Source organism: Aquila chrysaetos, chromosome 15, assembly GCF_900496995.4.
Source record: "Aquila chrysaetos chrysaetos chromosome 15, bAquChr1.4, whole genome shotgun sequence".
NCBI lineage: Eukaryota > Metazoa > Chordata > Aves > Accipitriformes > Accipitridae > Aquila > Aquila chrysaetos.
In genome coordinates this window covers 11128026-11200114 of record NC_044018.1, presented here as the reverse complement: position 1 = coordinate 11200114, position 72089 = coordinate 11128026, and positions in this window count along the sequence as shown.

The window sequence follows — 72089 nt, the reverse complement described above, 5'->3', positions numbered from 1 at the left end:
GAAGCACAATGGAAGATTAAATGGCAGCAAAGACCATGCTGCATCCCTTATCTGCTCATGGCCAGATTTCTTTCACATATGAGTTGTGTGTAACATGCTGAACTTTTTTTTTCAAAATAAAGTTGAGTGTGAGGGGAAACAAGAAAGGGGTCAGCTGGACTTCAGCTTGACCTTTTTTTTTTTTTTTCATAAACTAACACTTGTGTGTTTGGGAGCAATGAACTAAATATGGACTTCACTCAAACAAAGACAGATTCAAGGTTAAAGGGGAGACTTTTGTTGTATTATGCAATGCTCTGGGATAGACTATTGTTGGTCCTTGCTGTGCAGATGTAGCCATGGCTGATTATCCCTACTCCCAAACCTCTTTACTCACCCGCACTGTTTGGTTTCCAAGAGAATGACTCTCTAGTGATTGATTTATTTCTGCAGAAATGTGTATGTAAAACTAACTTATTTTACAACTGTTCACCATTGCGCATCATCTACCCTTAGCAACAGGCAAAAAAAGGTTTTACAAAGCATACAGTATTCCACAGTAAGGTTTGTTGGAGGTTAAAATATTGTGTATAATGTGGAGATTTTGTATCTTGTAATAATAATTCAGTGTACATGAGGATAGAAACCAGAATGAAAGTTATGGAAGGAAAATTAGCAGTGGGACATCCTCTGCTATCACGGAAACAAAACCAGAAAAATAAGTTTTATAATGAAATATCCTTGAGTTTCTGTAGTGCTTATTAAATTTTACATTCAATTTTAAATTTGCCCTAATTCGTGCTGTAGGCAGCAGGCGACTAGCTCTAGAGTAATGTAAAGTAACTACTAGCACTGAGTACATGCTATGTGTAGTGGGATAGAGGAGGGAAAAGATGTGGATCAGAAAAAATGTAGGGAACAGAAGTCATACTTTATAAAAATGGAGGCATACATTGTCTTCGTCCTGGATAAATTGGCAGCTCTGTGTTTCTTATATAGTGAACTGAGTAGTTCCCAAAGAAATTAAAGGTTGGTTCCAGAAGTGTTTTGCATTTGCAGGATGCTCCCTGAGAAGAATAAAATTAAGTGGCCCCCTGAAGCTTTCTAACAGAAAATGGCATTGCAAAGATGCATCACATCTAAATTGCGGGATCTGAATACTGGTACAGAAGCTTCAGGGGTAAAAAAAGATTTAAAAATGAGGGAAATTTCTTTGTACACAAACAACAAGCAATTGTATTTGCCCTGAAATCCAGGAGAAGGGAAGCTGAAAGGGGAGAGAGTTCAAAAGTAGAGTGAAAGCCTGATATGGCTCCATCAGGAACTCCTTAAGGATGTGAAACTTGAAAAGGAACCATAAAAATGGAGTTCCAGGAAAAGCAACTAAGGATGGGAACAAAAAGCACATGGCTAAAACTAGAAAAGCTACGGCAAGAACATACAAGAAAGAACAAAGTCCAGCTACACATTAGAAATCAGAGGAAGAGAGAGATTCACTCCTTACCAAGAAGAAAATTCCACAAAGGCAGAAGAACCGTTAGTTGTTTCACTGTTTTCAAACACTTTTAATTACATCAGCTTTAATCACATAATTAATCAGATTCTTACATTTTTTAAAGAAAATGAGAGATCAAAAGAGGAAAAAAATGTTTAAAAAATGAAAGAAGTTGTATACGATCAAATTCACTGCTAAGAACTTAGCTAGAGCTAAGTCATGAACCAGTGAACCAGTCGTGAATCAGTCATGATTATTTTTGAAGATTCATGAATGACTGTATGAATCTCAGAAGAGTCAATCTCACTATATTTTAAAAGCAGGAGTTAGAAGACCAGGGAGTCTAATTTTCAGTCATTATTTAAAATAATTTAAATACATAGAGAAAATAATTAAGATATTAAAAGGAGAAGTCTGTAGGTATATCAAAAAGAAATCATCTCAGGCCCAACAAATTTCCTTTTCAGACATGATTGCCAGCCTCCTGGATACAGGGATTGCAGAAATAGTCCCTGAAAGATGTCCTGACACAGGCGCTAGTTCTTATAAACAAATTAGGGAAGTAGAGCTTAGGTAAAACACCCATAAGATCTTGTACAGCTAGTTGGAAACCCTACTTTAAGCATACCTATCAATAAAGGGGACCACTTAAAGACAGGTACTATAAATAGGATGTTCCTATCTACATGTATGACACCAAGGTGAAAAGGTTGGCAAGCCCTCGGGCTACAAGCTCAGAACTCAATCTGATCTTGGGAGAAGAAATAGTCCGATCAGGATGAAATTCGTGAAAGACAAGTTGCAATAGTTCGTGTGAAATCCAGGCATCTCGGACAGCTGGGGTGAATTGCCCTCTAGAGACGCCTGTGTCTCTGCATCGCAACTACATGAAGCCCAGGGAACTGCCTAGACAAAATGCTTAGCTTTTGAGTGGCTTTTGTAAGGTGAGACAAATTCCAGTTTGGAAGAACTGAAATGCAGATACGAAGTGGAGAAAATTTGTGGTTGGGCAACAGTTCAGCAGGAAAGATCTCAGAATTACTGCAGATCTCACACTCATGATGAGTCAAGCGTGGTGTTTTGCAGAAAAAACAATTCTCATTCCGGGCTATATTAAGAGGATTGCTCCATAAAAGAAACTGGGTATTTATTCAGCCCTTCTCAGAATTGACAAGGCTGCATCTTAAATCCTGTGCCCAATTTTGGAAGGATAGCAGAAATAATCCAGATGGGAGAGCTTCAGAAAACATCACCCGTTGATATTCCCTTCAACCTTACAGCTGTATACTTCTTTAGCACAAAAACCTTCTGTCAGCTGCATGATTCACTTAATAAAATATTACTGGATATTAAAGTGTTCTAGTAAAATAATTTATGTAACAGAGAAAACTGGTGTTTGAACTGTGGAAACCAGTTGTAAAGAGGCAACCTTGGCTTCCCTACACAGGAAAACTTCCTCCAAAGGCTATATTTACCCTGCTTGAAAACTATCTGGCTGGCTCCAGAGCAGATCTCTCCAGCTCGGGGAGAAGTCTGTGTATGCAGATGTTGCAGATAGGGATGGGATCAAATTCCTGCTTTGTGTCCTCATGAAAGAGAAGAACGAGGCTCACAGGCTGCAGCTCTCCAGATCTGTCACACTGGCATCTCTTGCCATCATTATACTTGCATTACGATTGCTGTCAAAAATTATTTATGCCAGACCATGAATTCTGAGGGCGAAGACAGAATTCCAGGGATGCTCAGTGGTGTATCAAAAATCTGTTCACGGCAATACTGGAGTGTCTTACAGCCGGTCCCTTGGTGGGGTCAGCCTAAGGCCAGGGATATGCTCTGTCCAAAATTCTCCATTCATCCTGCTAGGAAAAAGAAGGAACAAGCCATCTAAACAAGGCAAGGCTTTTACTATCCCAAGTAGAGTTCAGCACGTGGACTGTTGCCTGCACTGGAAAAGTTAAAGAGAAAAGCAGCAACTGAGAGGAGGAGGATGCCTGATGCTGATGACATTACATATGTCATCTTGAAGAGCTGATGAGGGAATATTAATTGCCTTGACACATAAAAATGTTGAAAGCTTTCAGATCTGAAATACTGGAATTGGGTGGGAATCTGACCAGAAGTTGCCGCACTTTGGATTTGCTTGGATTTCTTCCAAGGACCATTTCAGGATTTTGCAATCAAAGTAAAGAGCCTTCGAAACATCTCTCAACACAGTGATGGCAGTCATTCCCTCTGTGAGGCACAACCACCATACAAAGCACTGCAATTTTGAATTATTCATTAATTATCTCATAAAAGCTCCAGAGAATATACACTGTGCGAGCTCATCAGCTGGTGTAAATCAATACAAATCCAGTGTCTCCCATGCGAAGCCCACTAAAAGCATTAAAAGTTATTTAACTGACATTTCTGCAGTACAGATTTGTTTATTTTATAGAGCCAAAATACAGGCTAAATGAAATGTATGTACAGGATGTAAAGCCAGAGATGAAGTGTGCTATGGCTTTTAGCTCCCCTTTTTCTCACCAATGCTTAGTACACAATGGAGAATGGCAGAAATGGCATTGTGGGGCTAATCTTGCTTCCTTGGTGCAGGGTGCTGGAGATCTCCACATGTGCTCCGACCCTTCTGGGTTCCGACAGGTCTCCTGCTCCCTGAGAGCAGTGCAAAGCCGCAGGGCTTTGGAAGTCCCAGCCTCTCCCCTCGCCCCTGCTCGCCTGGGCATAAGAGGTGCTTTGTCGTTCAGATGAGCTCCTTATATCTCAAAGCACAAGCCTTCAAAATATACAGGATTTTTTCCCCTGTTGAAAAGGAGAAATAAATAAACAGGTGTCTTCACAAAAATTTCCATGCCGTTTTTTTCTCCTAAAATCGTGTTGGTTGAACATTTCTCCAAGACCCAAACATAATAAACTAGAATATATGTAAAGAAGACAAAAGAACTAAGCTCTGATTCACCAAGGCATTGTCACATGCCAGACTTAAAATGCATGAAATGACTGCATTTTACATTTTAAAATACATACTGCATTTGAAACACAGATATTTAACACAGAATTAGTAGGAAACTGTTACAATGACAATATTCATAGGTTGTTAGATGCATACTGGAGTTTAAATCCTCATGTAAATCTAAACCAGCTCTCCTCTCTTAAACTGAATTACTTTCATTTTACACCATGGTTCATGATTTTAATACAATCAATATGCAAAGTTACCAGCCCCTTAGTGGATGTAAATCAGTTTCCCGTACATCGGTTGCTCTTTCCTGGAGCCTTTTCAGCTGGGCTGACCTTTCTACTAGAAGATAAGCTGTTATATATTTGAATATTCATATTGTACAGCCTTCCATAAACAAATATTTTTAATGTAATACTAGTCAAAGATGTAAGAATACGAATTAAATACTTTATAAAACAGCTGTTCTTTTAATGCTGTGCTTTAGACACTTCAGGCATTTAAACAGAACATCCAGTACTAGCCAAAGAAAAGAAAAGAAAAAACAGTTAATATTCACTTTCTGTTGCCACAGACTTGTACAACATAAATTTTCAGTCTTATGGGAAGATTTTTCAACAGAATTGTTTTAACTAATGGTTGATAACAGTGATTTTTGCATAGTGCTCAGTAGCAACACATTTCCTAGAGTGTGAGTAGATAAATTAAATGGCAAGAGATGAATTGATGAAGAATTTGTGGCTATGGATATGTGAATATGGATAACAAATGTAAAGGTTGACAGGTTTCATCCTTCTTTTCCATGCTGTTCTCTAGCAATGTGCCTTTTTCTCCCCGGGATGAGAAGCTGCTGTTCTTTTGCACATTTCTGTGTAAATTTTGCTGCTTCATCACAGAAATATGCAACCATCGTTTTAGAAGACTATGACCCATGCAACAGGAGGGTATATAATCATACATTACCTGGCCGGAAAATGAGTGAAGGGTCTAGGGCAGACACCGAGTCCTGATTGTTAACAGAAGGAGGGAAGCGTGGCTCCGTGGAAATGATCAGCACCACACTGACAAAAATACACATTGAAATTAACCACCCTGTCTCATCTGGGTTGATCTTTTAGTTTGTTGGGGTTTTATTTTGTTTTCTCATTTAGAATATGAGCCTAAAATCAAATGTCAAAATGGGCATATCCAAATTAAGATGAACTACTGAATATTAGCTGAAAAGAAAATGTTCTTTGATTACATTTATTTCAATGTCCAGCCATGGAGAATGACAATAAATTTACAGTTAGTCATAGAAAGATTCATGGACGTTCATTACTCTTTCTTCATTATTGTTAACTCAAACCATATCTTCCTGAAATGTGCCCAAGGTTAATTTTCACACCATGGGAGCTGAAGCATCCATCTGTGCCCTTGGTCACTAGCTTGTGTGTCTGTACACACATCCATACTCCCTAAGGCCTGAAGTCATTGGAGCTAGAATGACTGAACCTTTTCAAAGCCTGTCCCCTCATCATGAACAGTTTAAGCAGAGTTTGTTCATCTTTCATCAATCTGTAACTTGACACAAGTAATCAAGTGGGAAAAGCAGAGCTTGCCACTTCAAACTGTGCCTTGCCACATGTTGCATGGACTATATATGGGCAAAGAAGCCATCTACTGAAAATCCCAACTGTAATAATTGAGATTATTAAATCAACTATGCACAGGAACATGAAGTTCAAGAGCCTTAGAGACACTGGTAAATATTTCCCCACCCACCCCATCTTGCTCATTACTGAAAATCCATGAGAACTGTCTGACTGGAATGCTTTGGTTTGAAGCCTGATTGAATCTTGGACAAGATGCTGCACAAAAAGCATTTTCTTCCAGCAACCTACCAATCATACTAACAGTTGTTGATTTCAGATTTATCACTCCTCTTAAGAAGTGAAAATCTTGATTGTTACAGCTTCCAACACTAAGAAAATCTGCCAGAGGTAAGAGACATAGGGAAGATAATTAGGATTGAAGAAAATTGACTTTATTTTTAATGAATTTTGATTATGCATATATATATATTTCCCTACAGTTTTTCCCATTTTATTGACGTCAATCTTTCCATCAGCAGTAAATAACAAGCTTGTATTTTAATTGTTCTTTTTTCTTACTAGATCGGTTATAGGAGTCACGATTCCTAACAGATTCATAAATAAAATAGCATTTTATAACATTCAGTTCTGATAGCTTGCCAGATAAGACTTCGAGAAAGGATACCAGTTGTCTACAAGTGCTACATTTCATATGTTTTCAACTATCCCTCCTCTGTAAAATTTCACATATTAATGATGGCATTCTCAAATTTGTTTTAGATGGAAGGAAAAAAGTCAATGATCATTTTCAATTGCAGGTTCAAATAAAATCTTTACAAGCTTTTTGAAATTGAGAAACTAATAAAATTGATTATATCCTTGCTGATTCCAAAGTCCAAATTAAAGGAGTTTAGCTATAAAGTTAAAAACATAGAACAAGATGATCAGATTTCATAAAACATGAATTGGTACAACCCATTAAAATATTAGACTGTAAAGTTTTCCCTTTGGCTTTAAAGAATGCTTCATTGCAGTTAAAAGTGGTGGAAATTCCTATTACTTTCAGTGTGTAGAGATGGACATTGCAGTTTCCAAGTGTGATTTTGTTTCTTTATGAGAAAAATACACCAGTTAGGCACTGAACTGAAACTGGGGATTTTGTACGTTATCAAAGTACCATGAGATGTTAACTACTCTTCAGGCATGACTCATTTAAAAGTATACAAAAGTGTAAAGGTAATGATTTCAAAATCAGACTCTGAAACTCAGCCTTAATTTGTCCACTCAGAGAAGTGTCCTGCTATTACAAAACATTAAGGGCTCTCCAGCTCCCTCTTATTTTCATAAACAGCAACTGCTAAGTATTTTGCGAAGTAAAACTCATGAAAAGTCCACCTTCAGAAAGCACAACTGTTAAATAGGACAAAAGAAATCATTCCAGCTTTCTGATTCTCTCAGGAAAATGTCTGTTTTGACACCACCACCACCCAAAATGGAGAAGCGGTAAAGACTCTATAAAACCTTATTATTAGCTTATTAGTATTGCTTTACTTGGAAGCCACTTAGATACTATGGTGATAGTTAAATCACCTTAACTAAGACGTAACGTAGATCTTTGTGTGACCTGAAGTGACCAAATGCCAAGATAATAGGCTCTCAGAGCTGCAATTTGGGTTATTTTACTTTGTTTACAGATGGTAGCATTTCAGTAAGATTTTCCAAAGGGAAAAGAGCTATTTTAGCATGCAAAGTGTTTTGGGCTAAGCTCATAATTACCTCATCCAACACAGATACAAAAGCAGCTATGATGAGAAGTTTCACAATGTTCCTTGCACATAAATGCTTCTCTTTTTTTAGTTGCCATAACCTGGATTTTTCTCAAGTCACCTGTAGCCCAAAGCTCTCAGAAGTCCCCTTTCCTCTCTTGAGATGGGTTCATTTCACCACATCATTGTTAGAGGTCAGTTTGGGGCAATTGTGTGACCCTGTAGATCTCCTTGGTCACAAAAGCAAGCCTCTTTAACACACGAAAATCATGTTGGCTCTCAAGTGAAAAAAGAGAGCAGGAGGATGTGAGCATCACCTGCAACCAAGTGCTGGGCAAAGCAGTGTATTTCTCTCTACTATGTTACTACCTACACACTGAACTACTGTGAGACACAGCTCTGAGCCGAGGAGAGGAATTATTTTCTTGCTCCAACAAGTGATAAAATCATCCTGGGATTCACAGAATATAATGGGACGAGATGGAGCCAATTCTAACCATTAAGCACATACATACAGGGGGTCCAACCCAGGCACTTCTACCTGTGCATGAATTAGTTTGCTCCTACCTCATGCATCTCCCTTTTGCAGGATTTCCAGTGAGAGGAAAAGCCCTTTGTCCCTTCTCCAACCTCAGCCATCTAGAAAGGGGCAATGATAATCAGATTTCAAGCTTTTACTAGTAATTCCTCTGGCTGCTGGACCTTTCCTTACAGAAATGGCCTTGGTACTTAAAAGAAAATCCCCCATGTTTTCTAATCACTTGCAGCAACTAAAAATTGAAGAACATTATAAACATCAGGCTTGGCAGTGTACTAAAATCTCTTTCCCCTCTAATATAGCTCATGCTGGAGGCCTGATCCATTGGCTTCTATTTTGGGAGGTGAAAGAAGGTAGTCACTGGGGCACTATTAAAAACAGAATTTCTTCAAGATATTCGCATCACTTAAATAGGTCATAAACAAAGGCAGAAGCAGTATTTACTGTGCTATTAAGGTAAACAAAAATAGCAACCCACAGGTAATTATGAAACAGATTGAGTCTGGCAGGTGAGTTCCAGCAGTCTGGTTTTGATTTCCAAACGAGGGATTAGAGCCAAGCTATAGACCTGCCATAATAAATTAACTATATTCCCATACTTACATGGCTTGTTTCTTTTCACTTCTACTTTCATTTTACATTAGCAGCATTTGGCGCTCTGATGTAGAAACAGGCCTTCTCATTTCTTAATCACCTCTGAGCCTGGAGTTGGTTTTATGGTGGAGCTACAGCCACCGCACAGCAACCAGCGTGGGGCCATCCTGCTAGCCCATACCTGTGCAGCACTGACCCCAGGACCTGGCATCCCTACGCGGCTCGTGAGAAACAGAGAAGATTCACTTACATTTTTGAGAGGAAATGGCTTGTCAGTGAAATAATGAGTCCCATGAGCAGAAACTACAGGGGAAAGAAAAGAAAAAAACACCCTGGAAATATTACGATAGGACCAAAAAGCGGTGCCACTCAAGTGAATTGAACACGGAGGGTCAAAGAGGAAGGGTTGGAGCAAGTTTGTGGAATATATTTTAAAAACGAATCTGTTTGTTTGATTTTATTTTCTACTGCAATCTTGAATATAAGCTGGCATGTCTCTTCAAGGGATGTTCTCAGTCGTGACACAGGCACCAGAGGGATGAGGATGCCAATGGCCAAGGACCCCTCCATACAACCTTCACATCGCTGTATCCACCCTACTGACCCCCAGAGCTTCGTTCTGCGTGCATTGCTGGTGCCCTTGCTGCCACTGCCTGGCTTCAGATATAGTGAGGGCAGGTGTGAGTACCTACATTGTGATCACAGCCCATCTGATAAACTCCAAAGGGCCAGAGGTGCTTCCAAAAATAGGACTTACAGACTTGGAGTACTGCTGTGCCCTTGAAAGTTTTACTCACTGGCCCCTCGGCAGTGTTTTTTCCTATACATTAGCTATGAGTACAGCAGGTGGGGAGACAGTCTAACCCTGGGGTCCAAGGTGAAAATCATCAATCTTGTGCAAAGCAGTAGCACTGAGAACAAATGCAAGCCACTCGGATAGCGAGTATCCCACACCAAAAGAGGGAGCGAAGGAAAGGAGGGCAAGAATGATTTACCCTTTCAACAGACAACTGACGTATGATCACTGTGCTGAAACGCCTGTTGCAGCTTAATGTACATCTACTTTGATTCCTTTCGCTTAGACCAAAATCCATTAACAAGGCCCAAGAGGTTAAAAACTGAGAAATGACAGAAGTGAATTACCACTGCCAATTTTCAGTAGTAGAACAATAAAAAATGCAGAAATTGTGATTTTTTTTTAATTTAAGTTTTACTACAGTTTCAGATTTTAATGGATAAACTAAGCTTTTGTGAAGTTTTTGCCAAACTTTTTGTCGCATTTCTAGTTTCAGTGCTGTTCTTTTTGGTATGTAAGTATCAGAATTCAAAATTGTGTTTAAATGTACAGATGCATTTCTCATATAAACTCTAGTTGCGATCAGCAACTACTGACTCTGCCCAGTACAAAGTTCTTAATTTTTGAAAAGGGACAGAACTTGGAAAAAGAAAATGTCATACCTATAGACCTTTCTAACCTACAGACCTTGCAGCAAGGTCAAATAACACATGCCCACAGGACCTTTTTTAACTACCCACCAGGACCAGTTTCAAAGGCTCCTTATTCACAAAACCTTCCAATCCCACATCTTCATTAGTGACTACTGCACTAACGAAGTTCCTGGCTGACCTTGGTAGATCAGAGCAGTGTGCCAGGCTGCCCATGGCGCTTGGCAACACTGTTCTGGCTTTCCACAACCTCCCACCTTTCTGTTTATCTACCATCTCTTGTGCAACACCTAGACTGTAAACTCTCTGAGACACGGAGCATTTCTTCTGCTGCGTGTTTCTACTGTGTCCAGCACGCTGGGCTGCCAATCCACAATTACACCTCCTAGGTGACATGATACAAATACAGACTGTGGTCACAGTTGTATTTCCATCAAAAATACGTCATGCTCCTACTGCATATGAAAGATGAGAGAGAGAACTTATTAAATCAATGCCCAAAAATACATGCTCTTTATTACCTAAAAGTACAGTGATGATCCTATTTTATTAAAGCATTTGCCACTTCATTCCATTTTAATTGGACAAGCTATGATCCAGCAAATAGTAAAAAAAAAAAAAAAGACATGAATTAAATCACTGCACCTGGTGTAAACCAGTACAGGTTCATTACCATCTTCATTAGCTTTGTGGAGTGAACCGAAACTAAACACATTTCATCTTTGTGCCTGAGACTGTTTCTGTTTGAGGAAGAAAATATGAATAATGTTAATTTTCCTTGTAAAATCCAAAGTACTGTATTAATAATTTATTGTTACTTCACAGCTAAAAGTGTGGTTAATAAAAATAAGCAATAGAGCAGAAAATTGTTCCCCATGAAAGGAAAGAGAGGTCTTCTTTCCAGAATGGAGCTCTGTGCTAGCACCATCCATTGAACTCAGCAGCGACAGCAGAAAAAGTATTGGAAACCCACAATGCTCTGTCAAAGAAAGTTTTCTCCTACCTGGAATTAAGGGAGAAAAAGTCAGATTTTCCACCACAGTGTAGACAGACAGCAAGAGCAAGCTTTTTCTTCCTGGTGCTCACAGAAAAAGCAGAATAGGGAACATGACCATCTCAACATTGAAAAAAGGCAATGGGTTTTGTTGCAATACATCTTACCAGTGTCATCTAATGTCACAGGAAAGATGGCTTGGATGCTCAGAAAGTTAACAAAAAATAACCAGAGTTACAACAGCTAAAGCTAAGCAGCACATTGCTAAGGTGGTACAACCTTAGCTGTTGGTGTTTAATGTCCAGCTATTTGAGATTAAGAAACTGTCCCATGTAATAAATACCTTACCTCTGCTAACTGTGGGGTTTTATGCATCTCCCTCTGAAGCACCTGATGCTGATCAGACTCAGCGTGGTGAGCTGAAGAGACTATGAGGCTGAGCCAGCAAGAGAGGCACTATGTTCCCATTTAGAAGCCAGAGCTGGGGGAAATCCCATCACAAATCAAATGCAAACTGAGCACAGAAGTCATCTGTTCACCTTCACACCGCTGAACACACGCTTACTGTGGATGACCAGTTTGGAGACGTGAGCTCCCACACGTCTGATTCCTTGCACAGGCACAGACATGCACCTCTGCTGACAACTCTGAGGATGCAGAAGTAGAGGCTATTGCACCCTGAAAAATGGCCTGTCTTACAAACGCTTTCTTTTGTACGCAAAATGTGAGGGTTTGGTCATATATTTTATTCATGTTGTGGTTCAGTGTTTGAATCCTGTTGTACTCCCTATGGTCACACTGTGTGATGACTGATCCTGCCCTTGGAAGATACCTAAGTCCATACACCTGTATATGAGAACTCTCTTTTCCTTCCTATGGAAAACCCTATCTGCAGCATCAGCAAGATGCACCAGCTGTCCCAGGGTCATAAGGACCTTTCTCAAGGCTGTAGTTGACACTTTTTCAAGGCATTTATTCCATGTCTGGAGAACACTCAAACAAGAGGAAAACAGTGTGAAAGTATAGTTTGTTAGGAAACAGGTTCTCCATTAATGTAGGCGCCTTAAACTAAGGATACATAAATAAGGAATCCAATAGGAGACTGGTTATGAAAAGCCCAGACAAATCCAGTGTTAGCATAATTGGATAAATAGATAATCTATAAATGACTAAGGAGGTGAAATATTTTTTAACTAGGTGGAAACAGATCTGAGTTCCTTCACAGTCACTCTGTCATGGTTTTCCAGATCTCCTTCTGCTCTGTGTGAAAGGGAATAGAGTTTTATCTCCTTGGATAAGCAACTTCCACACCTTTCATCTGATGAATAATGGCAGGCAGCTCCCTAACCTACAGTCATAGAGGCTGCCAGTCATGAGGTACAACTCTTTTGAGAGAGCAAATTTTATTGCAAATATGATATACTAAATTTACTCCTAAAAAAACCCCAGATTTATCTTTGTTGCTGAGGCCTAAAATAACTATGAAGTATTTTAAATTACCTGTAAGCCTGCCATTGGAAGCAAGTTTGGTTCTCCCTGACAACTCTTTAAACTTCCTCTGTAACAATTAGAAATATATCTCCCAACTTGTAGCCTTTCATGCATGTCTGCTGTAGTTTCTCTGCTAAATGTTCCTCAGAAAAACAGATTATTATCAGACTTGATCTTTTCTACCCAACAAAGCCAAGACGAAATTCCTGATTCTTGCTTCAGTACCATTTTTCTGGTGTGGGAACAAAACTGACTGACAAGCATTGGAAACTTAACACAGATGTAGCTCCTCTCCTGAGCTAGTGTAATGTATTTCGTGGGTGCTGCTACTCCACCTCAGTCAGGGACAGCAGGTACCACCTCAGCACTAGTTGATGTAGCTGACATTTAAGTCAGCACATTCTTCCCCACAGTGAGCCTCGCTGAACCAAGACTGCATGCACAGCTTGGCAAAATAATTCGACCCAAAAATTCATTACATTATGTATCCACATAATGTGATGAGAAAGACTCAGTACCATGCTCAATATTCCAATTTTATTTCCATTGATATAAACTTGAGGCAACTTATTTGGCTTCAGTAATTATTTCTAATATAGAGAAGTTATAATTAAGACAAAAGGTTGGTCCTTGAGCTCATGATCAGTACTTAGGAACTCAGAAATTTATCAAGACTCCTCTGGCATACTCTCCATTGGAAGAACTCATTACTAACATTGCACCCCTTGGTCACATACAGAAGTTACATATACCCCTAAAGCCATCAACTCTGTAAACATAACCATGGCAACTGACTTCTTATGCATATGATAAATGCTAAACCACACAGTTCAGCATAATTTCAGTATTGACCATTGACAACACATCAAAGCTCTCTAAAAAGTGATATGCAATAGGCACACAACTGTAGCAACCTGACTCTTCGGAACAAACAAAAACACTTCTTGCAATAGAAATTCAAGATGTATATCTGTGCAGGTGACTGAGGAACTGGTCATCCAGGTCTGGGGTCAGTCACTGGGTAATTGTGGAATGGTGGCTAAATATTGCATAGTCCATCTGCTTCTCAGAGGGAAAACTGACTTGCCATATTTGATATTGCAGACAGCCAGCCCTATTCTGTTGCCTAACATGGTGGCAATAAAGACTGAATTTATACTCTGGGAAATCAGGAATCAATGTATGCAATTTTCCTCCCTAATGTGTCATTACAACAGGCAAAGAAAGTGTTTACCTCTCTTCTGTAGCAGCCACACTGCAGATCCCTTTGCAGATCAAGCAATTCACAGAGATCATTTGGCTTTCGGTAGTTTTATTTGCAAGTTATGATAAATAACTCCAGTGAAAGGGGAAGAAGGAGGAGAGAAGCGATGGCTGGCATAAATATTTTGGTCTGGAGAGAGAGAGACAAACACTGTCTAAAACTCTGCTCTTCTCCACTCCTCAACACAGGCCATGATCCGTTGGATGGAGCTCTCTAAGACTGCCGGTGCATTTGGCCAGACTCCTACAGATTGTGAACACATCTGCGCTGGTAGCAACCACATTGCCTTTCTGTGAGTAAGTGCTGTAGGAAGTAGGGTAGGCAAATGAGACCATTTCTGACAAATTGTCATGAGCGTACAGTGCTTACTGCTTAGTGTCTTATTCACCTCATCTCATTTATAAGGAAATGCTAGTAGGAGAAGGCAAGTGCAGAATAAAACAGATGATTTGATTATTTTCACTGAGCTGTTAACAAAGATGTGGTTACAAGCTTCATGCTTTCTAAAGCACAGCTAATGAGGGAGAGAAAATTAAATGTGGAGTCAGAATTGCAAGAGCAAAACAGAAGGGGAGGTGGTTGTACTTATTTTTTCCTAGGTAGGGTTCGATGAGGGTTTCTTTCTGCTAAACGTGCAGTTGGGCCAGATCCTTTCATCAGCAGAGCTTCACCAAGTTCAGTATATGGCCACTCTTCTGCTGGCTTCGTATGCAATTTCCTCTAGGGAATCTTTTTTAAGTTTTAAATATGTAGAAAATAAAAAGCTTTCAGGCTTCAATAGATCTACTCTGTGTGTCATTTTTTGTGGAGATGGTAGACTCAGTTCACCTGCAATTTGGCCAAAAAAAAAAAAAAAAAAATGCAGTGCTTGAAATTAAAGTTTTGACTGCAGCCTGGGAAGTTTACTTTGCAGGGAAGCATGACTGCGTGCTTATTTTACATTTCCCAAAGATGCATGCTCCCTAGAGAAAATGCTGCTGAATTTACATTCTCACAATGAGCCTTCAGGGAGTTCAGTTGAAGTTGCTGAGAAGTTCATCTTGAAATGAGGCAGAAAAGATTGAAACAGCACTGATCACATCTAACATCTGGGGAAAAAAACCAAACCATGCTTCGACTGCCATTCTCAGTGCCCCAGGCTGGGGCTGGAGAGGCAGGAGAGAGGAGAAGGAGCAGCTGGGCAGCCTGGACACAAGTCTGGGAGAGGAGGTGCTGCAGCAGGCAGAGCTGACTGGGCGGCAGGGTGATGCCCCGGGAGCCTTTTCCACCTCCACCCCAATGCCCCATTTTGTCCATGGACATTGATTTGGAGCTTGAGAGGGGGAGGTGGACAGGGGTATGATGGGGCATTTGCAGTACCAGGTGGCAAAACAAGCCAGTCAGGACTAAGTAAAATACAAGGTTAACGTAATGGCAGTGTTTAATGGTTTCTTGTATCACTGTACACTAAGACACAACACAAAGCATCACACCACAGCATTGCCTATGCATTGAGCAGAACAAAAGTCCTTGCTCCCCTTCAGCCTTCACAAGTCACAAGCACCCATGTTATCACAAGGTGCCACCAAAACCAAGCAGAAGCTGATGCCTGGACTGCAAAAGTGGGTCTTTCTGGCTTCAGTATCATTAGCAGAGCTGGCTTTGGAGAAGCAGCCACAAGGTAACTGACAAGAGCATCAAGTCACAGGGACTGAAAAAGGGAGAGGGGGAGGGCATTGAGTTAAATTTGTGACATAAAACATAAAGCAGTTGGTGCTGAGACCTCTGCACCTGTATTTTATGCAGTTCAGGGTGTTCCCTGGAATTAAGTTGAGTCTGGCTCTGTGGACCACAATTCCCTACCGAACACATCATCTAAAGCTGTATGAAGGACCTGTGGCTATTTTGGATCCCTACGTTCCCCTTAGGGAAGCCCCTTGGTACAAACTTGGGGCAGAGGTTCCAGTTGAGTCTACCCCAAAAGCAACCTACTTTGTGCACACAAATCCTACTCTGTGGATGCAAATAGCATGCAGCAAATGGGGCAATCCAGGGAATTGCTTCCAAAGCACGGTGTTATTTCAAGCCAAAATGCTAAAGCAGATACAACTACAAAAAGATTGAAAACTTACTACCCTTCACAGCTGACCTCACCTGTTCCTATAGCAATATTGCTGAAGGACCAAAAATAAGCAAAGGGTTATAATGTTCTGCAGCTTGTGACCACAGTAAATATGAAAAGCTACCTTTTGGATCACTGGAAATACTCTTTGAATAGCTAAGACATGATGATTAATTAACTCATTTTTCAAGTGCTCATTTTTCATTTCATCTCAAAAATAGCTAAATCAGACTATATTTTAATCCATCACCTTTCACCGTCACCCCTGGCACAACCCTCCTCTCTTGACCTTATCTTTTCAGCTTCCTGCTAAGATGTGTGTTTAATGAAACAAAAAACTGCCTAATTTTCAAGCTCAGATCCAGCTCTTTCCCTATCGCAGTCATCAGCTAATTTCCTTAAAACATCATCACATAATCAAAGGGGACCCTGGGGACCAGTGTCCTAACCCTGTCCTGTCTGACAGATGGAAGATTCCTTTCTTACAAGTCCAAAGCTCAACGTTGACATGAGTCCTTCAGGGAACAATACTCATTTTTTCCAAGCCAGTACCAGCTCCAGGTCAACTATGGCACTAACTATAAAAAACCCAAAGACTTTTCCTGTTGCTCTGTCAATGCTCTTTAATGTTAACCTGAAGGGAGTACCCATTCCTCATACAATTGAACTAATAGCCAACAAAAGTTCATACATGCATATTATTTCATGAGCTGAACGTTTGACCTCTTTCATTGTTGCCCAGTTTACTCTGGACAGAAATAGCCAAGTTATTTGTGTTTGGCCGGTTCCCCCCTCCTAGTTCCATCAGTGCTCTAACTAGATGTTAGAGAACAAACTGGTAACCTTTACTGGTGCAGCTACTTACCTCTAAAACTCAATAATTAATCCCAAGTGGATGACAAATGCTGTGCAATTTATTCTCTGCTTGGCTGCAGCTTGAAGGAGCATGGACTCTGAATTAGTGAGCTCTTTGGGTTCAATCTGGAAAGCATATGTTTCCCTTCCATCATTCAATCCATCAAAATGCAAAAAAGGCCTGGGAAAGGCACATGGCACATTTTGATATTATTCATTAACATTAATGTCCTTGTTATAAAGATATGTTTTATTTGCAGGTAACAACAGCCTTATGGGCATCTGGGAACACTTTGAATGATTGCCAAAAAAAAGAAATTTGGGTCATAACTAATGATCAACATCCCCTTTTAATCAAATGAAGCCATCATAATGTGTCAGTCCTCTGGGGGAACAAGGACCTTTCACCTTGCTGGGGCCAGCAGTAGCTGTAAGCAACCCTGGCAAGTGGCCTTTTACTTTAGAGGGGGAAAAAAATGGAATCTATCCATCAACACACTCAGTTGTGACACCGAATGAATAAAAGAAACTAAGGCTGATCAGTGGGGTAGTGATGTTGCGTTCAGGTTAACCCATGCGTTATGGAGCACCCACTTAGGGCTTTCCTGATACCACTGCAGTTCTCCCCCGGCACCACTGCTGGGTGGCCATTGCTCTAACACTGAGTCGTCTCCTCGTGGGACAGGTCTTCAGTAAAAGTGTGGAGTTCTGGCTGCAGCTCCAGAGGTTCATGTAAATGAGACTCAAAGGCATACCCTGAAGCTCTGCAAGGGTAGGTTTCCCACTGCAGTGTTGGTTCTTCTACAAAGGGAAAGTGTTGTCAGGTGAATGGGTGAAAATTTTCCAGCCTTTTTTTTTTTTTTTCTAATCAGGAAACAGTATTTTTCTAAGTAGCTTCTGAATGGATTTAGAAACAAAACCAAAAAGAATATGTACCAGAATGACACCAAAATAAGACTGAGAAGTTGCTGGTTTTACAGACAAAAATCAGAGGTCATAGCTATAAATATTAATTTCAGAAATGCGAGCTTCAGGTGACTCCTCAACACTGCTGCTCTCTGCCAGCCAAACCAGTCAATGAGCCTCTGTCATCCCCAAGAGCTCCTGCTGCCATCAGACTCCCACAACACACTATAGATGCCATACAGAGGCAGGTAAGCCCAGGGCAGACGGTCCATCCTGCAGGAAAATAGAGGTGTGAAGCACCTGAATGATGTTTTCAAGTGGACAATACCCCAGCTTTGTGCCAAAAATGCTGAAGATTTGCCTTGGAAAAAATTCCACCTGTTTTCCTCGATGAACACTTTCTGCTCAAGGTGTTCTGACAATGCAGCTCACTGCTGCAAGGGATTTAAAAAAAAAAAAAAATCTGAACCAATTGCCCCAGTTATAAATGACCCTGCACTGAACATGTATCTCATGGAGATGAGAAGGGTGAAAGCCTTGCTGAGACCACAGAAGTCCCAACCACTTGCTGCCATTGCCTTTAATACTTCTTAGCCATCCCCACAAATTAATGTAAAAAGAGACATCCCTGATGTCTCAGTGCGCTTCACACTGAAGGAAGGAACGACTGCCCTACAGGTTCCCCAAAGGCTGACGAAGCAAACACGTCCATTTTCGCTTTTCCTGAGGCATCAGAGAAAAAGGTTAATTAAACACTGTGCTCCATATTTCACTGCGAGATTTTAGGTAACTGTATTCTGGCTTTTTTCACTGCCACTCAGAGCCCCTTCAGTGAACTATAATATTTAATCTTCAGTGTTGCTCCAACTGAAATGACTCCCTAGATTTGTGTGAGAGCCTAATGTATATCTCAGATTGCTCCCTGGATAGTCCTTCATCTACCAAAGAAAGCAGCCTTCTAGTGAGAGCTTTCCTATTAACTTACCCTGAGAGGCGGGTATGGGCTTTTAAAACCCATATTTCTAAGGAGCTCGGTGCCCCTATTCCTGCACCATCAGAGCACTTCCCGTGCTGTGATATACTCATGGCCACCACATTTCTGTCAGGTGAAGCTGGGCTGTCATCGCTGGGAGACGTAAAGGAGATCTAAGCGTATATATATTAAACACGTTGCTCAATGAACAGCTTAAGCCAGCCGCTGCTGCCAAAAGGAGGAGCCCAGCCTTCCCCTGGCTGAGGTCGCTCGTGTCCAGTCCCAGGTGCCCCCACCTCCCTATAGGTGTGTGGCAAACAGGACTGGCAATGCTTGCGCCAGCAAAAGGAGGGATGTCGCCTGGAGCGGGGAGTCCATCTCTCAGTAACCATCACCTCTCTCAACCTCTGGGCCAAACGCAGCCTTGGGGGCTTTCCCAGCACCGCTGGAGGTGCCTGGCAGGAGCTGGAAGTCCTGCTCGGGGCATTGGCACTATCTCAGAGAGACAGAGCATCTTTGCTAGCCACAAGGCTTTCTAGCATCGGGTGTTGAATTCACCCACCCTGCCTTTATTTTAATTACTGAAAAATAAACCAGCTACCAACATTATAAGTGATGATTAGCCTGCCTCAGACTGCAGTGAGCCGATGCAGAGACCCCGATGCAGAGACCCCCTCTGCTTCCTGCTGGCTTGTGCTTACTTTCTGGACAAACTAAGGCGCGGGCAGCTCTTTCTAAGATCCCTTCCCAAGCTATTGCATTTTCTAACTGAGCACAATGTTAACCATCCTGTCAGCACTGTGTAAGCTCACAGCATTTTTACGTTAGGGCTCCTAGCACGGTGAGAGCAGCACAGTATGGGAGTTTAATATTTGGAGGAAGGGATGAAGTGGCAAGTGCTGAATTTGATAGCTTTGGATTTGGCACCGTTTCTCATTAGTGGTGCTTTCTAACAGTCCTCTAAAAACCACTGATTTGGAGAGAAAGTACGCAGGCCTGCCCTAACGCCCAAGGCACTAAAGCCAGTTGGCAGGCCTGTCCTCAGGACTATTAGTACTCTTGAACACGAGAAGCCTCCTGTCCCAGGATATTGCATTTACTTACGTCTCCTTTCCAAACTGGAAATGTTTTTGAGCTTCGTTCTGTGCCTGGTTTTTGTTTCAGTTAGAAACTCAGGAAATAAAAAGAAGAAACATTTAGCGTTTGCAGCACACAGCAGAGATGGGGGCCTGACTGAGAAAGGACAAGAAGCGGTAGCAAAGCCCATACATTTGTTAAAATCTCCCAATTACATTTCCAATCCCCTGCCTTCACAACATGGTGAGAGTTTGCCCACTGAGCATTTGCAGTGCGAAAAGTCCCACAGGAAAAAAAGACTGGTTTTACTAAATAGCTGCTCTGCAGAGAGAGAAAAAATTTCCCTGGCTGAGTGAGAAAAATCAATAAACGTTAAAGCATTGCAGATAATTGCAAAATGATGTTTGCTTTATTTAAAACCACTCCTATGTTTTGGAAATTAGTTCTGCAAATGTTGCATGTGAAGGAATAAGCTTCCCCATGAGCATCACTGAAGATGATGGACGGGACTAGGAAAGAATGCACAATCATGTTTTCTTCCTCCCAGAGAGAGGGCATTAATCACTCGTTCCTCCATAATCCTCCTTCCAAGGCCCCAGAAGGAAAGGGAAGAACCTGTCATAGCTCTAAAATCGGACTTTTCTGGTCTTCAGCATGGTTGTTTCCACTGGGCCTGCGACAGACCTGAATGCATCCCTGAACCATTTCTGAGCACAGCGGGGGAAACCGAGGCTGTATTTCTGACCTGGGCTTATATACGGGCCTTGTCCCTGTGCCCTTCCCCATCCACCACCTTTACCATCCCCTTTGGTCACTGCCAGGCCCATATTTCTGAAGGAAAACAGCTTTTTAAACCATGTTGCCACTGGTTTTGGCACCTCCCATTTAAGGTTGCTGGGCGCACTCCTTCTCTGCGAAGGCAGAGGTCAATGCAGGCACGTGGGCAAAGCAACGTCCAGGCAGAGGGGCAGCGCGTCTACAGGACATACCGCAGTGGTATGCCTTGTCACACCTGCCCAGGAGGGGTTGGTTTCTGAGTTAGAGGACACTATAAACCACGTTAGCATCTCCTCAGTGTCCATAGTTGGTGAGTTCGGACAACAGCTCAGCTCCAGTCCCAGGCTGAAGCAGCAGCAATAGCCAGAGCAGTTTTCAAGAGTGGAAAGAGGCAACCGAAAGAGCTCAAGGAAGGTTTTGATCTGTAATATGTTTGAATATTTTGAAGGTCTCTATTAACGACTGTAGTCTCCCTGCTGCGGCAATTGAGTGGAGGAAATAATAATGGAGATTGAAAGGCATTCACCATTCGACCTCTCACAACCCTGACATTCTTCAGTAGAATATGATTGGAATTGGGCACATCTGCTCTCAATAACAAATATAAAAAATATCCTGCAGCTTTAAGGCCTGAAAAACATATAGTTGGGCTAAAAGAAGGGGTTAAATACATATATCTGTGGACTCAATATAACTTTAATACTTCAGTAATAACTCTGTGATCATGGTCACACCATGTTTTGGGAGCACTTTGTCTCCTGGACATGCCCAGGCAATGCAGGGAGGTGGAAAGTCAATCTCCACTTGCAGTTAGGTGTAGCCAGCCTCAGGAGACACACAGGTACGATAGCAGAGGTCATGCACAGCTGACGTCCTAGCCACCACCAAACACAGCACAGATCAGAAGCCGAGCCCTCACACCTCCAGCCACCGTCCCCAGGGCTGGGGTGGGTTGGCACTGTGCAGAGATACCTGAGCTGTAACCCAGCACTGCCGGACCAGGTCAATTTGCCACGAGAAGCGTGTTTCGATACCAGGGAGAGCTGAAAATCCATCCAGTGCTGGCTTAGTGTAGGTCATTCTGCACCTTGCGACACAGTGAGCCCCACAGCTCTGTTTGCTGACAGAGGAAGCTAGTCATGCTGGGGACAAGACTGCAACAAGCTGAAAGAGGGAGCGTGTCCAGTCTCTCCAGACACAGCTGCTCGACCCGAGACTGTGTTACGAATCAAACGGTGTTGCTGATTCATCCCATTCCCACTAGCACATGTGAGTCATCTGTCCACCCTGGACGGTTCACTGATGAAAAGTTTATTTTTAACAAGTACTGGTTAAAAATAAATGTATACATCATACAAATGAGTAAAGCACTCAGCCCCAAATTGGTATGAATGTGCCCTGAGAAAAATTAGCTAGCTTGAATGCAGTAGGAAACCTGAGATCCAGTCCTTCTCTTACACTGGCATAAATCAGGAATAACCCCACTGAGATCAGTTACTGTTTCTATAAGGAAGCATTTTTAAGGCTCTGATTGAGACCATGCTCCATTAACCTAGTAGGACGATCCCTTCAGAGGTTTTATTATTATCCAGTGTTCACAAAAAGGGGACTCTGACAGCAAAGGTTTAAATGCGGGGTTTGTACCACCTTTAGTGCTATAAAATTTAGCGATCTAATCTAAGCTTCTTGTTCAACCTCTCTCTAAAATAAAATGAGAGAAACAATCCCGTCCAACCAATCCTAGCATAGGTCTCAACAACTGGGGAAAAATGCCCCTTGCAGGTGCAGATATCTCTGCACTGACTATAGACACAATCTGAATAACTGACTTGGACTAGACACCTGAAGTTTAGCAAGATGAACAACACCATAAGTGATCATAGCAGACACAAGAACCGAACTCTGCTCCTCTCAGCCCTAATGAGAGGCTCCATGGGGCTGAAGTAGCTGAGGATTTAAAGACTTTTGTCTAAAAAAGGTTGCTAATAGAGCCTATGGGTAAAAGCCTCTAGTCTGGGATATACAGTAGAACAAACCAATAGTCTTGCCTGGCCATCAACTCTGGAAACAGCACATCAAGGGCCCCTACCCTGAGCTGCATTACGGCTTACAACCGTCGGGAAAGCTGCATGATATTAGCCACTGGATTTAGCCTGCTTCAAGAGAAAACACGTTTGCACCACATGAAACCTGACAATTGCCCTCCCTGGGTTTTGTCATGGACACTGCGGTCCTTTTACATCTGAACACACACACGAGCAGAGCAGTGCAGGCACATGTGGTCTCCTACCCCAAGAGTCGACATCCCCAGAAGATGTTCAGTAAGAGAAGCATGGAAGGGTGGGAGACAACTGAATGTGTCTGTTTAAAAATAAAATAAATAATTGGCACATACATACATTTGGATCACAGAAACAAGGCAGAAGCACCGATAATTTCCCTTGCACATTTGTAACGAGCAGATGGCATGTGGTAATTTTGCGGTGGGACTTTGAAGTGACCTGCTCTTTCAAAACGTGAGACTGAAACAAACTTTTAAGAGCAGAGCGCTTCCTTCCTGTTGTCTTTCGCGTGAGGCAAGCAGGCTGCAGAGAGAGATGTGCTCCGCTTCCTCACCAAGCATTAAAAAAGGCCCAGCTGTGGTGTTCTTTGCATTAAAGCATTAGTGTGGTGAGCCTTTCAGGGCAGGAACCGTCTACTGTTCTCCCTGTGAGCTCTGCGTCCTCCCTGAGCGCACGGCCCCACGGCACTGCCACGCTCAACCTCGTACCATAACGAACCAACATCAAACGCTTCTCACCGCGGGGCGGAGCGGCTGGTGCTTCCCGCAGACCCCGTCTGCCTCTGCTTTCAGCCGCGGAGGGCCGCCCTTCCTCTCCCGCGACGCAGGTGACCCCTTCACCTGCCCCTTCCCCTCCGTAGGCTGCTCCGCGCCACGCGCCGCGAGGTAGTGCTCCTGGGGACCTGCACGCACACGTGCAGGCGCTCCTCTTACCAGCAAAGCAGCGTCCGAGGGAGCAAACTCAGCACGTGGGAGCTATACGAGAGGAAAGGAGAAGCCTCGTGATATGGGCAAGGAGATCCTCAGGTGCCCTTGGTAATGGACCACCCTTCCCTGGACGGGGGAAAGGGGCCCCAGCTTTGGTGCCTCCTGCACGTGCAGCCGTGGCAGGAGGTCACTGCACATTTGCTTCCCTTGACAGAGTTCCTCCGCGTCAGACGATGCGCTCCCACACTCTTCGCTCCTGATTCCCCACGTGCAGATATCCACAGGGGTCCTTCGGGCCTTCTCTTGCTGCAACGCTATGGGTGAATTTCACCCCCAAAGAATATGTCTAGGAAAACGTTTTATCAATAGAAAACGAACGGATCTCCAGCCTACAAGGCGGTCAGTAAAGGCATATGTCCTTGATTTGCAGTAGACCAAAGCATTAATTTGCTGTTGTTAATTATTTAATGCAACGTTTTGTCCTTAACTGCCTATGAAGAATAATAGCCAGCAACTGCAACTTAAAAGGGGGCAACTGGATGCAGCAAAAATGTTCTTTATGAAGCATTTCCTGTGTCCCTCTGAGTGCCTTATCTGACCAGCATCTTTCACTTTTGTTTACATTTTTATCTTCTTTAAGAACACTTGTGGTATGGACTGAGTCATCAATAAGGGCACAACATGAAAGGAGGGATGAAAAATAAGCTGTCTTAAGAGCACTACTCTGCAGGAAACTTATTAGCATTTATTGTGCGGTATCGGGTTACCAGAGTTGAATGGAAAGAACAGAGTTTATTTAAGTGGCACAAAACACAACTCTCTGGAAGTCACATTCAGTATTGCGAAAGTACATGATGGAGAAGGACATAAGAGAAACCTCTTAGATTTTGCAGAAGCCTGTAACAGGTACAAGTTGGGGAGGGGGCGCATTAAGGCTCATGAGAGCCTTAAGAAACAGCTCTTGGATAAGGGAAATGCCATGGAATTACGGAAGAAGGTATAATTTACAGTGGGAGAAATCCCAGGGCTATCACATTCATAACCTCCTTGCACAAAGCCTACATCTTGTCGTTCCCCCCCCAAATCCTCCCCCCCAAATACGCAAAAGAGACATACTTAGGAAACAGCTCAGTAGATTTCCAAAACTGATTCCTGCATCTGGAAGACTTCTGAGCTTTTTCAATGGCCAAGTCACAAACCTTACTCCCACATAAATAGAATCTGATTGCTACTGATGTAGACTGTAGGAAAACCTTCGAAGCCTCTCTTTAGGAGTAAAGCAGGATATATATTTACAGATGACATGCATGTGCTGCCATAAGCAAGGCACACAATTAGAAATGAGGCTAGATTTACAGTTTTGAGCCCTGCTTGGCTTGGATAACGATAAAGCATGCACAGCTGACATTTGACTGAGAAAGCAAAAAATATATGCGGAGAGAGGACTTCACCTTGCTGTAGAAGAAGATCTTATTCCTCCCTGACTTTGTTCTCTCAAAGCAGAAGGTCATGATCTGAACTTCCACTATGGCTGTTCAAAAATGCATCAAAGGTTCGACGGATAAAAGAATGTTATTTTCCAAAACCGCTGGGACACTTCCTGTCAGTTCACATAATTGAGTATTACAGTATTTAAATTACAAATTGAAGATTATTTTTACAGGTGTCATTTTAAATATAATATGAAATTTCTTGACATTACCTCAGCCATGCTACACAACCCAGCTGCACTCGGACTTGCATGTGTGATGCACATGGCTGAAATTTTGTCATATTACATCATGGGCTACAAAAACACACAGTATAAATAGACGATGTAATATTTGAGAGAGCAAAAACATATAGAGCTGGCCTCGCTTTATGGAACCCCAGATCGAATACGGACGTGGAAATGTAAACTGTTATTAGAGTTCAGATCAAAAATCTTCAAAAAGGGTGATGGAGAAGCGCAGGCGGAGGTCGGATAGACGGTGCTAGATTGCCCTCCAGTGGGCTCCCACCGGCTCTGCGCCCGTCGCCAACCTGTCCCAGGGAGGAAAACCCACCCGCGGGACTTCATCAGGCTGAACGGACGAGGCAGCTCTAGCCCGTGAGGAAGACACAAGTCATCGACGCTGGCAGGTCCGCAGACCAACAAGAAAAATGTTAAGTTAATTAAGAAAGAGATCCTTAAGGATCCTCCTGGCTTTCTATCCACAAACTGGCGTTAGCAGCTGCAAAGAATTTGCCTTCAACTGTTCTAATTTAATGTGGCTTTCTAAAATGCTATTATCTCCATTCTGTAATTTGTTATTTCATTTTTATGGTTTCCAGCAAATGACATGTCTGGAAAGGAAAATTCCACCTTTTTCTGTACTCTGTTGTGACTTGCAACTTGCTTTCATGCTGCGTGAAAAACTCAGTTCCCATCGAAGAAGTCTAAGCGAAAAAAGAAAAATAAAGCAAGCAAACTGTCATCAACTTCCTAATGTTGTTAACACAAAAAAATGTCAACAATACTCACTAGACGATAAATTAAAAATCCCCTGCCCTTTTGCTACCCTCTTCCTAAAGAAACCAACATGAAGCTTTAAGTCAATTCCAACCTTTTTAAGCAGTTCCAGATCCAACACACAGTGACCACAAACTAGGTTGGGTGGCTGGGCAGTAACTCACAGAAATTGCCAAACTGGGAAGCAAGGAGATGACATTTCATCTGTAGGCCTGTCCACACAGTAAGAATAAGAGACTGATAATTGTAGGATTAACTGACCAATTTTTGTTTTCTTTATGGCTGGGCTGCTTCGCAAAAAAGAGCACAATTTCAGTGATTCAAGGAATAGATTTGTAGTGGAAAAGGCTTATTATTCCTTTACTTATTGTAAATGAATTTTGAGGTGTTAGAATTTCAATGCATATGTAACTATCAAAATGAAGGACCATAGCAAAATGACCACCTCTGCCTTGTAAGACAGAGCATTACATATTTTAGTTGGTTCAGTGAAAACATTCTCATTCCCACACTTCATATGTCTTTTTTCATTCTTCCTACAAAGAGACATAAAATGAAAAATTAAAAAAAAAAAAAAAAAAACAGTTCCAATGTATCTTCATTTTTTGTTGTAGTTTTTGAAAAAATACAAGCACCTAAATAAAATGGAAAAAGAAGATCTTGAAATGTTCCCATTCTATACTGAAAGACATTTTCAAGAAAGACTGCACAGTTTGGTGTTAGGCAATTTGGGTTGTCTCCATGAACAGAGTTTACTCCTTAATCAGAGACAGAAATAAAAACTATGCAAAAATAAGAGAGTGGGAGAGTTTCTTGTTGTGAAAGGAAGGTAACTCGAGGCTACCCTGGATCTAACCGGGAAAACGAGCATACCGAGATGGGTCTGATACTAGAAAAACCCAGCGGGCCAGATGTGGGGGTCACAACAAAGGCCAAAGTCTAAAACAGATTAAAACAGGAGGGGGAGCTCTCACCTAGCCTGTCAAGGTGGGAAGGTGCTCCCAGGTATGCCACTCCAGACTATAAAAAAAAATAAGCCATGAACCCCTTAAACAGGTCGGCTGTTTATATCATAAACGTGAAGCACCGATTTTCTAGGCTTGAAGATTCATTATGGGCCAGTAACTACTGATGTGAACATTTAGACTTTGTGGATTTTACCCCAAAACCTGGCAAAATTTGGGTTTTTTTGTTTCAGGGATTCCTAACATTGAATCATTGGAGCCAAGTTTGAGCTCAGTGATGTTTGGTTTGTTCACATCTGAAATTCAAAGTAAAAAATATCAAGGAATGGGAGCTCATATGGAAGAAACCCAAAGCAAATGTTTGCAGGAACCTCTGAGAAATGGAAGTGCTGTGTTCACATAGTTCTAATTATAACACTGCATTTGTAGGATTCATATGAGCTAGGACCCGTGGAAGAGAAACATAAAGGAAATCTGACTTAAAGGGAAGGCAAAATACCCTATGGAATTTGGATTGGAATCTTCTAATGTGAAGGAAATCTATTGCAGAAAAGTGGGAACTACTTAAAAAACAGCTGGAGAGACCACAAGTGAAATTCATCCTGGTTATAATCTAAACACAGAAAAGGGCAACAAAGGCCAGTTCGGTTAAGCGAGGATATAAAGTCTTATACACTGTGTGCAAAAAGCTTAATAAAGGGTCTTTAAATTATAAATAGCACTGGGAACTACATAAAAAGTAGACAGAAGCTAGTTAAAATGAATAACCAAGAGACGAAGGGGTTCTAATGAAAGGTAAACTGTAAAGAATACTTCAGTTAATCATAAAAGCTTCTTGCATATTCCCATGGCAAGAGAAGGGAAGGCAGGAAACTGCACCATTTAAAATTATAATGAAAGAAATGGTGCATTAGACCCACTCTTCATGTTGAAATGGTATTGCTCCTGATATAAAGCAGGATACAGCTTTCGATATTTTCCATCATCGATCCATTTCTTTTCTGCTCACGGTATGAGGGATTCCTCTCATCACACTGTATCCACGTAGAAAAGGGACAGGCTGTCCAGCTACTCATTGAGATGCCACCAACAGTCAATGGAGGTGGGCATTAAAGCCAAGTAAGGTAAGGCACCTCATCATGAGCTATGAGAAAGCCCAGGTAGCTAAAGTTGAGTGTCAAGACATGACTCCGTGTCTTCACAGACATAATTTGAATCTAGTTACAAATTTTCAAGAAAATAATCTAATGACTTGAAATCAATGAACCTTACTGGTTTACAGAAGCCAGGGGTATCACAGCCTCATAGGAGCAAATTGCAATTGCAAAAATAATAGCAAATTTGTCCCCAGATGGAAAAAAAAAAAAAATAGTTTCTGCCCATAAATGGCATCCTTCCATGGCAAATTGATGAATTTCATCTGTGAGTCATTTTTCATGGAATGGTAAAGTTACAAGAGGTAAATGGCTCGTTAGACTGCAGACATGCTCGAACAGCATAGCTGAAAAGAGGCTGCTAGTTAGTGTCTTTGCAGTTGCAGTGGTTATTTCTGGAGCTCTCCCTTATTATTATTTTCAACTGTTCAGTGTTATGCCTTTCCACAACACCAATTGCATGCATTTCGAAGAGTAATAATGTCTTTGCATGGCAAAGATCACCTCCAGTTCTTTCTTCTTATATTTCAGAAGCACGCATATGAGTCACATGAAGTGTAATCTACATGATTTGCAAGGAGGACCTTGCAATGATCTGCTCAAAGACCACTAGCAGGGAGTAAAGCATTTGACAACACAGACTAGGGTTTACTCCAATCTCTGATGAGAGCCATTTTTCTATTAAATTCCTCTATTTCATTTTAGTGTTATAATTAAATGCCTTTTGAAAGCAAAATTGCAAAGGGGTTTGACTTCTGCTCCAAAACAGAGTCCGTTCTGCAGGAAAGGACTTCAGTTTTACAGTGAGCAAAAAGCTTTTGTTTTGAAGTAGCAACACTTGAGATTTTTGACCTAGGAAATCCTGGCTTTCAGTGAAATTGAAGGGGTATTTTGCACTTAAGCAGGGATGCCCACAGAGTCAGGGTGTTGCAGAGCTGTCTGCACAGTGCGAGAGGCGGCACTTTCCTATCCTCTGTAGAAAGTGTACCATGGAGCGTGCTCAAAATGTTCTCCAACTTAACTGTGGGCAATTTTTGTGAGGTCTTATTTGTAAGAGCTCACAAATCTCAAACAACTGTAGCAATTACTTTCACCCAGTGTAGAGAGTCCTAGATCTGACCTGGTAACCCAAAAGCAAAAAGCTCCAGATAGAAATTAATAATTTCTTATATACTTTCTTCACAGGCAACTGTGGTCTAGATGAGGATCTCCCTGAAGGCTTAGCAGTGTTCCTGGATGGTGCTTTTTGAAATAGAGTCATTTCGAAACAATGACGTGACTGAAATAGATTAACACAAAATTCTGTTATTTTACATGTTAGGTGTCCATATCAAATAATAATAAATGTTGCTTATTAAGTACTTGCTATCAAAATCCTCAAGGCTCTTAAAAACACACGTGAACCAAAAAGATAACAAAGCTGGTTTCACAAAAGCCCTCTCTCATGAACTATCAAAACAAATTATTTACTTCCACTGAAACAAGAGTTTTGAGAGTTCCTACTGTATTAGGTCTATCCACAAGTCCTCAAAGGCTATGGGAAACTTTCCACTGAGATTCAGGTTCCTATCACAGAGCATAGGGAAGGGAAATGTCCTAACTACACAGGCAATGCTTGTGCTAAAAGAACATAAGAAAGTTACAAAGACAGGGAAGAAGAAAGGCCGAATTCAGGGCACACCTAAGTCACAACTCAGCTGATGATTTTCTCAAAAGCTGGATATCACTTGAACGAATAAATCAAATGGGATACATCAGTGGTGTTTTCAGTTCTGTAGCTACATATTAAAATGCACAGTTTGCATTAGAAAATCCAGCAAAAGATCTTTCAGGTGCAATGTGATTTTTATTTTTTTTTTTTACAGAAGACTTTTTTGTATTTGTTTTGAATAGTCATTAATCAGAGCAATGGAGAGGAAAAAAACGCACCAGAAATGGAATATCACTTAAGAAGCCTGCAATTAGCAGACTAACAAGTTTGTTATTTTTGTACTTTTTCCCACTGTATGACCTAACGGAATACTAGCAAGCATTAAATACACACCACAGCTCTAGCAAGAGCATTGTGGTCTTTCACAACGTGCACAGCCATACTGGAAGTCTCTGTGAATTTAGCTGTTGTAGAGCTAAAATACACTTGATGTCTTGTCCATCTCAATTTATCATGAATCGTATGTCAAGAGCTCAGTATTGATGAGGACAGCATATGAGAAGTCATGTGCTTGGACATGTTCCAGTGTTTAAGCATAATAAGAATCTTAAGGAATTTAGTCCTATCTTGATATCTGAAGAACAATGCAAATAATATCAGATTTCAGATCCGTAAGAAATGCTTAACACAGAGCCAAACCAGAGAAATGTACAGGTGTCTTTCCCTGATCATTTCCAAAACCACCCTGTCCCTCTACATTTCTAGTTTTTGCACATTTGAGAAAAGAGGGGGAGGGCGAATGCTTTTTGATTAGCAAAACTAAGAAGTTGTGCAACAATGCAAAGGGAAGGTCAGAGTTCAAATTCAACATGCTGGATTGCTTGTCTCCCTCAATCCTATTCACTAAATCAGCAGCACTGAATTGCTATGATGACAGGAAGAATTTGGAAGGGGAGGAAGGTTGTGCTAGTATTGAAGACAAAAAATAAATCTATAAAATGATTGTCTTAATCTCTTTCCAAAGTCAGAAGAATCTGTCCATTAAAAGAAAGAATAACTTACCTTCACTGAAAAAGGATGAATTTGTGCTTTAAGTGTCAACTATGAATACACATTGTTAGGTTTTGTTTGATTCGAATCCAAAATCTGTGTTAGATAGCAAACTTTTCCCAGCAATAAAATGCTTCTCACATAAAATATCCATTAAAACAAGCAAATATTCTCCCTGAATGTTTGTGATCCAAATAATGGTATTACGAGAGCCTGCCACAAAACAAACTAAACATTGACTCTTGCCCAGATTACCAAAAGCATTTACACACTTAGCTTGCACTGAAAATTAGAAGCTTAAATCCCTCTGAGACCCTGGACTCATAAAAAAGTCAGATCTGAAAAATAATTCTTACTGAGAAATCAGATCATATCATGAGATTAAGGCATACTCCTATTGAGAAATGAAATACTATCTCACTGAGAAATTAGCAGAGCAACTTAAACACAAAGAGACTGAAACTGTGCAGTTCTTTAAATTATTTCAATTTTTAAAAGCCTCAGCAGTCATCAAACACTAGAACTCGCTAATAATCCTATCTTGTCTGAGTCCTTGAAAATATTAGATACAGTTTGCAAAAACCTTTTAGACTTGTAACCAAGCTATGCTCTTAGGGCATTTAACATCAACACCCACTGGACCTAAAAAGCAGGCTCCTGACTCAGAAAGAGTTAAGTTAGGAACTGAGGTTTAGCAGAGATAATGAGGTTTCTCTGGAGCTTCAGAATGACTCATCCATGCAATGCTGGAACTTATCTCCATCCATGGATCTGAGGTAACGCTACAGCACGTTTCAGTACACCTGGTCCTACGTGGGGAAGAGATGGAGACAGGGGCATGGCTCAGTGACCAGTCATTCAAAACTGCAAAATAGTTACCTCCTTCCCCAAAGAGCGCCTGGCACAGGAGAAACAGTGGTGAAAGTGGTCTCATCCTCCTCTCAAAGGTGGGTCAACAGACAGCAAAGACTGCAAGACCTCTGTTGGTGGGGTAGGGGGTACAGCCATTGATCCTATAGGACCACTCCTTTAGGTCCATCCTGGAGAGTAAGAGGGTTTACTGGGGTGAATGTGGGCATCCCATGCCAGGGAACAGTCCCAGAGAAGAGTCTCAGGCATAGTGGCTGTACAAGGACTTTAAGAATGTCTGAGATATAGGTCCACCTATATCTAATGTCTAATGTCCACCTACTTCCCCAGCTTGGTCAGCCTGAAGGCTGTTTTAAGTGACTTAGCACCTTTGAGAGGAGCAACTAACTCCCTCTCATTTCAGTAGCGATAACTACCCAGGTATTTCTCCTTCAGGTGTTGAAGACTCTCAGCTCTCGGAAATCAGCGCCAGCACACAGCCAGACATCTTGGCTGAGATTTACCCCATTAATTTTAAACCCTTTAAAGTTATGTGCCTAGTCTAAACTAGCCACCAATCTCCCTTCTGAAGTCCATGTGAAGAGATAAATCTGTCCAAGGAGGAATTCACTCCATTTATCCTAGACATTTCCCTTAATTTATTTTCTAAGAAATGGCTTGCGTACTGCTTTGCAGCAGTGAGGCCCTATCTGTTAGTACTGTTTCAGCATCTGCAAATCTCAGAATATGACTACTGAAAATATAGTCAGCTACTGAATGCACAAAGATGGTTTTCAACCACAAATACAAGATTTTTTTCTCAGTCAGCATATTCTCAGTGTAGTCCCACATCTGAGCATACCTTGCTTGTAAATTATCAGCACAATGAAACCATTTTTAACTAATGTTTTTCTCATCGATCAAGAGTTAAGTATATTTTTCTGTGATCTGTAATATCTATCAAGCTTCCATTGTCAATGAAAAATCATTCCTTGAGAAGAAAACTAAAGCTCCTATTTTTTTAAACAATTGGCTGTCTTTCCTTTTTTCCACAGCAGACAAGAGAAGATCTAGAAAGTTCGAGATGCTCTTATCCCTGAAGTTACTAAAAAGCAAATGAACACAAGAAAAACAGCCTAAGAAAAAAAACTGAACTGAAATTGAGACACAAGGGATAATCCAAGCAGCATTTCCAATACAAAGCTTGACAACCCTATGTTGTCTTACAGTACAATCTTTTCTTATATATGCAGCTGATATGCAATTCAATGTGTCATTTTTTTGGACGTGATAGCAAGAAATTCCAAGAATCGTTCAGCCAAAGGTAACTGCAAGTATAATATCATGTGTGGGTATAAAAACTGAAACCCCTTATTTTGTGAAGCACTTCACAGAAGATTCAAAAAATCCACCTTCCATTAGAGCCAAATTCCAACCTCAGATACACACTCAGGGCTCTCATTAAAGGCGCTGGGAGCCAGAAGTACTTTGTCGAGGGCAGACTTCAACCGATTTTGGTATTTATCCTTACAGAGCAACTCTACTGAAACCTTGATTAGCCAAATGGAACAGAGACATGAGAGTAGTTTAGATTAACAGGGTTTGGATAAGTAGGAGAGGTTTTAGTGTTTTGTTATGCACTTTAATAGATGTGACCTTAGGCCACAAATCAGCAAGGGTCCTGGGCACATGCATAACGTTAAGCATATGAGTAGCTGAGAGAAGTCAGCAGAACTATTTGTGCTCTTAAGCATAGGCATATGTGTAAGTACAAGGTAAAACTTGTCCCCAGTTTTGAATAAAAGGAGGATGGTGGTAACTAAGGATTGTGTATTGCTCCATTTTATTTTTTACCCTAAACACAAGCTTAAAGCAAGCATCCTGAGATAGAGACTGCTTATTTACGAACAGGTGACCCTTTCGTGCCAGCCAAGTAAATGGAGCCAAACCAACTAGCTTTGGGTACAGGTGAGAAAAATCTTAGTCAGCAACTATTTAAAATCTCTGCCAATAGAGCTTAGAAAAGAAATCCCAACAGATCTGGAAGTGTGTGCTGAAATGCCCAGAAGAAATTCATTCTCCTTCTCCTTAACCTCCAGACCAGAGAAGTGAATCTACACTGATTTTTATCCCAGTTTCCAAGGAAAATGAGGCTATTGGAGGATCTGTCTGTATTCCAACCTCACTCCAGTAACTTTTGCACCCAGCTGTAGAGATGGCAACAATCACTGAAATCCCAAAAGTTTCACAACAATGTCAAATGCTGTGGTGATGGGACAATAAAGTACCTAGGATAGATTTGCAATTTATTTTAAGTTTATACAGTTTTTTATCCTAAAAACCCCAAACTTGTCTTCCACTAATAACTACCACATTATAAAACATAAAGGAACAGTTGTATGTGCTAGCAAAGTCACATGATAACCCTATGAAATCTAAAACAGGGATAATAGAGAGCTGCAACAAATTGAGCCTCCCCCCAACACTAGCTGGTAGCTTTTCCCTACCATGACTGATAATAATAATTGTTTCCTATTTGATCACCTGGATTATTCGCACTGACTCTCTAACACGTTTCATAGGTAAGCGCAGAAGCTCTGCGTGCCGCTTCACAGCAGCGTGCATAGGGATTCGCTCCCCCCCACACCATGCCATGGGATGCAGCCACATTCCCTCCCTGTACGTAGCATTTGGAAGATCGTACGTGAGCTAGGAGAGTCTCTCACACTGGCATGAGGTCGGGTTATTACAGGTTGAATAAACTTGATCCAGATTTTTTCAACTTCATCTGATTAGTAAGAGGGAAAGAGTTGAAAGCAAAAAAAAGAGCTCCTTGTGGACATTTCCATTTGCTAACAAAATAGATATGTGCACAAACTAGCACATCTGAAGTTTGGAGGAACAGGGGTTTTTTTCTGTTGTATTACTTCAGTCATACCAATGCTTTATTAGTAATAGTTTTAATAAAGCCTCTGAAAAAAAGAAGAATCCAATGTCAATCTATTTTGGAAGAATAAACGTCTATGCCTTATGGGACACATGCATCAAGCTTGGTTCAGCGGCATGACAGCGGCATGACAGCGGCATGGTCAATCTGCCTTTTCAATCTTAACTCCCACTGTGGGGCTATTGCTGAAAAGGAACTGGGGAGAAAGGCTATTCCTTTATTAAGGGAAAGCAATACTGTATGCTTTAACAAATATGGGGAGACAACAGAAAAAAAGGGAAGTTCTTTTGTTAAACACCCATGAGTTGAGCCCCTATATAAGGACCTTTTCTTGAAGCAAAAGCATGTCAAGGGAATTGGGAGCACTGCAGTGAAAGCAAGGCAGTTGGGGGATGTAACAAATTGGTGTTGGTAACAGCAGAACCATAACAGAGGGAAGCAACACATTCCCTGTCTGTGTGGAGGCTACATCCCTCACTGCCTTCAGCAGAAACTCAATATAAAAATATACAGGAAAGCTGCTTGCCTGAGCTAAGATGAAAATTGTAAAATATCCAGTGAAAACAAAAGCTTCTGGGGCTGCAATGAAGAGAGAATGAGGAAAAAAAGCATTAATGTGGCGACAGTAGTGATGAAGAGGAGAAGCAGACGGCGGTAAATACAGGTAACATAAGCACCCCAAAAAAACAGTGGTACTCAAACAGTGAAGTCTTTTATTCCTGCACTGATTTCATTTCAGGCTATCTTTCTGTCACTGAACTCAAACATCTGTAAATCTGTCACAGGTCTGTATCAGGTGTAAATCAGTCACAGGTCTGCAGCCCTCTGCCACTTGCTGGGGAATGAAACAACCACGTCCACATGTTGGTGACCTCTCTCCCATCATCGCTGCTCCCCTTGGACTATTTGCATCAGTAATTCTGCCTCAAGTTTTGGGGAGAGTGATAACAAAAGACGCAAGAATCAAGTGTCTGAAGTCCTCCCGGGGTGCTGCAAAACCAGCACACTGGGGGAAAGGGAGCAGGAGGAGGGAAGCGTGAAAACAACACTGACACAAGAGCTATTTGTGTGAAAGGCTGGAAAAGCAGCTCATTACTATTGTCAAAGAAATTTTTTTTATTATATGCACACAACGGGTTTCATTTTCTTCATCTTACGTATCAGACAGTGCTTTGTGATGGAGAGCATCGGTTGAGAAAGGCCAGCTGGGTTTCTAGATACGGATCTTGAGCAGTAGTATTTGCAAATTTTATGGGGAATCTGATTGTTTCATCTGACCTTCTTTTGCTGCTGATAGCACTTCACGGAAGAGTCACATATAAATGTAAGAAATCGACTCCATAGACTGCTAACCAAATAGCTCCTGACTTAGATTTTGGTACAGCCTCACAGAAAATTAGTCAGTTATTGGTCCATATAATTCTGTCACACAATCCAAAGGTGAAAGCCTGTTAGCTCAAGCATTTATTTCTTAGGTAGGAAAAAATACAGCAGATATATAGAGATATATAGATATAGATAGACAGACAGACGGAGAGATACAAATATAGATATAATTTAAATAGGGTTTAAGAAACTGTAGGGCTGATAGAATAGTATGTTAGAAAAAAGTCTACCCTGGCAGACAGGTCAATGAATTTTTATGATATTTGCATAACACGCAAGATCTTAGACCTTCAGGCTACATCTGTAACATTTTATACATTAAATGTACCCTGGACTGTTTTCTAGCTCAGGGGCCAACTGGCATGGGCTGTTCCACATCCATCTTCTCCAGATCTCCTGCCCTCCAAATCAGGATGGCTACAACCAGACTCTGCTGGGAATAACCCTGTCCTAATTCCTGAAACGCCTGAGACTCTCTCAGGATGGTGCTAGTCAGCATGGGCTGAAAGCGTGTCACAGATTACTCTGAGTAACACTATAAATGATAAAGTTCCTGTGTGCAGGGAAAGTTCCTGGCATGGTTTGATTTACTAGTATAGACATTTCGAGGGAAAGCCCAAATTCAGGACCTTACGTAACTTTACTGGATACAGCAGTTTCTAAGAAATGAAACATGATAAGGGTCCTGAATCTCACACTGAAAAGTGTGCAGTTTCCCTGGGGCTTTTATGATGTTCAGGAGGAAAACTACTTGCACTTTAATGAAGAATCCTCTGCAAGCTTTTCTGAGGCCCTCAGGATAAAAGCATATCAATATTTTACATAGCACCATGCTTCACGAATGCAGTGCTGCACACTGTTGACCTGTGATAGTGTAATATGTGTAGCTAAACCATAATTCTTAGACTGGCCATCTATTGCCAACACGAATGTACATCTAAGCTCTTCAGTTTTCCCTCAAGGAAATACCATCAATTTCATTTTATGGGAGAAGAAACTAAAGAACACACTAAGCTTTGTGTGCAGGAATTCAGGGGCCTTGCCTCCATGTCACAAGTGATCTGGGCACCCTCAAACCCCAGTTCCAGCTGAGTCTTCAAAATAACCCTGTTACCCTCAAAAGTGTCATCCACATCACCTGCCTAGAGGATGTCAAATATGGAAGCAGAAAAGCAGAGTCTCAAGTCAGAGCCTTAGCTATAGGACAAGCTTCCTGCTATCTTCCTCTCTCAGAGAGATTTTAGAAGGAAACAGGTGTCACAAGCAGTTTGCAAACAAATGTTAAAACACTGTCATTGCTAGTGCTTCGTAGAACTGGAGCAGCAGCCCAGAACTGGCTCCAGTCTCTGCCAACTTCTGTGAAAGAAATGGCGCTGTAGAAATAGGGTCCTTCACACTGAGTGTGAAAGTCAGACTCCTTTATGTAGGATCTTTTCCAAGCGAAGCCCCATCCTGCCACCTCTCATCCATCTCACCCAAGAACACACAAGTACTATTTGTTATCCTCCTTTTCAGTCTGCACAGCTATGTTTTTTCTGGCTTGTATCCACAAAGGGAAAATATAACAAAGGAGAAGTCAAGGATGGATTACAGCTCTGAAAGAGACTTAACGACAAACACATTGGCATTTTCTCTTTTATTTTTACATTTCATTTTACCAGTTTCATTACAGCATTCTGCTAGGTGACATGCTGGACTTTGGTACAAATAGCAAAACCTATGATGTACTCCTGCAGTACTGTATTGCTCCAATCCCTCTCAGTGATTTCCTCTCCCCACTCTCCCTTGTCGTTCCTAGCTGATCTTAAAAAGAAGTGTCCAAACTTTATAAAAGAGTTTGTGCTAATTGTTAAAAGCTCTTTTTTAAATCCATTTTCTCCTCTTGTCTCCCACACCAAATGCACTTGGAGGTGTGAATATACTAGTGGGTCACATTAGTTTACAGGGAAGGTAAAGAAATGAGATGTGGCTGAGTTTTGGGGAAAGGTTAGTACATCCTGCCCAGCAGGCTGGCTTTTGTCATGGAAACTAGGATTATAGACTATTCTCCTGCTTCATCTTGCATCATTTGAACATTAAAGTGAGATATCTAAATTGGAGTCTATTTTTCATCTATAACCAACAGATGCAGACACGCTCGTTGCCTGTATAGGGAGCTGAGGAGTATGAACCCCTAGGCATGTTGGTCTGGTGCCTAAAGTTAGATGGAGTGAATCCAAGCTGAAGGTCTTCATTTTGCAGATTGTATTATTTTAATATGATTAAAGCATCTAAGGCACAGGATATGTATTTTTTCCTGACAATGGGAATAAAAGAATGGAAAGACAATGGGATCTTTTGAGATATAAATAGGGAGACATGGAAAAAAAGCTCATAAAGTCCTGGTGAGACCATCCCAAGAGGTAGAAAATAAATTTTAAAAAATAAAGTATGGGGGAAAAAAGCTATAAGAACACTTAGGGGTCTGGAAAGTCCATCTCTATTAAAAGATATGAAAACTTAAGAATGGGCTATGCTACTCATTTACAATGAGATATGTTACTCGTAATCTTTCAGTAGATAGATTTCTAGCATTGTCACCAACACAAATGGAGTTTCTGGGTTTTAAACAACACAGCCGCTTGTAACTAGCTTTATGCAGACTATAAAGGAGGTGCCAATATGTAATGGGATGCCTTTCACTGTCCTTAACAGAGAAAACCATGTCCTCACCATGACACATCTGGGCTGGACATCTTCCTCAGACAGATTCTCCAGTTCAGCTGGAGATTCCTGCACTTGGTGATGGGACCACCCTGTGGGGGTTTTATGGCCTAATTTATTCCGGTCAGACAAAAGGTTCCTCCTGGCTGGAATTTATGTAAATCTCTGTAAATCCACTTCCCCTGTCCCAAGCCTTTCTTTCTCCCACTGTTATCAAGAGAAAAGAAAGGTGGAAGAAGTAATGAGGCAATACAGATGAAGCTACATAGAGATATAAATGAAAACACTAAACGCAAAGAATTTTCTTTTCTTCCCAAATTTCATGAGGCATGCCTGGATCCTCCCATCTTCTTTATAAACCACAGTGAATTGATTAACAGCGTGGTTTTGCTCCTTAAGACAGAGCTATAATACAATGACACCATTCATAGTAAACCAATTGAGGATCAACTAATTAAAACTAGAGAGTAGCATATTAAGGGAGGTTAAGTAGCAGGTTAGCATCTCTTCCACAGGAAACAAAAATTGCACAGAGGACATTCCTGAAGATACCAGCCAAAGCATGAGTCAAGAAAGGTGAGTTGTGCATGTATGAAACCACGTTCAGACAACTGTTCTCATTACCAGATATTGCAGTAGATAATCTCATCTTTCCCACACACATACACACTCTCTTTCCCACAATGCCCCCACACCTGTATCATTTCTTCTTCTTGAAAAGTATTATAGGAGGAGTATTCCTTCAAACTGTCACTTAAGTGAATGATTCCTTTAGAACCCCTTGGAAAACACTGACCAACGATTAAGCTCTAGCTGAAGCTGGCAGATGTGCTTGCACGAAATCTTTAGTGATACACACAGCAAGGAGCTGACGAGTGACCACAAGCTATGGCAACCCTAGTTTGGAACTTATTCTCCTCTTGACCTGGAGAAAACTTTGGAGCACACCACGAAGCACTTTCATCTTGAGTTATTACTTACTGTCTGTTGAAGTGTCTTGCTTCACTTCTCTTATCTGTATACTGATTTGTTGGAGTTTGTTTATATCCAGACCACCTGGTTCATAGGGATGAACAATCCTTTTACTCAGTGCATAAATCTAATGAAGCAATTTTAGTTTTACATTTAGCTTAAGTTTGTTGATTCTTTAGAATCAGTAGTGAGAGTGGAATAAGAAAAAATGAGCTCTATTTCTCTTTTTATTCCAGGAAACCTATCGAAGCAACAAAATGACTGTTCCAAAGGAATATTCCACATGTATATATATAATTTTAGTTTACTAATTCAAATAAAGGGTAATTTAAACCCTGTTCTTCTGGCTTTGCAATTAGCTCTATGAAAAAGAAAATTAGAAAAATGATAAATTTCAATGCAAGTGCTGAAAAAAACAGGGCAATTGAGATTAAAAACACTTTTAGTCTCTCCATCATTGGACATCCTTTTCTTCTGAAGGATTTTTTTTTGTAACTGTGATCAGGCTATGTCCTTGAAATTCTCTTCCCAATTAAAGAATCCACGATGGTGAAAAACTGTGCTATGAGAAAAGGTTCTTTTATTAGAATAACTCATCAGTTCAGTATGGTGGAATTTTCATTTCATAACATCACGTAACTCTTAAAGGCTTTGGTACTTAATGCAAGGCGGTTGTGCCAATGTGTTCCTGGAAATTACAAAGATCAATGAGAGAGATTTCAGCACCAGAGCTGAAGCTGGTTAAAGCTATAATAAAAGTAGAACAATCAAACCACTAAGTGAATGGATTATGTTATATTTCTTAGTCAATTTTATACCTCCCTAAAAGTCGTATCAAGGCAAAGATGAATTATGAAGAAAAGAATATGTGAAGGCATGGAACAGAAGCTGAAGGACAGAATGAAATGCATGCGGATGTATCTGAAACAGGTTATTACAGACAAAACTCATCTCTTTGATTATCAAATAAATCACTTATGGCTAAGGGAAATCTTGCGAGCTAATTTATTTAGATTTCACAAAAAATAGAGCCACACTGGGGATTACTTGTTAGAACAGAGATAATAGAGACTGCTGTAATTTTTAGATGGGTACTTGTTTAGCTGAAGAGAAGATTATAACTGGGGAGGAAAAAAAAAAAAAAAAAAAAAAAGAGCTGTCAGTCTTATTCTTCCACTGAGCATCCTTAAGAATAAGTCTTGAGACCTATTTTTACTTCCAGTAGTCATTAACTACCTGAAAGCTGTCTTGGAGTTGCAGGTTATAGAGCTGGGGATTTCACCAATGCAAATTTTCCTACCAGGTGATTCTGAGGAGTTGCAGAAAAAGGATGAAAGTTAGCAGTAGTAAGTTTAAGTCACCCATGGGCAAGGATGTTGCTCTTGGGGTGCTCAGGTTAACTGTGATCCTGAATCAGCCTGGGAGGCTACAGCTTCTCTTCATTCACTTTATAAAAAACTTGTAGACCCTAGATTACAGTTTCTAGTCCCTAGAAATAACATAAAGTCATCAGTATGGCTATTGCTATTAGAGTTGGGTGACAAAATCACTTGCTTGAAGCTGTAGATCAATTGGTTGGAAATGATTAAGATGAAAAAGATCTGGATGAATTGTTAAATGGCAATGTTTAAGATCTAGGATGTAGAAGGAGAAGTATTTCATGCAAGGATAGGGAAACATAAACACCATTGTCAAAAGCAGCATCAGGACAACATTTACTGTACTGTCTACAGTTCCACTGACCCAAAAACATAGTTTTAGTTCTTGACAGGTGATTTGTGACTGGAGAAGAGAGGAAAGGGGAGTCATTAGGACATTAAGAGGAAACGATGAACTTGTCTTATGAAAGGAAATTAAAAGACTTTGTTTAGTCTAGCAAATAAAGTCTGAGAGTGGCCTGCTCCATAAATATATCAAAAGAGTAAACACAGAGAGGACTAAGTACTATTTAACCTGAAAGTCAGGGTTAGCACAAGAAATAATTAGCAGCAAATACATTACATTTGGCAAGTAGAAGAAGGTTTGTAACTGGACTGGGGTTCTGCAACAGTCTTCCAGTAGCAAGAAACCTAGCTAATTTCAGGATGAAGCTTGACCCACTTAAGAAAGGTTGGCTAAACTATTAGGGGACAAGGCATCAGGAGCCAGGAGTTTCTTCCAGGCCTATTTCTTTATTTCCCCTCTACCTAAATCAGAAGCAGTTTCTCTAGAATTTTTGAAGCGTGATGGCAAACTAATGGATAAAGAAGAAACAGCTGATACTATTTAATTGGATGTTCAAATAATAATGAGTGACCCTTACAGAAGACTATCATGTAAGCTTCATACTTACAGTGAAAGATTAATAGTAGGATATTCTAAAATTCTGGTTTTCAGAATATAATTCCCCATTTGTGTTCTTTCTCTTTTAAATCTGAAGTATCTGGCACAGGACATGTTGAGAAAGAGGATACCAGACTAGATAGGCCACTACTTTCATAGCACTTTGCCTTTATGGCAAGTCCTACATTCTTAAATATCCAAAGGTTATACAGCTGAAATGTATTATCTTAGTCTTGGATTCTTTGCTCTTTCTGTTGTGATTTTCTCTGACATAAACCATAGCAAAAGAGCCTACATGATTTCAACACTAGGAGATTGCAAAGTAAACCATTTTTACATACCATGTCTGGTAACACTTTAAAATAATAGCCCAGTTAATTAATGATGAACTACAGTGAATATTCTTATACAACTACATATGACATTCCTATTAGTGCCAAATGAGTTCATCATGATTAATGTTATTACAGTACATACCAGTGAAATTCATAAAGGCCATTATGCTGAATGGTTACCCAGCACCAAAAAGCGCTCCCCTCCAGCCAGCAGCCCACACTCAATAAGGAAGATGAACAAAGTTCTATTCTAAGATTTGTGGAGTGCATTATTATAAGCTCGGTATGAGATACAGGCCTTTAAAGGAGATCTTCAGAGGAACCTTCAGTTTTAGGAATTCATTTACAGCCAGGCATGGTGGCTAATGGGCTTAAAACTCAGGCAACTGAAGTTAGGTACTGCAGGGCTTGACTTTTTACCAATGCAGGTAAAGCCTATGGAGCTGTGCGTGCTCATCCTCTTTTTATCATGATGTAAAAGATTAAACATGCCTGACTGAGACCGGAGTTCATCACAGGGGCTGTGTGAAGAAGGGTGCTGAGTCCCACTGCCCTCTCTTTCCATCAGTCGCATGGCAAGGACAGGCAACATTGCCTCCCTAGGACTTGTAAGGACAGTGCTCCAATGCCCAGATTTCACAACACAAGCCGAGCCACAGAGGCAGTATCTACACCAATAAACTCAACAGGGCCAGTGCGTGGGCCAGAGGACTGGCAGACATTCCTTCACACCGCTCACCACCGGCAGCACTCCCTGGCAGATTTTCAGCCTGTGCCAGCTAAGATTCTCCCAGGCACCACACCAGCATGGTTCAGGGATTAACACAGCTAAGACCCATTCCTCACAGGCAGTTTGGACGTTGCGGCTCTGCTTTGGGGGAAAGTCAGCAAGTTTAAGTGTATGCGCACAAGCTATATGACACCAGCTGAACTTAGTGCCAGAGAATGTGCCATAATTCATTTCTCCACCTCCTGTAGATATAGCCAGAAATGCTGTGCCTCCTAAGACCCATACCAACCCTGACTCACCACAGCTGCAGAGGGTACTTTTGGCTTTCCCGCACTCCCAGCTCATGGTAGAAATTGAAAGACAACCTCTTCTGGGAGTGGAAATATGGACAGTACCAATGCTGCTACAGAGTAGCAGGAGACAACTAAAGGACGAGCTAAAGCTGCAGGAAACTGGAAATGGTTGGCAAGAAAAAGTGCAAAGTTGCAATATTAGCACCTGAAGGGTATATTCTTCCAGCTTACATAGAAGATTGTCTGTTTAACTACAAGTCCTAAGCTGTAGCTGTCAGGAGTTTCAGACATCAGGATAGCTGAGATACTGTAGAGCCCAACAGAGCGTCACTGATAGAAGAAGATCAATGTAGGCCAGCTCTGACATTAAAACTGAATCCGTCATGTTTAAATGACTCTAAAGATCAATGGTTAAGTTCTTTTGAAACCCAAAAGGAAGGGCTAATTTTCCATCTCAGCATTTCTGAGGCTCAGGAAATTGACTTTTCAACTGTACTGAAGCCATTATTAAAAGCATTCTGTTAAAAGAGTGAAAATGAAGATGGAGGAGCTTGGAAATAAGGATATTTACTTTAGAAATAGCTAGAATTTCAGAGAAAACTGATATTAAATCCTGGATATTTTAACTGGAAATGTTGCCAGTGATAGTAATTGTCCCCATTATTTATACTGAAATGTAATTAAGATAATTATGAGGGGAGTTTTCTCACTAAAATAAGCAGAATAAAAAAGAAAACCTATTAGGAGTATCTTGCCGAGTAAAGAGTAGATAGTCTCAAAATTTTTAAGTGCAGAAGCAAAATGAAACCTTTAAAAAAAATCCATTTTCTACTAAATGATAAGCATTCTTGTAAATTGTTGCCCATTACTGCTCATAACTTTCTTACCTTGTTTTGCATTCTGAAACACCTGCCATTCAAACCCTACAGTCACTTGTCCCATCTCATTTTTTCTGTTTTACCACAACTTCTAGTCTTCTACAGAATACCCTACACTATCAAATGTTTGAGCATCAGTTTAGCTTTAAGCTTGTGAGTAGTTCCAGTGACATCTGTAGCTCTAATCATGATGATTATAAACACATGCTTAAACACATGAGTTTTGGTAAAGTTTCTCTTCAGTCATCTTCTCTGCAGTTCCTCTCTTTTCAGGCTGAATCAAGCTCTCAGTTTGTCCATACCCTGCAAAATTTCCTTGCAGGCCTAGCTACAATATTGAGGGTTAAACTCGTAAGAAATAATTTACTTGTTACTTTTCAGCTAACCCAGCAGGAACTGTCAAGAAAGACTCTTTAAATTCTCAAAACCTCAAAACCAGTATTCCTTATATCATACACCACATATCACCAGTTTCAGGACCTCCTACATCAAGGCTTATTGAAAACACCCAGTGTCCTCTTTAACATCCTGTTAATCTCCAATAACGTAGCACCATAAAATGTGGTGTCTCAGGTCAGGAAAACCAACATAACTTCGTGCTTTATATGTCAAAACCAACCAGCAACTTGCAACCAGAAGTGAATCCACAAGCCATACCGCTGGCCATGTATATTCCCAGAGAGGCATTTTGGAGTACAGATGTGAACACAAAACCTTGACACACTTGATGCTGCTGGAGGAGGTAGCTGTGCAAGGAAAAGGGTGACAGCAGGGGAACCTGATCTAAATTCTCATCTTGACTCAGTCACTGACTCATTCTAGCCCATACATGGCTCAGTTTTCTCAAGGGCAAAGCATGGGAGATACTTTTCCATTTAAGTGCTATGATTACATGGATGATCAGGCAAATGTATTGTTTTTAGGGTATACAGCAATGGTGGAGTCACAGAATTTTCCAAACTAAAAGAATAATAAAAACCAAGCAAACTCAAAGGAGGGGCACACATTGTCAGAGTCAGCTCTGGATTAGACTCTGAATAGTCGTATGGTTGGTGACACTGCCTATTAAGAAACTTGCCCCAGATTTCCCATTTTAAGTCCCTGTTCAGTGGCCCTCCACCACAGTTTAACAGTTTTGATTGCTCGTTGTGTGTAATAGGTGTCCATCACAAACTTCCTTTAATGTTCAGCTAACATAGTTAGCAAATCTGGAAAATGAATATAGGGGGAAAGTATTTGGCAACTCTGTTTCAATAAAGCAATCATTTCTTTTTTCATTTAAGAAACTTGAAATCTGGCTTTGTATGTTAGATGTGTGATTTTGCCCTCTCGAAGAAACAGAAATGGTCAAAAAATGAGATTCAGAAAACAGCCTGCATTTGCAGTATACTTAGCAAAAATCAGCCTCACTTTTAATATAACTATCTTGGAAGTCTCCATCCTCCATGACCATCTTAGTCTTCTCATAGCTCCTGGATACAAGAAGTAGAGTCAGGAGGACCTTTGTTCTCACCAGCATGACCATTCTTAGATTTTTATTTTATGTGTCCTGCAGAACATTTTAACCCTATGTCTGTTATAGGAGGTAAGTCATATATTCCAAGCTTTACCTAGGCAGTTGCTGTTAGTAAAGCCTTCATTGTATGAGTGACCAAATGATTTTCGTAACTGCTGAGGACTCACATCTGTCAATAAAGACAACCAGACCTGTATTTTGAACACATACTGTCATATACAAGGCTGAATTTTGCAATAAATCAGACTCAGGGTATCTCAAATTTTGGCATATAATGTTTTACCTCAGTGCCTCAAAGCTTTTGTGATAGTGCTGCCCTGTACCTGAAAGGGGTATGGGGAAGACGATTAATTCTCCTCAAGTTCAGACATATGAAGCCCCAGATTTTAAAGTCATGGACAGGACAGAAAATATCATGAGGAAATTAATAATTCTGACTTCATGGTTTGAATATATATTTAGCCATATGATAAGGAATAAGTCTTCCCTAAGTCAGTAACATCCATTCCTTTCCCTAAAAGTGGCAAAGGTCCCACTGAAACAAAACATATTGGACCACGCAATTAGTGACTGTATCATATGCACATGAGATTTTAATTCACAATGCATGGACGAGCAATTTCTGAACACTTGAGTATTTGACATTACAACCTGAATAATATCTTTTTAATATAACTTTGGGCAGTTAATTTGCATTTAAAGACTCTGGAGCATTTGGGAAAACGATGGATTGACACATTGGTCAGGCTTTTCCTTTCATGAGTGGAATTTTTTTTTCTAGTACATACAGATTTAGTACCATGCTAGCATTTATTCTCCATTTTTCCATACTTACACCTTCATGTCAAGCCACTTTTAAATTTATTTCCAAAGGAAAGCAGCCCAAAGTTCAACCAGAGCAAGCTTTATAAGAAAATTGTGGAAAGCAGAAATTAATTCTGACACATCTGATCAGCAATTTGTGGCATCATTCATCTCAAACTCCCCAGACAACTGAAACCAACAAAAGATGATAATCATTTTTAAGTACAATCTTCAACTGGAAATAATTTTCTATCTTCCCCAGCTCCTCTACTCCCCACCCCCACCCCTAAAATATAAAGCATTTTAGACAGTAACATCTTTAATCTTTTCTTTTGTCTCCCAAGCACATAACATAGATGGGCTGTGATAGGAAAACCTGGCCACAGTCCACTTCTCTCCTAAAGAATGAGAAACAAAAAACGATTGAAACTAACCCAACCTGCTCAATGTGCTAGTTTCAAAAGAAAAGAATACAAAATATTAACCTTTCTATTTTTTGGCCAGTTTTGTTTGTGTGTTATTTTTACTTTTGCTATCCACGTTATAATAATTTAGGGCCCTGAAACAGATCAGAACAGCTTCAGGCTAGTCACTGTGGGAGAGAGGCTGCCCTCCCCTCACAGAAATGTGATATACTATAGTCCAGCCAAAGGCATCTTGTAATCACATTCACATTATGGAAATGGAGGGGGGTGCAGGTGAGAGCAGTGGAGGAGGAGGAGGAGAGGGTAAGGAGAGGTAATGCAGGGTAAAGGTACCTATTTCTTTCCCTTGAGGTTAAATGGACCAGGGGTGACAAACTGGACATAGCTGTATACTGCTGAAGTCTGAAATCAAGTGGGATTCACAGTGTCTTGTCAATATTTTGTAAAGAAGGATTTGTGATGAAATTATGACTTAAAACAAGTAAATCAACTGCTTGGCAACAATGACTAAAATTGCAGAAAGGGCGCCGTCCCTGATGAATATAACAAAGTACGTCGGTTTTATCTACATTTATATTTATCTGCACTCTAATAAAGGGCTCTTTTTATACTGAGCTATTCCCTTCCTCTTGATAGATAGCACAGCGATTAACATTCCTTGGCAGGTCTTGGAGAAGTTCTGGTGTCAATAAAGTCTTGCTAAATTGAGTTGAGTTCAGATGATAAATGTCTCATTCTTTTGTATCCCAGGTCCGTTATCAATCAGGCAGAACTAGAGTTGGCAAACAACTTACCTCAGGTTAAAACACCAACTTCTCCAGCTCCCTTCACCTCAGAACAGAGTGCATGGTAATGTGAGTGAACTTACCCAAAAACACTAGGATACCTGGTTACTACACGTAACCTCCAAGTTTTAATGTGGCTTACGTAGCATAGGCCACTTGTACAAACAAGCAAGTAAGATTTAAAACATATTCTATTTTGAATACCACGGTTTCCTTAAGGGCAGTTTAATGTAGCATATTTTTCAGATTTCCTGTGTGTTGCATGCCACTGTGATGTAATCTAGCAAGATGCTCCAAACTGTGATAGACATTTTCAAATGTGAAAAATATGTTTCCAAAAAACAAGGTTACTATCACATCAGACTTCAACAACCAAGAAAAGCTGGACTGACAGGTTTGAACTACATTTTATGCCATCTCAAACCTCTAAGGGCATGTAACTCTGGTAATGTGTGCAATATAAGAGCTTAAATGTACTCCAACAGAGACAAATGAACATTCTGAAGAGATCATACTCTCTATTTTTAAGAACAGTGGTCACTATCTGAACGAACACCTTCCGAAAGACCATGTATCAATAGGAATACATTTAAAATTTAAGCAATACTCCATTCAGCCTTAGCAAGACTTTAGCTAGTGCACTAGTTTGGAGCACTCTGAGGAAAGTCAAGCCAATTGAAAAGAAGGGGACTGAGTAGAAGTTGAGGAGCCATCAACTACAAGGGAAGATTGCCAGAACTATCATTGTTTAGTATAGGGAAGTTTGAAGAAATGACCAACTTAAGATATTAGAAAGCCTGAGGCAAAGACAACAGTATAGTCTGCTCTCCTTGTCTTCAAGAATAAAAAGTTATGGACTTTAACTGCAGTGAGGAAAACTCGTATCAGATATTATGGAAAACTCCCTAATGGTAAGGATAATGAAGCACTGGAATAGATTTTCTAGGGAAGCTATAGGATCTCTGGAGGCTTTTAAGAGCAGGTTAGGTAAGCATATGACAGGAATGACATAAGCTTAGTTGATGACAAGATGACCCCTGGAGGTCTGTCCTGCATAGCTTTATTTTCTATGAATCTGTATTTTTGAGACCTGCAACAGAAGGCATCCAAAGTACCAGGTTTCAAATAGTATTTCTCTTTATGCAAAACCTGGACTTGGGTCTTTGGGTTAGCCATAACATCTTCATTTCAGTTTTGATTACCTCTTTGGGTTGCATGGCTAGTTGAAGGGGCAACTTGACTACGATACATAAAAATGTATGTGGTGAAGAAAAACAGCATGTTTTAAAGGACTACTTTGACATAATAATTTCATAGGAAGAGTCAACAGTTGGATGCAAGAGGCAGATGTTTTCAAAGTAGAAGAAAAGTGCATCTTACTAAAAGTATGAGTCAATGATCATTGAAATTATCTACCAAGGAAAATCATGGATTACTCCCACTTGAAGACATTGACTCAAAACTGAGTATCTTTCTAGAAGCTAAATTTTAGTCACATAAATTATTGGATTCAATATAGAAATAAGTTAAATTACTATGGCTGTGTTGTACAAAAGATCAGCTTTTTGTCATGTAAATAATTCTTTTCATCCTTCTCTCCTAGTACTCTATTCTTGTTTGAAATTATTCATATTCTATAATCATCATCTCTCTCTTGCATAATAGAACAATGTTTTTCTGATCTACAATTTTTTTTCAAAACAGTTATCTTTCCCATCTAAGATATTCAAAGTGCTCACAAGTAAAATTATGAGAACACTAAGATTTTCATAATTCTTTGGACTTTTGGATTCTTAGATGGGAAGAATATACTGTTTTCTGTTTTTATAACTGCCTATTACTAGAATTAGCTTACATTTCAGAACAATGAGCCATTTTAAAATATAAAAATGGCCTTTAAGGTTTCAAAAATGTTAATATGAATTATATCAACATCTTCAAAATACCTTTCTGAAGATTCTGCCAAATAAAAAAAATCAGTCAAGTGAAAGAAAAATTAACAGAGCTTTGATTCCACAAAGCAGCTTTTTCCAATAAAATATCTATTGTTAAATGTTCCCATCCCACTTGAACTTTTTTTTTTTTTAAATACAATAAACTGCTCTTTTACTTTAATTCTGTCACCAAAAGTCTTTTTCCAGTGTTCTTATGGCTTGGGTTTTGGGGTTTGGGGTTGGGGTTTGTTTTTTTTTTTTTTCAAAATCTCCAACTCATTATCTTTCTTTTGAGAAAAAATAGGCTGGTACTAAGCAGAACAGAACAAAGAGAAAAAAATATCTTCCTGTCTCTGGTTCAGTTAAACAAATTATTTTTTATTGGACCCAATGATCTGGATGGCCCTGTGTAATCATCATAAGAAATCACTTCGAGAGTATTTGTGTCTTTCACAAATGTTGGCAGTGAAGATCCACACTTATTTCCACAGCATCGAGGGAAATTTTACATGGCTGCAGAGGCAGAAGCCACCATTCTGGAGCCCTACTGAAAGCATTTCTATTTAATGAAGGTATCCACTGACAAGTCTTTTAAGATTTTGTCAGGTGGATTGTAATAGACCCAAAGTTTACTTTGTTGATATCATGTAGTGCTGACCCTTTGATCAAAATAACACTTGGTACAGATTAAAACACTCTGTAACACACACTCTGTCTGTGCTGTTACCAAAATCAATGTAATTTGTCATTTCAAAAATTAAAACCCAGCTTATTTCCCTAAACCGTTTGTTCAGACTTTGGTTACATTCATGTGAAAATTAATTTCTTAGCAATTGAATCCTGTACCAGACTGTCCGTTATTGGACTGGAATGTGATGCCAGGTAAACCAGCCTACAACTGTCTGGATCAGCTCACTTCTGCTATTTGATTGCTGGCACAACGTTGCAATTCTTCCTCTGTTCTGGACGTTCCTCAAGATTTCAGGACTTATTAAAAATGAACAGCTGTGAAACAGAGAAGTCTTCAGCCAAATCTTTCAGGATTCTTAGGTGCAAGATAGCCAAGACAGATGATATAAAAATGTTTATCCCTAGCAAATCTCTATTGTTTTCCTTTGGTACTGATGAGCTGGGAAGGTGATAAAGTATATCACAGTATATACTTCCAAATGGAGATGAGAAATCCTTACTAATTCTGCCTTTTTTACTTCATCACTGTCAGTTTTGTCTGGCTCCTCTAGCATTAAGCCTATGTCTTCCCAAAGATTTCTTCTGTTCCTAACGTCCTTATCCCTATCCTGTCACCAGGGATTCTATAATAGGTTTAATTTCTCTTAACAATGAGGTTTAATTTCTCTTAACAATTTCACAATTTCTACCTTATACAGGTTGTTTTCAACTTTCTCTCTTTTTTTCCTGTATGTCAGATATTTGGGGATGATTATAGCCTTGTTTCTCCACTGGACCAGAATTTATTTTAGCAAATTACATCCTCTGAATGTGGAATCAAGGCTTACTAGCCAAACAATAAACTCTTGCTGAGGAACTCCCTGTTTTCATTCAGATTTTTCCATCTCCAATTTTCCTCCGAGGCAAATTTATTCATCACTTCTCCTTAACTTCCACAAAATTTATTCATCACTTCTCCCTAACTTCCACAAAATTTATTCATCACTTCTCCCTAACTTCCACAAATGTGCTAGTTGTTGGGACTGTTCTTTTTTAATATATTAAGTAAAAGTTACATATTACTTGCAATCAGATCGTGACCATCAGACCCATAGTCACTAAAGGCTGCTGCATTTTATTCATCTATATCCATCAGAACAAGATCCAGCATAAAATTACTCATTGTCAAACCCGGTATGTTTTGCATTAGAAAACCATCATCTGTCATCCATCATTTTTAGGAGCTTTACTACCCTCTGCATGAAGTGGAGCTTCCATCATTGCATCCTGGACTCAAGTCCCTCATGACAATTATTCTTTCTATATATTAAAGACAGGTGTTTCTTTGGCTGGATTCAGTGGGCTGTAACTAACTTACATTAGTGCACGGTCCTGGCCTTTCTTAATTAGTTCGTAGATTCATAGGCATTCAAGACTGCACATTTCAGGTTTCCCTGTAGCCTCCCAGATTTCAGAACTTCAACTCACCACATTCAACCTTTTTACTATTTACAGTTTTTCCTGTATTTTTCATGTAGTTCTATAGACAGCTTTAATCAAAGAGAAAGGAAGATGGCTCTTTCTTTCATTAATGAAAATCATACATGGAAATTAGCCTGCAACTGTGAAAAGACACATTTTACACCTCCAAATGAGTTACTTTTAATACACTTCCATTCATAGACTTTGAGACCTTAAAGGACTATTAAGATTCTTCCTCCAACCTGCTGAATAGCACAGGCTGTTAAATCCTACTGCCTGTTCTTCTTTGGATCAAGTTTGTTCCTGACTGAAATATTTTAAAGGGATTGATGATCCTGGTATTCATAATGAACACTTTGTACCAACTTTATCTCCATTCTGACATGAAAGATCCGACAAGAGATCATGTTGTGAAATCTTGGCATCCTTTCTTTAAAATTATATCAACCAAAAGCCTACTGATTATTGTACTCCAGATTTTCCCTCCTAAGGACCCTCTGTAACTAGTTTAGATTAAAGATATCTGTCTCCCATACGTGATTCTAAGTGTGAACCATAAACTTTACCTATGTTATGCTGAGGAGTTCATCCTTTAATACTATGATGATGGACAACAAAAGAGTTCCTTGCAAATGAGTAATACCATCAAATTAAATGTAACTTGTGACAATAATTTCTCATAAAATCCTTTTAGTGTTTCTTAACTGGAATTACCATAATTCACATGCATATTATTTTAATCATAATATAATTGTACAGCAAGAGCTTTGGAACCCTACATTCAAAAGAACTTATTTTTTTAAATGCCATGGGTTTGTGCATTGGAACAGCATACATATTTGACAGCCTCTTAATTAAAAAAGCCTGCAAGGCTCCACCATTTCACAAGCTGAAGAGCAATTTTCATAATTATAATTACACAGAAGCATGCACATAAACTTGGCAATCCCCATCTAAACAACTAGCTCAGACTAAACTTAAATTGTTAATGCTCCTTTGCATTGAACCAAGCCAAAGGGAGCTGTAAGACCTGATTTTGCTACTAAAGCTGATTATCTGAGATAACGCCCACTTAACTGCCAACTTTTGTTGCAGCTACAAGGTTCATTAAGGGCACGAATATACATAAAAAATCTCCAGAAACAAAGAACATTGCTTACAAACATTCTCCCTGCTGGAAACGGTTATGCTTGTGCTGCAGACAAGGTACCCAGACCCTTTAACCCCAAGTTAGTACCACCGACAAAGCAGCAAGAAGTCATCTTGGTTTTGCTGATAACAAGCAATGGGGCCGAATCAACCACCATGAACTGGAATAACATTAAGGTGTTCATGTCGAGAACACATGCCCAACTTGTGCCGGCCAAGAACAGGGAAAGGAATGACACTGGAGACTCCACGCCAGCGCTCCGTGTCTGAAAGCACCGACTACGCTGATGTGATGGGCCCAGATACGCTGGCTTGAGAGCTAGACTGCACTACAGGTTCAGCACAAAACATCCAGAGCACCCCAGGGAGTCTGGCTGCAGTTATCCTGTTATGGGACCAAGTCCAAACCCTAACGCTATCCACACTTGTGTGTGGGTAGGAGCACTAACTCCCTGCCCGCTCCTCCCTGCTGGAATAGGTCAAGTCAAAACCTAAACATCTGCAAAGCTCCAAATCTCTGTAAAGCGCCAAAGCTTTGGAGTAAATTAAGAAGTTTAAACTGCTGCTTCTGTATAACGACACAAGGCAGAAATCTTAGGTAATGATAGACTTCAGGTTTGAGCCTCTGCTCTAGCACCAGTTCATGTTACTCCCATCATCTATACGGTATCAGTGCAGTGTGAAAGCCCCTGGTACCCAGAGGTCACAAGACATGCAGGTACAAGGCTATCACAATATGTCAAATATGCTGTTCACCCTGAAAAATTACATTTTTATTTCCTTTCTCACCCATGCAAGGAGTATGACTTGGCTCTCTTAGTCCCTAAATTTCCAGTGAACTGAAAAATGAAAAGTTAAATTTTCAGAAAAAAATATCACAGGTCTCATTAGTACCCAGCAAGCAGAGCAAACCAAGGTCATGGAGCACTGCCAAATGACATTTTTTCCTTTTTCACAGTTAGAATGGGTTTCAGCACTGATCCTGGAAAGAAAAAGGCTACCACTGAACCAAACTGATGCCAAAACTCAGATATGAAAGCAAAAGGTCCTGAGCTACAGTACATGAACCGTACTATCACAGAGGCTGTCCCAGCCAGATTCTCTCTATAATAGGACAATCTTCTTAGATGCTTTTCTGAGCCATATCCATGATGCATCATAACCACTCCTTTGCTTTGCATTGTCTTACTTCTGGAGCAGCTTACTTCTGGCAACCCATCTTTCAAGCAGCTAAATTACATTAAAAAAACCTCAACCAACACTTGTGTACGTTGTTTAGTTTTATTGTTGCAGGGTGGTATGGGGCCTGTTTCTAACATGTAAATCCTCAGACGCTTCACAGTGTGAGTAAGCATTGATGAAACTGGGATTTTATTAGAATACTGGTATTAGAATATTTCTTACAGTAATATATCAAAGCTAACATTTTAATGACTTGTATGATTTTCAAAACCTGAAATAATTGCATAATACCACTGTTAAAACTGTACAGTACACTTTTTGAAGCAGATTGTCAAGGGATTTTTTTGACTTGAAGCAATCAAGTAAATCAAGAGTCATTTTGATCACCTGAAACACTAGCCATTATCAATAGTTCAGCAAGACCTCACTGATCTTTAAAGCATTCCCCAAAGATTTAGTCATTCTGCGAGTATGTCTCTGCTCTCAGACATGCAGTTCTGTTCAGTGGGGTCAGCACTTCTAGGCTAGGAAGAAGTCATCATGTTTGTTAACATGCAGCTGTGCTGTAAAAAGGCTGGAGTGGAATAAAAAGAAAAACTTTCATATGTTCACCTATCACAAACATGCAACAGTGCCATGGGAACACACAGCTCAATGCAGCTGTTACTCCTTGACCTACCCAAGACTTCCCTGCATTTCACTGGGCTGTTTTGAATGATGCATGCGTCAAGATCTGGCTGAAGGTCTGTAAAACTCTTGAGAATCTTTCAAAATGAACCAGGTACCTGAAATGCAGCAGCAGCATCCTAACCCTACACATGACCTAGCTGAGTGATTTCTATCTGTGGTGATTTAACTAAAGTCGGGGCAACTGCAATTTGTGTTTTTTGCAGCAGGTTTATGGGGATTGCAGAAATAAGCCTTCCAAAATCGGATAAAACAATTCTGAAATCTGTTTCTAGTAAATTAATGTGTCTCATTGCATGAAAAAGACATTTTAGAAGTTCATGAAGACAGAACTCATTGCATTGCACTGTTGGCTGACCTTCATATGCTTCTTCTATTCTGTGCCCCAAAAGGCATTATATGCATGTAATTTCCAATATGGGAACAATTTCAGTTGTAATTAGGCAAATCTCAGAAGGTTCCGCCACTGATTTGTTCATTCTTTCAATATTATTCTATAGGACACACCAAAAACATTACATTAGGTTCAAGCAGGGGACAATTAAGAAAACTTTAATCCTGTTACAAGGGTATGTAAACATATCATCACTTCATAATGGTGTTATTATACTTTACATATTGGGCAGATGGGTCGTATTGGTGTTCTGGCATTTAGTATTGCACATGCTGTCTCCAAATATAACTTGCCGTATTAACAGACTCATTTCCCATTATCAGACCCATAGGATGATAGTTTTCTGCTAGAAACTGTAATAACAAATATGTATCTGTCAAAAGAAGTAGTGACAAAGTTAAGAGATTGGGACAACGTATTTTCAATAAGCCTTTTGTTAGGGTGAAAAAAGTCAATAGACTAATATTACATTGAGAACAGGTATTGACACTAGATAATTTTTATTTTAAAAATCCTTTCCATGAAGAGGGGAAAGTGCCATTTGCCGCCTTTGATGTGTGATATTTTTTCATTTTCTTCAGGTTTGCAATTTATATATCATTTCTATACCATTCATATACATATAGTGTAGGTATAAAAAATATGTCAATGTGCTTACATTGACATTACATGAACACCTATATATATGTGTGTGTAAGGTAAGGGACATACAGGATACATATATATCAGACTATATGCACTAGCTGAAGACTAGTTGAAAGTCAGACCTTTTGTATACTGGTTAACATAGTTGAATTTAACTTAAAGATATCGTGAAGCCTTATAATATTTACTTGACATCCATTATTGTAGAATGTTTTCTCTATACTTTAAACTCAAAAAAAGACAATTTCTTCTTCAAATGAAATTTAAGAAAACTACCAGAAAGCAATTTCCACAATCAGAAAAAAAGCAACAAACTAATTGCATAAATATTATGTTCTTTTTGTCAGGTGATCAGTTACTATACTACCATAACCTATAGAGATAATCTTTCACCTTTACTTGAAATCCAAAGTGATTAATCTCTTAAGGTATCTATTTTAACAACAGAATAATATTAGAAATCAGCTTACTTAAAAAGATGTGGAGGATTCCGTACCAACCTAAAATTACAGAGAAACATAAATGAAGAAAATTTAACTCACAAATTTTGTGTGAACCAAGTTAAGCCCAACTGCTCACAAGATGTAACAGGAAATTGGCAATGTTAGATGAAGTAGTCCTCCAAATTTATGTTCTACTTGATGTAACTTTAACACCAGTTTATATTCACTGTTGTGCTTATGGTCTTCATTTTGCAAGAGCACGAAGATTCATCTGGGTCTGTGACCCATAGAGGATGACTAGGAAAGTGCAGAATAACAGCGGAAACGAATCTTGATGCCTCTCTTGCCATTTCTTTCCTGCTGCCAGTAATCAGAGGCGTAAGGACTTCCTAAGCCAGAGATTATTTTTTCATGTTATTAGCCTTTGAGTACCTTTTTTCCATGAATTCATCTAATTGCTTTCTTAAATTCACATAAACTTTCAGGATAAAGTGCTGCAGTTTAACTATGCACTGTTTATTTTGAACTTGCCATCCCATAACCTTCTCAGAAGCCCCCTCATGTTTTGCTTTATGATAAATAGTGAATATTAATTCCCTGTTCACTAAAATCATGCCACTTCTGATTCCTGACATGTCTTCTACCCTCCTCAATCATGCAGCACACTAAATTAGCAAAACTGTGTGCTAAGAGGATTTGAATACATTCAAATCTTAAAACTAAGATTCATTGACTGCTTAATTAGATCATGGTTTAAAGTGAAAAGTATTTACGCTTATTCTCTGGAGGAAATATGTGTTTTCCTAGGCTGTTGTCTAAAAAGATGTGCCTCTTTTCTTGGGGCTCTGCTCGAGGATCCAACTTCTGAGCAAACTGATAGCAAAGACAATTAATAGCACCACAGCGTGGTTATAATTCAAAGTGTATAAGGTAGACCTCAATTCATTTATACAACACATGTGTGGATGTGACAACTGTCAAAAACACTCCTTTAGAAAGAGAACAGGTTATATAGATTTAGCAGGTGAAACCTCCTCTGTAACAGGCGTCCTTCAGGCATAAACCAGCCAACGATTTAAACAAACCATTCTCCTCCTCCGCAAAGTGAATCATATCACATAGCTGGTATTTGGGCACCGCTAGTTAAAATGCGTCTGTTTTTCCAGCTGAATCTGTCAAAGTCAATGCGATGGTAGTAGCATTCAGAGACCAGAGCCAGCACAAAATGGTGAGAACAAAAGAACACGTCCTCCCTACCAACCAAAACAAAACACAAACAAACAAACAAAAACCTGTTACTCATTAGGCTGATGCATGATTCCCAGCTTAAGAAAAAAAAAAATAATTAAAATAAAAGATTTACTTCAGTTTTCATTGCTGAACTCTGACATGGACTGTCATATACAATTAAACTCTGTAGGTGTTTGACTGAGCATTATTTCTCTCTGCAAAAAGAAAACACTTACTAGCTCTACCAGCCAGCATTTGAATGGACTTTGTGGCTTCTCACTTTTTTTGTTTCTAATACACAGCTCCAACTGAAATGTATTTAAGAGAAAAGTCTTCTGTTGCATTGATTTATTGGCAAATGGGCTCAGGCTAAACCCTTGACTGGAGCAGACACAGTACGGAAGGGATTAAACTTTCACTTTTTTTTCAGGTCTGTGGCAGAATGTGATGTTGAATTACCAGCTTTGAAGAGCAGAAGCAGAAGGGAAAAACATTATTCATAGAATCGTAGAATGGTTTGGGTTGGAAGGGACCTTAAAGATCATCTAGTTCCAACCCCCCTGCCATGGGCAGGGACCCCTTCCACTAGACCAGGTTGCTCAAAGCCCCATCCAACCTGGCCTTGGACACTGCCAGGGATGGGGCAGCCACAACTTCTCTGGGCAACCTGTGCCAGTGCCTCACCTCCCTCACAGTGAAGAACTTCTTCCCTACATCTAATCTAAATCTACCCTCTTTCAGTTTAAAGCCATTACCCCTTGGCCTCTCACTACACTCCGTGTTAAAGAGTCCCTCCTCATCTGTCCTGTAGGCCCCCTTTGGGTACTGGAAGGCTGCTACAAGGTCTCCCCAGAGCCTCCTCTTCTCCAGGTTGAACAATCCCAAGTCTCTCAGCCTGCCTTCATAGGAGAGGTGCTCCAGCCCTCTGATCATCTTCATGGCCCTCCTATGGACCTGCTCCAATAGGCCCATGTCCTTCTTACACTGGGGGCCCCAGAGCTGAACGCAGTACTCCAGGTGGTGTCTCACAAGAGCAGAGTAGAGGGGGAGAATCACCTCCCTCCACCTGCTGATCACAATTCCTTTGATGCAGCCCAGGATACGGTTGGCTTTCTGAGCTGCAAGTGCACATTGCCGGGTCATGTTGAGCTTCTCATCAACCAACGCCCCCAAGTCCCTCTCCTCAGGGCTACTCTCAATCCATTCTCCACCAGCCTGTATTTGGGCTTGGGATTGCCCCGATCCATGTGCAGGACCTTGCACTTGGCCTTGTTGAACTTCAAGAGGTTTACACAGGCCCACCTCTCAAGCCTCTCAAGGTCCCTCTGGATGGCATCCCTTCCCTCCAGCGTGTTGACCACACCACACAGCTTGGTGTCCTTGGCAAACTTGCTGAGGGTGCACTCAATCCCACTGTCCATGTCACTGACAAAGATGTTAAACAGCACCAGTCCCACTACTGACCCCTGAGGAACGCCACTCGTCACTGGTCTCCACTCGCACATCGAGCTGTTGACTGCAACTCTTTGAGTGCGACCATTCCCTGAACTGCTCAGGACTGGTGCCTCATGGGTGTCATGGAAAGATATGCTCCGAACTCTGGTCAGCAAATCACAGTTGCTTCCTTTGGGCTCTGCTTCGAGTTAGTTGGTGTGAGCAGAGAATGCAGATGCGTGAGATGAGCTCTCCTGGAGGAGGCATTTGCTGGGGCTCACCCATGCACCCCTGCAACCCAGCCTGCACCTCAGACGTGTCCCCTTTCTTATTCTGTGGCTCCACATACCAGAGATGCTCACTGGCCTAAAGTGGCATAAACCAACCAGCATCTCGTAGCCACTCAGGAGCCACTCTGTCCCAAGAGCATGCGGTGTAACATGTCTCAAGCCCGGGAAGTTGATTCCTCCACAGCTGCAACTTAGTGCTGTCAACCCTCTCCTCTCTGCTGCCTCAACACCTACAGTACGCCCCCCACAAACACACACAGGATCTGACGCATGAGTTTTCACACACTCTGGGAGAAGAGAAAAATTAAAATGTGCCTCAGTCAAATGGGTAGGGAATACTGGTGGGAAAAAGGATGAGGTCTGACAACCCAGACTGGAGCCTGCTCAGGGACTGCTGTCCAGGGCAAGGAGATGGGGGAAAGAAAGGGAGGGCTTAGAAGCACCATCCAAAGTTTTAAACTCTTAGAAACTGTTATAATTGTTACCTGCCTTCCAGACTTGGATGTTCACTTTGCAAGAAAGAGAAACAGAGACTTTGTTTTATTCTATTTGAATGTGAAAGCACAAAGTAACCTTGATATGTATAGACACCCCCCAAGCCTGCTAGAGATGCCATAGTCCAAAACTGAGGTTATCTCTGGTTCCCAAGACTCTACTATCGTCACAGAAGCAAAAAATGGATAAATCAGAGGTATCTCTCTGCCACTGCCCCATTTAATGTCCAGATTCCCGGTAACTGAATAGACCTTATAATCATGATGGCCACACCACAGCATGGCTATACCTTTGACACTGTCAGAATAACACAGTGGTCAAGTTTACAACAAAACTGGGGTAATACAGCAATGACCTAGTTATTAGAGTATTTTGGTCAACATAAATGTTCCTCCACTGATAGTCACAGGCAGCTGCAAAAGCACTGTTTTCTCAGGCCACAGTAGTGAAGTCATTTTGGGTATTTTTCAAATAACTGAGTATAAAACTATGTATATACACATAGTACTTGGCATATACTGGAAACAGATCTTAATTAGGATTACACAGAGTGTGAGATTAACAAATGCAGAGGATTTAATGAAGCTGTAATACTGAAATGCTATTCATTTCACCTTCAAAGAATTAACAATTACCTGGACTGCAACAACAGTGTGCTCCATCAGTCTGATATTAGATCAACTCCATTTAAATTAGGACGGTTACTGGCAGAAGACAGTGCACATAACAGTAAAGCTCAGGAATGAATAAGTATTGGATTAACACTTTTAGACATGTTCATATGAATATTGGAAACACATTCATTTGTAAAACTGACCTGAACTTTCAGAAGATCGTCCAGATCTAGTTTATCAAACATGTAGACTTTTATACATTGACTTTCTGTTTTTTCTAATTCTCTGCAGCTTTTTTAATTTTTATACACATGCAAAACTTTAATTGTCTAAATATTCTATGATTCTACATTAGGTCCATCTTTCTTTGAGTTCCTCTGTCCTCTAAATTTCTCTGCCTTGCTCTCTACTTAGCAAAACTGTAACTTTTAAAGAATTGACCTTTTAAAAAATGTTATCACTGCCTGGCTTCATCTTATTTCATCTGCTCTTTGCATCACAGTAGAAAAAACAAGAGCCTCACAGTTGCAGGAGGCTCTCAGACGCAATGACTACATCCCTACCAATAAACCAGGCAGCTCCGGGCCCTGTTCTCTGGCCCTGGGAGCAGAAGCATGCTGTCATAACATGGCCACATGCATTTATTAAACTCTCCTGGACTCTAAAATAGGGAGGCCACATCCAAATCACTTTTTCGATGGTCCCTGGCCCAGGCTAACTCCTGAACCAGGACCAGGAATAGTACGAGAGGCTTTCAGTAAGCCCAAGCCAAAACCATGCCAAGGACAGCTCTAACAATTTAATGACAGAAACAATGGCGTTCAGGGCCAAGGCAAGACCTCTGGCACTGCTAATTTGTTAGTATAGACACCGCAAAGGGATATGGCTAATTGCCCAAGAAAGATAGGTGATTCTTGGCTGTACCCTGCAGCCAACACTAACACAAGCAGCCCCTCAAGCGCAGCACAGGCTCCCGTGGGAGCACTGTACTGGGAACCTGGGGATTCCTCTGCCCTCGGTATGCTGCACCCTTAATCCCACCTCAAGTGTGTTGTTACACATTCTTTTAAGGAATGTATAACAGCACCACAACCTTGTTATTGTCCCATTTTATTTCTTGGTCGGACCTGCTGCTACTCCCCCTTTCCTCTGCAGTGCCCCTCAGCTTATGCCATTACCTGCAGTGCTCTTCCAGCATCTCTGAGCCTACAAATTTAGGCTAACAGAGACCTAGCACTGTACTAAGATTAACAAGGCTGAGCATATTCACAGTATGTGGGCACATGTCCCACTGAAGGCAAGAAGAACTACAGGAAAACAACCAAAGAAAGAATTCACTCCAGCAAGATTTGGATCTGCAGCATACTCTATTATGGCAACATCATGAGATTATGTTACTAACAGTGCCTGAAATATCTGCTGCTGAAAGATAGATTCATATTAACAGCATGTGCCGTTTGTTGGGAGCATTGTGATAAAAACAACTATCATATTGCTAGAAGTTTGATGCTTTATAAAGGCTATGTGTCATGCAGCAGTCTTATATCATCAGTGGGAGAGACTGAAATGATACTTCTTGGCTTCAGAGATGAAAGTCTAGCACTTAAACTGGAAAAGGTACAAAGTCCCAGCATTTCACAATGGAGTATCTACTTTTTTGTCTTTATTCTCCTGTCTTCCCCTGCCTGCTGCTGACACCTGTCCCTTACCAGCTCACAAGGCCACTCCCGAGGAGGTTGAGGTGGACGAACCCATCCTTGCTGTCACTTAAGGGTGTCACAAGTCTTGCCAAGTGCCTGACATATCTGCATAGCCCCCCACCGTTCCTTCCACCTGGGGGCCATCACCTCTTGTGCTGACATGACAACTGACTTGAGCCCTACAGCCCAATTCACACCCAGGCACCTCAGAGGGGCAGTTCCCCATTTGGGGGCAATTGCCTATGGGGACTAACAAGCATGACTCTCCAGTCCAGTAAGCAGGGCATTTATGTGAAAAAAAAAGTTAGTCCTGGGTCCTGTCCACTGCTTGTGAAAGTCAGCACAAACCACTGCAACAGCCCATGGAAGAGCGGGGTGCACCACCTGCTTTTCTCTCCCTCTTTAATCTTCTCCTGCTGAATCCAGTATGTTTCTTCTGCCTCTAGGAGCAGTCTCAAAACCAGAGAGAAATATGACTTTCCTCTCTTTTTCCCCTTTTCCAAGCAGCCTGGAGGGCAGGATGTTTTCAAGGAATGGAGATGCAGGATCGTCTCTGAAGCAGGAGGTCACAAAACCCCAATCATCCACCGCCTGGACAACTGCTCTCATTGCTCATAAATAAGGAGCAATAGGTAGCACCACTTTTACTGTGTATTCTTTAGTTGAACTGGTCATGACAACTGTGTGGTTTTTGTGGCAGTTTATAGCCAGACTGTTTTGAGCATGCCTACAGGAATAAGTATGTCCCCCTGGCCAGAGAATCTGGGCTGGACTTAAGCAGAAGGGCTTCCCTGGGCTACTCTGGCATCTGCAGGATGAGAAATGTAAGTGCATAGGAGCTTTACTTTTAAAAGCTGGGACAGGTACCTACCCACAAACATTAGACGCCCATCTATTTCAGAAGTGGCTTTGAGGCTCACACTTTTAAACTCAGCTCTGTACTTTCTGGCAAGACTCACGCTATGTGCCCAAGGTCATCCATAGTTCTGGCCAAATTTATATGAACAGGGCAACAGTTCATTTACTTACTTTATTTAAAGTAATGCTCAGGTGAGGAACTGGAACAAAATCTTTCAGACAAGTCTAATTTTGGCTACTACAATATTTCCCACATTAAAGAAAATCTTTCTCTTTTCTACTAAGACTTACCATATTCACATTTATTTTGGTAGTAATAAATAATAATTCTCGCCTCATCGCTAAATTATTTTGTTTGCTATTCTAGCAGTTTGCTCACAGGATTATTAAGTAGCATCGGGTTTTTTACATACAGCAAATCACTTCTCCAGGGGTGACCATTTTAGGACTATCTTCTCCATAAGACCAGGGCAGATCTAAAGCTTAACTCACTGCAATGACTCCAGCTGGGTTTGGATCAAGAACCAACAGCCCTTACAGCAGTCTGATCGGGGAGACAATCTACTGAGATAAGTGCTTTCAAATTAAGTGTCCTTCCAAGGACTGAAAAGAAGTGCCCAGTAATTTTCTTCAGAACTACCAAAAAGCTACCATTGGCAATGGAAAGCAGTGAGATGGAGCACTTGTCCAGAATAAACCTGAACTGCCTAATCCCTAAAACCCCTTACACTTTTGGTTCCGTTAGCCAGGTCAGATACTTTCCCATTCTTCTGTTTGGATACATCTCAGAACCTCGGTTCTGATTGTTGTTCTTTGCCACGCCACAGCTCTGTGCCATACATGATTTCACGGTTCTTTTCCAGTAATTAACATAATACCAAAGGGCAAGGAGGGGTTGTGGCTGAAAATTAATGCTATAGCAAAGGCCCATTAATCATGGCTTTCTACAAGCCAAATTAACTACAGAAGGTAGTGCTGATAACATGACAAAAATTAACTACAGAAAGCTGCTAAAAATATGTAAATACAGCCTAAGCCTTTGAAATTTTTGCCTTAAAAAGATTTTAAAAGAACAAAACAATGATTTTGGTTATAGAAAACAACTTGTCAACTTTTTTTCTATGCAGTATTAGAAACAGAAGATCAGCCCAACAATATCTTAGTGGATTTTATTTTCTGTTTATTGGTTTCTAACCAGGATCTAATCTGTGAAGGAAAAAAAATTCTTTCATTTCTGATGTAATCCTGTCACCTACAGATGTGCATTTATTAATGAACAATTATCAACTGCTAGGCATACAAAGCTAGAGGAGAAAAAAGAAACTTTTCCAGTATAATTAACTGCACTACTTCTCAGTTAAATTCACAATGTCCTTAACATTTGACAACAGCTTGTATCTTCTGAATAATGGAAAAATTCATTTTTGGGGTTTCATGCTAAAAAAAATGCTAAACACTTTTGACCATAATTCAGAAGTCACTGAAGTCAATGGAAAAACTTGGACTTTGCATCATGTTGCAACATTTCCCAGGAGAAGTATCTCTCTTCCTGAGGTGGAAGAAAGCAACCACCATGTATAAAATTTGCTTATAGAGTAGGCATAAAGAGAGTGTGCTTATCTCTGAAAAGAAACCACATGAGGCACAAAGGATCTTTAGTCTGCAATTTCATGTGTACAAGAATTTCATATAGTAACTAAATAAAGCAAATCATTTCATCAAGTGGAAGATGTAAGTTGATTCTCCTAGGAAGCCAATTAACAATTCCAAGAACTTTGTGCAGGATTCATCTGTCATAGCTTACACATCTGAGATTTAGATGTCTAAGCCTGAACTAATCCCTAGGTTCCCTTTAGGGTCAAAGAAAGAAGCAGCCACCTCTGAGAAGCAATATATTTATCTTACCCTATGGTAGACACAGCAGTCAGGTTTATACGGTGGAGATGCCTAATTCTCTGTCTGGGAGCTGAAGGTGAATATTTCAATTTTCAAATACAACTTCAGGTCTATGGAGCTGGACTTGATGAGTTGCGCTGTAGGAGTGAATATTGATGCTTAGATCAATAAACCATACAATATGTCAGCCAAAAGACAACAGATCTCTGCTTTTCATCAGCATACGAAGTGAACAAGAAACTCTGATTTAGCTCAAAACCTAAAAAAAACACTTAAATGCTCACTATTTTTATAGACTATTGTGGGGAAAATTATGAAGAAAAGGGAAAAAATGAGAAAAAGGCAAGGTTTTTGACAGAACATTTTTACTTTGGGAGTGAAACTCAGTAAAAGTCAATTCTCCACTGAAATTAATGTCATTATGCAAGAAAACAAACTAAGTGGAGACATTTAATCAAAACCCCAGTGTTCCTTCAACTCTTTAGACACATTAACTTAAAGCTAATTTATTAAGTGGACCAAAATGTATTTTATAAAATTTCTTCAAATTTAAAAAAAAAAAGGTTTTGACATGAAAGTTTCTGAAATCCAAAGCAGATACTCTCTGCGTGTCTATGTGTGTGTGAGAGAGAGGGAGAGAGAGACAGTGCATCTGCCTTATCAAAAATTATGCGAGAGATTCAAATCAGGCCCTGACATGTGAGGCAAAAACAGATGTTTCAACCCACAAAAAGCTTTTTGTAAAATGCTTGAGGTTTTGTTTTTCTTCCAATGCAAAAATGAAAATAAATAGTCATATTTTGAGATTTTGGGGGGATAAACAGAATCCACCAGAAAGGCTTTTTTTAGCCTGAATTGCTCTGGTTATATCACAGGCACTTAGATCCTCACAACCACAGGGATGGTGGAGACAACCGATCGTCACTGGAACCAGTGCATCATTTAATGTCACTTTTTGCCCAGGGTTATCAAATGCAAACAGTGAAAGGATGAGGAGGAAGGGGAAAACAGCCTGGCAGAGCCTGCCATCGCTCACCCCGGTGCGAATGCAGAACAGCTCTCCTGCCCTCGGAAACATTCCTCTGGATTTACACTGGAGTAAATTAGAGAAGAATTCACTGCAATAATATAAAACTGTTTACAGTTTTAATAGGAAAGAAGGTTAAAAACACAAAGGGAACAGTGAAGCATCTTTTTCACATTACCAGTGTTTTTAAAACTTTATCAGACTCAAATTTAGCTTTTAAATGTAGGTCAGAATCAGAACCAGGTTTCAAGTTCGCCAACCCGCCCATGTTTTGTGCTTTCTGCTACAAAGAGGGATAAGTTTATTAAATCAAAGTTCATGGAACTGGAATCTATAAACCCAAACTTACATATCCTGGTCATTGTTCAGTGTTGATTTGTTTTGTGATGGTTTAGAATCACCACAAGGCAAAACAGTGTCTGAAAAGAAACACTGGGGTAAAGAAAAAAAAAAGGAAGGAACTTCTTAGCACACCCAAATGTTTCAGGAGAAGAAATGTGTAGAAATTTATCTAACTCAGAGAAAGCTTATTAGTCCTTGGAGAAGAGAACACAAGTGCTATATTCCTGTAAAATTTGGAGGTGACTGAATAACCTCATGCTGGACCAAATACAGGCCCATTAAAGTTGCTGGGAATCTCTCCATTGACTACAATAGGCTTTGGATCAGGTCTCTTTTCCTTTTTTAGGCAAGGCAACACAAGATGGGGTGAAATCCTATCCCCACTGAAGTCAATGGGAGTTTTGCCATTGACTTCATTTGGACCAGGATTTTACTCCTCCTCTGTTATCAGAACATAAAGTGTGCTTTCCGGATCTAATCTGCCGGTTGTAAAAGAAGACAGGAACAAAAAAACTGCAACGCCATCCAAAATACCGCATACATCACGAAATGACAATATTACCGTATTTCCAAGTGACGTGAGATACTCAAAAGAAAAATGGCGATGGAACATGAAGTAGCACGAGTGCGTACTAGAGGCTAAATTACCCAAATTACCTTCCAATACTTCTTCATATTGCAAACTGTGGCATAGAAATTTTGTGGTAAATAAAAAATCAGGAGTCATGTTTCTAAAAAGACTGACCTACCTACCCAGTCCTGCTGGCACTTCTGTGGCTGGTTATCTTTTCAAGTTACACAAAAGATCTCAGAAACAAAACGTTTGCATTTGATTTTCCACACTTGCTCTTCACTCTCCACGCGTGAATAAAAAAAAAAATCCTCCAACCAAACCCTTTTTCCTTAAGTTGTTCTTAGGTGTGGATACATAAAAAAGACAGACGCTAAGTGGATGCCCACCCGATTTTGGCGATTGTTAGGTCTAGTGCTTTTGCGGGGGGACGGCGGGGCTGTGTTTCTTTCGGAGCAGCCCTCGCGCGGGCTCACCACAGGGTCGCGCAGCCGTTGGTGTGGGACGAGGGGTGCGGGGAGCGGGAGCGCGTCCTTCGGAGCTCACCCCTCACCAGCGCAGCTCCGGGTCGGACCCAGGCGCCGCGGCGAAGCGACGAGGAGGTTCGGCGGTGCCTGCCCCGGAGGACACCTCCCTCAGCCTCTCCGGTGAGTTGGAACCTGACCTGCTCCTTCACTGGGACCCAACCTGGGAAACGCTGGAAAGCAAAAAAGGCACGTAGCGAAATGAAACATCTGAAACCTCTCGCGGTCCAGGGGCAGGCACACGAAAAAGGAAACAATAAGGAGTGCTGCCTTTCTCAGCATAGATTGCAGATCAGAGCCTCGAGACTGGGCCCCAGATGAGAGCGGCAGGATGCAGCTGACGATGTACTGACTCATGTATCCACTGACAAGTAGCAGTATTAAAACAGGGCGTAAAGATGCCACAACTCTGCATGAGTGATTTGTCAGCCAAGGCAGACACAAGCGAGAGCATTAGCAAAGCCAGCGGTTCCCAACTGGTAAGGCACAAGCCTAGAGCAGATGCAGGGCTGTGCTGAGACCGGGGCTATCTCTATACCAGGAAAATAAATGAGGGCTTTGGCTCCCTCCACCAAACTGTGCCTAGGACAGATGTTGGCACATGCCAGGGACCACGCTGGCAGTTTCACAGAAGGGGTTCACCGTGAACCAGATGGGCTCAGCCCCCCGAAAGCCTCCGGACTCCCTCCCAGGCCACCATCCCACTGCTGCTATCACCAAATTGAATGGTAACGCCTGAGGCTAAGGGCAAAAAAATTGTAAATGAGGGCAGCGGTAAGGCTCCCTGAGGTGCAGAGCACAGAAACTCTCTGAAGGGAGAGTTGGTTGCAGCAAGTCTGGGAACCACTGAGCAGAATCAGGAGGAGAGCAGAGTGGGGAGGGCAAAACAGAACATGAGGCAAGAGGGGAGGAATATGAAGTCCAAGAGGTAGCCTGGGGGCACGCTGCAAGGTGTGCTGAAAACAGAGTCCCTCTGAAGTGATTTCAGGAATGGAGAGCAAGCGGGAGAGTCCCGAGGGTGCGGTGGTGACTCCAGTTGGTTTGCTGTGACATCCTGGACCCTCAGGGCTCACAGCAAAGCCAGACTGAAAAAAACCCACAGAGGAAAAAGCTTTAAACATTTCAATCCGAGACGGCAAGTAGTACTAGGACAGGCCACCTCGAAATGAAAAACGGGACAAACTATACTGTTTGTCAGAGTTATGGCTTCACAGAAAAATAGTTGATGGTTTAAATACCAAGGGCCAGAATATCAGGGGCAAGCTTCAGACACTGCCAGCAGCCAGGCGAGAGCGGGCACAGTTTTCGCAAGTGCTTTAAACTGCATCGGGTATTTAAGTCCCCAGGCTCAAACACGATGCCCTGTAGCACCTCAGTTAGGAACGACCCAGGTGTAGAGCGGACCCGGCTGGAAGGAGAACGGAGGCAGGCGGCACAGGGGACAGCTGAGAAAACTGCCAGCACCCGATCCGTTCCCTGCCACGCCGGCAGACGCGGCGCAGAGCCCCTCACTCAGCTATAGCTGTGCCACAGGCGCCGCTGGCCTGAGAGCAGGATGAGCAAGCGTGCAGCACCGCATTTCAACAGCCCCAAGGCTGGGTAAGACGTAGGCACCCAGGTCCCAGCGCTGGGACGTGCCTCCCGCTGCTCCCGTGCCCCGGGGTCCGACAAGGGGTGTGCAAGCCGACGCACGGGTGTCTGAGGGACACGGAGGGCTGCACGAGTCCATCCGAGGTCGAACCGGCGTGCACAGCGGTTTGCCAATATCACTAACTGTGGATTGACAAATATGCAGCCCAGTCTGAAAGCTTTTTTCCCCCCACACTTTTTTCCTGGATGTGATTTTGGCAGCTAGTTGCCTGGTAATCAGATCTCTTAGTCACTGTCTGTCACTATTAAGCCAATGTTCTTTCACGCTGTAATTGCATCCCATATGTAAAGTTACTCCTGAAAGCTGCCTTTGATAATTGCTTTTTCTTCTTTATATCAGGCAATCATTAAAGACACAGGCACAAGTGAAACAATAGACTGTTAGGATTTCTTTCTGACGCACTTGTGTGGACGAGATCCAGTTGGCCATTCACAGTATTTTAAAGACAGTGTATATTTACCCACCCAGCGCAGCTCCAAGGTAAGCACCTTGCTAGAGTGCTGACAGGCTTTATTTACTTTTGCTGTAATGAAGTGAATTCTGCCACAAAAAAGACCATTTTTTAACTGCAAGGGTACGCACAGGAGAAAGATTGACACCACAGAGGTGGACTGTGGATCACAGGGATCTACTACAGGGATCGTGATATGGCGGCAAAAAGCAGGAGAAAAAAATCACTTCAATTCCATGCTAAAAATAGTAATGCTTTGGGTTAAACATAGCAGTATTGCCTCCACACATGGTCTGGTAAGAACGCAATGTGTCCAGCTCTGGAATTCGCATTTTAAAACAGACCAAAGTTGGAAACGTTCTGGAAAACACATCTTCTAACAAGAAATGTAAAGCGTTCAATCAGTTTAGGCCCTCAAAGAAACAGAGACCAGTTTGTAAAGCTTCTGAAGTGGAGAGCCATGATATGAGCAACCCCTTAACTGTATCAGAGAAAGGCCCTACCAGATCAATTGGCTGAAAGTGCAAAGTAGAAAAATGTAAACTGAAAATAGGACACAAATTCCTTGCAGTGAGAGAGTAATTAATCACTGGAACATATCACCCAGGGAAGTGGTAAATTCATCATCGTTTGGAGCCTTTAAACGCAGATTGGATGTTTAAGTGACATGCTCTAGTAGTTCAACAGCAAGTTAGCAACCACAGCATCATTCACTTGTCTAAGCGTAAAATAATTCCAGTTCCTTGCACTGCAAAACTGCTGCCTGGAATTAGGTGGCCCTTGTCACCCATTAGGTCAGAAAAACTGGGACAGTGGCCCCTTTCAGCCCCAAAATCTATGAACCCCAGATATCATTAACCTGTGAGCATTTAAATTGTTTTGTTTGTCAGTTCATCTCTCACTTGGTTATGTTACACGTCATGCACCTTTAATATGTTACAGTTACACTGCAAGTAAAGTTTGCAGGTAAAGAGAAACTAGAAAAGCAAACACATATGTGCAGGCAACAGGGTTAATTTGCAACAACAATTCGAACTCTGGAATGTCTTACCTTCTGAGCACCAGCTACTCAGTCTCAGCACTTCAGTAATTAATTATAGGAAGTTTTTGCTTACTTTATTTTTTAAACCTATGAATCATTTGTTGGTGAATTCATAAATCTCACTGCTTCAGCTGGTAGAATATAAAGATTTCTGTACTTTGTTAATCAGAAGGACCCAACAGGCTTAACAGAGACATCTTAAATTTAGCTTTCCCTAGTTGACTGAGTACATTGCCTTAAATGGGAATTTTCAATCCGTGGAGCTGCAGTCCCTATTGACCACACCAGAAGAAAGTCATTTTATAATGGAAGTATTGCTGGATAATATTATAAGATAAATCAGATAAATAAGTTAACTCAGATCTCTGATAGCTCATGACTCAGTTTTGATATGTCAGAAATGCAGGATCCTGAACATTGATGGGTCAATGAAATGAGCAAGGTCCAAAGGAAGTTTTTGAGGAGAGAGGGCGGAAGGCTGCGAGCCACCAGAAACATCAAAGGAAAAAAGGGAATGACGAAGCAGCTGCCTGTTAAAGGGAAACAAATCCACGAGGTATTTGTATGTGGTAACTCTTCATGATGGATAAAGGTGAATTGAATTCTGAACAGTAAAACACTACTTGATCAGGAACCACAGGTCATGACCAGTTTCTATGTATTGCATATAGGCAAACACAGTATGGTCCAAATAACAAAATTACTTGGGTATTTCCAAACAGTTATATTCTGACATTGTTAAAATATAAGAGAAATTTGCTAATAGGAAAATTGTAGACAAAAAATATGAAAGACAGTGGAGAGTTCTTCAAGAACTTGTTAGATGACCAGACAGCATATGATCAACAAAAAAGACAACATTGCCTGAAAGCTTGCCTTGGTTCAGTGATATACTGAATGCTTGGAATTTCAGAAGTGTTATTCAAGAAATGGGAAAAGATATCGAACACGAACAAAACCATACAGATTAGCAGTTGTAAAGAGTAGAAGGTGTGTAAAAAGCGCAAAAGATCCTAAAGGAAAAAGTCATGGTTGGCAAAACTAGTCAGAAGAAATTTAAATATATTGAGATTAAAGAAAATGAAGGCAGATTTCTCAGTAACAAAGGCAAAATACTTAACAGCAATAATGAAAACAAAGAAAAATTAAAGTATCTGTTTTCTGTTTGACCATGATGTGTTTTAATCACCTAGGTATGATTAGACAATTTTTTATTTCAAAGAGGGAAAAAAAGGGTCCAAAAGAGGGAATTAGATAATATCTGCTAAGGATGCACATTTTAAAGCCATCAGCCTTGATGGCTCCTTGAACCCAGGAGTCCTAAAGGACTTGCCTAAAGAAATCA